Here is a 61127-nt window from a genome sequence, read left to right on the forward strand (position 1 = left end):
GAGTGGTAATGCAGCGCGCTGCGGCAAACAGTGGGTGTGGCCAAACTGCTCTTGCTGACATCATGGCTCCCCCTCAGTGATGCCAAACCAGCCCCCAGACAGCGGCCCGCATCTCCCAAATGGCAACAGATTTTTGTGTGACTACCTCAGTTACTTGGGGAGCCACAGCCCAGTCTAAATAATGTGTCTGGGTTTCAGGCAGACTGAAACCCGGACACAAGATCCCAAACCCGAACTGTCCGGGTGATTCCTGGACAGGTGGCAACCCTAGTAAGGGGCCCCAAAATTCCTGATGGCGGCCCTGCGCATACCTCCCAACACACACGGATTCTGCGGGACTTTCCAGCACAGACAGCTTCTTCCCGCAGTCCCGCAAAAGGGTTAATTTTCCCACACTGCAAGAGGAGGCAGCACGGAAGCAGGAGGAACCGGAGCGGTGTGTGGAGGACTGTGGCTGCTGAAGGGAAGAAAGCCGACAGCCGGGCTAATGACAGTCTGTGCCCCCGGCTGTCGACACAGGTGAGAGGCACTCCCCCCTGCTCAACAACTGCAGAACCCCCCCAGGAGGAACGGAGAGGTGTGTGGATGTCTGCTTAAGGAAAGAGAGCCGACACATTCCGTGCACAGGTGAGAGGCACCCCCCACTCAACAAATTTAATGCGCCCCCCCCGCTCAACAACTTCAATTCGCCCCCCCACTCAACAACTTTAATGCTTTAATGTGCCCCCCCCCGCTCAACAACTATGATCCCCCCTCGCTCAACATCTTCGACCCCCCCCCCCAATTCTCGGCTCCAGGGGGCCCCTTCAACACTCAAGCCCAGGGGCCCCCACCACCCTAAGTCCTGCCCTGCCCCTGTGCCATGCAGATTTAGACAATTTTCTGCTCTAGGGAGGTCTGCATGTGACTGCTCCAGTGATTGCCCTGCCCCACAAAGTCTATGGGGCACACAGTCAGTCACTTTGTCAGGGTGGCTAATATAAGGGGGGGCACCGCTGTAAGGGCAAGTGAGTATCCTGATGTAAAGGGGAAGGCTGTGGACTCTAGTATAAAGGGGAACTCTGATGTAAGAAGGTCTCTGATCAACAGAGCCCCCCTTCCACTTTCCCTTAAATCAGTGCTCCCAGAGTTCCCCCTTACATCAGAGTCCGCAGAGTTACCCCTTACAGTGCTAGGGGGAATGCTGTGATGAGGGGGGTGGTTTCCGTCATACATTTTTTCATGTTTTGTCAGTGAAAAACCATGCCCTAGTCTCAAAACACCAACCTAATCATCCTCTTCATTCCTCCCAAGACCTCATGCTCTCTAGCTTCCTCATCACCTCCTCCCATATATGCCTACAGGACTTCTCCCAAGCCTCTCTCATCCTCTGAAATACCCTACCCCTATCTGTCAGACTATCTCCAAATCCATTTATTTTTAGGCAATCTCTGAAAATTTTCTCTTCAGAGAAGCCTACCCTGCCTCCACCTAACTGTTCTTATTTTCTTCATCAGCTCATCCCCCACAGTTATTACCCTTTTGTATAACTTGACCCTCCCTCCTAGATTGTAAGTTCTAATGAGCAGGGCCCTCTGATTCTTCCTGTACTGAATTGTATTTGTAATTGTACTGTCTGCCCTACTGTTGTAAAGTACTGCACAAACTGTCAGCGCTATACAAATCCTGTATAAGAATAAATAATAATATTGGAAAAAATGGAAAGAAACTGCGCTACAATAACAAAAAAGGATAGAAGAGAGAAAAAGACTTGCAACGTAGTCGCAGTCTATTCACTTCCGAGAGCTGCGATTACCATGTAAACAATAAGTACACGAAAAAAATGTGAGAAAAATATAAATCACGCTACCACTAAACACCATACTTGACAAACACAAAATTAAACCATTGGCAAGTGAGTGATATATGGTGATATATATGAAGCCCACTGCTATATCAGAACCTTGGAGTATGATAGCCACTAGGGGGCACTATGCAGCCATCTCAACACCCCTCAGTAATAATGAAAAAATGATATAATAGTGATAAATACAAAAAGAAAGAAAAAAAACCAAATTACATTTCGGTCAAGAAACATAAAAAAATAACTTATTGGTTTTAAATGGATGTACATAAAATAAAATTAGAAATAGTGACAATAAAAGTCCATAAGTGTATAGCAGATGAGATGTCAGACACCCGTGTATTTGTGCCACATTTCAAATCAGTTGAAAAAACGTGTCCAAAGAAATGTGATGAATCCTCCACCAGACTATGGATTGGCTCCTTACCAGATTTCCACGATCCCTTATGACAGGGGATCATAAACAGCATGTAGCAGGTAGTCACTCCCAATCTTGCAGTTCAGACATAGCAGTGGGCTTCATATACAGTGAGGAAAATAAGTATTTGAACACCCTGCTATTTTGCAAGTTCTCCTACTTGGAAATCATGGAGGGGTCTGAAATTGTTATCGTAGGTGCATGTCCACTGTGAGAGACATAATCAAAAAAAAAAAAATCCAGAAATCACAATGTATGATTTTTTTAACTATTTATTTGTATGATACAGCTGCAAATAAGTATTTGAACACCTGAGAAAATCAATGTTAATATTTGGTACAGTAGCCTTTGTTTGCAATTACAGAGGTCAAACGTTTCTTGTAGTTTTTCACCAGGTTTGCACACACTGGAGGAGGGATTTTGGCCCACTCCTCCACACAGATCTTCTCTAGATCAGTCAGGTTTCTGGGCTGTCGCTGAGAAACACGGAGTTTGAGCTCCCTCCAAAGATTTTCTATTGGGTTTAGGTCTGGAAACTGGCTAGGCCACGCCAGAACCTTGATATGCTTCTTACAGAGCCACTTCTTGGTTATCCTGGCTGTGTGCTTCGGGTCATTGTCATGTTGGAAGACCCAGCCTCGACCCATCTTCAAAGCTCTAACTGAGGGAAGGAGGTTGTTGCCCAAAATCTCGCAATACATGGCCCCGGTCATCCTCTCCTTAATACAGTGCAGTCGCCCTGTCCCATGTGCAGAAAAACACCCCCAAAGCAGGATGCTACCAGCCCCATGCTTCACAGTAGGGATGGTGTTCTTGGGATGGTACTCATCATTCTTCTTCCTCCAAACACGGTTAGTGGAATTATGACCAAAAAGTTCTATTTTGGTCTCATCTGACCACATGACTTTCTCCCATGACTCCTCTGGATCATCCAAATGGTCATTGGCAAACTTAAGACGGGCCTTGACATGTGCTGGTTTAAGCAGGGGAACCTTCCGTGCCATGCATGATTTCAAACCATGACGTCTTAGTGTATTACCAACAGTAACCTTGGAAACGGTGGTCCCAGCTCTTTTCAGGTCATTGACCAGCTCCTCCCGTGTAGTCCTGGGCTGATTTCTCACCTTTCTTAGGATCATTGAGACCCCACGAGGTGAGATTTTGCATGGAGCCCCAGTCCGAGGGAGATTGACAGTCATGTTTAGCTTCTTCCATTTTCTAATGATTGCTCCAACAGTGGACCTTTTTTCACCAAGCTGCTTGGCAATTTCCCCGTAGCCCTTTCCAGCCTTGTGGAGGTGTACAATTTTGTCTCTAGTGTCTTTGGACAGCTCTTTGGTCTTGGCCATGTTAGTAGTTGGATTCTTACTGATTGTATGGGGTGGACAGGTGTCTTTATGCAGCTAATGACCTCAAACAGGTGCATCTAATTTAGGATAATAAATGGAGTGGAGGTGGACATTTTAAAGGCAGAATAACAGGTCTTTGAGGGTCAGAATTCTAGCTGATAGACAGGTGTTCAAATACTTATTTGCAGCTGTATCATACAAATAAATAGTTAAAAAATCATAAATTGTGATTTCTGGAATTTTTTTTTTGATTATGTCTCTCACAGTGGACATGCACCTACGATGACAATTGCAGACCCCTCCATGATTTCCAAGTGGGAGAACCTGCAAAATAGCAGGGTGTTCAAATACTTATTTTCCTCACTGTATATCACCATATATCACTCACTTGCCAATGGTTTCATTTTGTGTTTGTCAAGTATGGTGTTTAGAGGTAGCGTGATTTATATTTTTCTCAAATAATAATATTGCCCTGCCTTCAGCTAGTCTCCAGCATTTCCTGTAGCATCACTGTGGTCTCCATATCTTGAAAGCATGTCTGCAAACTCTCAATACTTCCTATAGCATGTCTCACTCTTTTTGAGCATCTCCTGTATCATGGTTGCAGTCTCTGACCATCTCCTGTGGCATATCTGCAGTCTCTGACCATTTTTAGTATTATTTTTGCAGTCTATGACCACTTCCCATGGCAAGTCTGGAGTCTCTAACAATCTCCTGTGGTGTGTCTGCAGACTCTGACCTTCTCTAGTGGTGTGACTGTAGTATCTGACAATCTCTTGTAGTAAGTTTCAATATTACAGCGCTTACAGTACCACCAATTCATAACATCCAATATACAGTGATTTATATATACATAATAGATAATTTATAGTGACAAAAACATGATTTGAAAATAATAAAAAGTGCAGATATTGTGAAAATATATATAGCTTAGTCCCAGTATTATTGTGATCCAAATATGTACAGTATTTGCTGTAAAGTGCTCGGTGCTCCAAATAGACATGCTGTGCAACGTGTCACACTCCCACTTTACCAATCTATTAACCTTCTATGAGGAGGTAAGCTGCCATCTAGATAAAGAAAGGCCCGTAGACATGATATATCCTGATTTTGCAAAAGCATTTGATACAGTTGTCCATAAATGTTTACTTTACAAAATAAGGTCCATTGGCATGACCCATAGGGTGAGTACATGGATTAAAAACTGGCTACAAGGGCTAGTTCAGAGGGTAGTGATAAATGGGGAGTACTCGGAATAGTCAGGGGTGGACAGTGGGGTCCCAAGGTTCTGTCCTGGGACCAATCCTATTTCCTTTAGACTAGGGTTGTCCCGATACCGATACTAGTATCGGTATCGGGACCGATTCCGAGTATTTGCGGGAGTACTCGTACTCCCGCAAATACCCCCGATACCCCCCCCCCCCGCCAACGCATCCCGCCTCATCCCCGCTGCCGCCGGCACTTGGTTAATACGGGCGGGGAACATTACGGCATTCATTTGAATAGCTGTAATGATTCGCGCCACGTATAGACACTCCCCCTTGCTCGGGTGAACTGTCCAATGCCGGACAAGGGGGAGTGTCTATACGCAGCGCGGCGCGAATCATTACAGCTATTCAAATGAAAGCTGTGATGTTTCCCGCGCGTATTAAGCAGTCGGCGGCAGCGGGGATGACATGGCTGGATATGGGGGGGGGGAGACATGGCTGCAAATGGGGGACATGGCTGGATATGGGGGGGGGGAGACATGGCTGCATATTGGGGGACATGGCTGCATATGAGGGGGGACACGGCTGGATATGGGGGTAAACATGGCTGGATATGGGGGTAAACATGGTTGGATATGGGGGGGGACATGGTTGGATATGGGGGGGGGACATGGCTGGATATGGGGGGGGGGACATGGCTGGATATGGGGGAGGGGACATGGCTGGATATGGGGGGGGGACATGGCTGGATATGGGGGGGGGGGAACATGGCTGGATATGGGGGGGACATGGCTGGATATGGGGGGGACATGGCTGCATTTGTGGGGGGACATGGCTGCATTTGGGGACACATTTAATAAAAAGTATCGGTATTCGGTATCGGCGAGTACTTGAAAAAAAGTATCGGTACTCGTACTCGGTCCTAAAAAAGTGGTATCGGGACAACCCTAATTTAGACAATACTAAGCTAAGCTGGGCAATAACTTCTCTGCAGTATGTGGAAACCTTGCAAGAAGATCTGAACAAATTAATGGGGTGGGCAACTTCATGGCAAATTAGGTTTAATGTAGAAAAATGTAAAATAATGCATTTGGGTGGCAAAAATATGAATGCAATCAACTCACAAGGGGGAGACCCTCTGGTGGAATCTAGGATAGAAAAGTTCCTGGGGGTCCTAGTAGATCAGGGTTCCCCAACCCCTGGTCCGCGGCTCACTGCCGGGCCGTGGCCTATTTGCAGCCGGGCCACGAAGGCTGCACTGTGTGAGGTGCGGCAGCGGGCAAGCAGAGAGATGACATCTCTCACCGCCCGCTGGATCACGACACTTCCGCCCAAACAGCGGAGCTGTTACACTGCTGCGAGGCATGGGAGCAGAGAGATGAGATCATCTCTCGCCTCACGCCCAGAACACGGCACTTCCGCCCACACAGCGGGGCTGCTATACTCATCTCTCACCGCCCGCCCCGCATTAATGCTGTTCTCCCTCACTGGCCTGTGCTGCCACCATGGCAAAAAAAATCCAATGGCAGGTGGCAAACCACATCAGGTGTTGTGGCAATCCACATCTGGTGGCAGGTGACATGGCAAGTAGCAATCCATACCTGGTGGCACGTGACATGGCAAGTAGCAATCCGCACCTGGTGGCAGGTGACATGGCAAGTAGCAATCCGCACCTGGTGGAAGGTGACATGGCATCCCGCACCTGGTGGCAGGCGACGTGGGATCCCGCACCTGGTGGCAGGTGACGTGGCAATCCCCACCTGGTGGCAGATGATGTGGCAAGTGGCAATCCACATTTGGTGGCAGGCAAGGTGGCAAGCGACGTAGCAATCCACACCTGATGGCAGGTGTTGTGGCAATCCACATCTGGTGGCAGGTGACATGGCAATCCACACCTGGTGGCAGGTGACGTGGCAAGCGACAATCCACACCTGGTGGAAGGCGACGTGGTAAGTGACAAACCGCATCTGGTGGCAGATTCTGCATTATGGTGAGTTTGAACCATTTCATTTCATATTACAATGCAATGACAGAAACAATGCACTTCAATCATCCCAACACCATATCAGCCAATGTTCTGTGAAAATGTTCAATGTACAAATACCGTACCGGTGACCCCACAATAGGGATAAAACGTTTCCGTGAAAGGGAATTTAATAAGACTAAAAAGCATTTTAACCTTAAACTGCGTAGAGGGTTCTTTACTGTAAGAGCGGATAGGATGTTGAATTCTCTTCCACAGGCGGTGGTCTCAGCAGGGGGCATAGAAAGTTTCAAAAAAACTATTAGATAAGCACCTAAATGACCACAACATACAGGGATATACAATGTAATACTGACACATAATCACACACATAGGTTGGACTTGATGGACTTGTGTCTTTTTTCAAACTCACCTATTATGCAATGCCTGTTTGTTCCTGGCATTTTGTAAGTGAATTTTTATTTGCATTAATAAACCCTTTAAATGATACTTCACTATGTACACCCTCTCTTTTTTTGAACCTGGTGGAGATAAGCAGCAACCTGGAGACCTATATTAAGAATACCTAAAGTTCTGTGGTACCCCCACCACCAAATACAACAAGGCTGTCTGACCCCCAGTCTGAAAAGCTTTCATTAAGGGGGCAAATCCTTCTGGAGCTGAATTGGTAAAATGGCCTGCCGGGCCGGATTCGGGCCGTTGTCCTTGTGTTTGGCACATGTGGTCTCCAGTATCTGAAAGTCTCCACTAATATGTTTGCAGTCTCTGTCTTTCTCCTGTAGCATTGCTGCAGTTACTAATAGGTAGATTCAGAAAGAGTTAGGCCTCGTACACACGACAGAGATTCTCGGCAGAATTCGCCGAGAAACTCGGTCAAAACCCGGATTCTGCCGAGAATCTCTGTCGTCTGTACAGTTTTGGCTCGATGGAGCCGCCGAGGAGCTCGACGAGAAAATAGAGAACATGTTCTCTATTTTCTCGTTGGCCGCGTTGTTCTATAGGAGAAGGCGGCCCGCCGAGCTCTTCGGCGGCTTCATCCCAAAACGAGACGAGGAACTCGACGTGCCAAGCACGTCGAGTTTCTCTGTCGTGTGTACGAGGCCTTAGAAAGAGTTAGGCCGGCTTATCAGTAGATAAGTCGACCTAACTCAGAATCTACGCCGACTTATGTTTAAGCGTATGCTCAAACAGAGATACGCTTAAACATATCTAAGATACGACAGCTTGCGCCGTCCTATCTTAGATTGCAATATTTTGGATGGCCGCTAGGTGGCGCTTCCATTGCGGTCGGCGTAGAATATGTAAATGAGGAGATACGCCGATTCACGAACGTACGCCCGGCCGCAGCAGTACTTTTACGCCGTTTACGTAAGAGATAGGCCGCGTAAAGTTAGAGCTAGGCTCTAGTTGGAATAGTAATGCCAAGTATGGCCGCCGTTCCCGCATCGAAATTCGAAATTTTTACGTCGTTTGCGTAAGTCGTCCTTGAATCGGGATTTACGTTGTTTACGTCCACGTCAAAATCAATAGGCCCGTGCGGCGTACTAAGCCGCAATGCACACTGGGAAATGTAGGCGCCCGGCGCATGCGCAGTAAAAAAAGTCAAAAACGTAAGGTCAAGCCTTATTAACATAAAACACGCCCCCCTACACACATTTGAATTTGGCGCCCACTTTAGGCTACGCCGCCGTAACATAGCAGGCAAGTACATTGTAAATCATGTACTTGCCTAGCTAACTTACGGCGGCGTAGCCTAAACACGCTAAGCTACGCCGCCGCAAGTTTAGGGCAATCTATGTGAATCTACCTATAAATGTCTTTGGTAGTATTGTTTATTGTTTATTGCTTATTGCTTGTATAGCGTAGAATCACCCGAAGGTATCGAAACGCTTCCAGACCTTATCAATTCACAACAGGACCGAGTGTTGCAGGCATTAATTAACATAGTAACAATATAAAATATGTACCACAATTAAAATCAAATAATAAAACAACAATATAACACCATAAAACCAATACAGTACAAAACCATAGAAATCACATAAGACCAAAGGAGAGACAACACACAATTCCCAACAGATCTAGCAGTGCTTCCCGCCAGAATGACCCTAACCTCACTCTTCCTATCAATCTGCCTCTGCCCACAGATAGGTTTTTAGATCCCTCCTGAATGTGGGTAGGTCAGGACTCTGTCTAAGACTTAGGGGAAGTAGATTCCACTCTCTCGGGCCAAGGACAGAAAAAGCCCTGCCCCCCCATTTTTTCAGCCGACTCTTTGGCTGTTCCAAACAGAATTGGCAGCTCCATCTAAGGGAGCGGCCAGTAACATGTCTATTCAATTTCTCACAAAGATATGCGGGTCCTAGCCCGTGAAATGCTTTAAAAACAAGCGTTATAATTTTAAAACGCACCCTCTGACCAACTGGCAGCCAATGCAGGGCAGCCTGATGTCTCGCGGTGGGGCAGGTAGTATGCCTGCAGTCTCCCTTGTATCAGGTATGTTGACCACCATTGCTAAAGCATACCTCCCAACTTTTTGAGATGGGAACAAGGGACACCTATTAGCAAAAGTTTGTAGGAATAGGACACACCCCCTGGCACGCCCCTTAAAGGAGAATTATTAAAAAAAAAAAAAATGAATTAAACCCACAGATGCTTTTTTTTTTTACCACTACTATTCCTTTATATTGTCTTTTGAATATTACAAATGCAACAATTTAGAAATCAGATGAGAGGTTTAGCTCTGGGAAACACTACTTGAAAGATAAAAAGTGCATTTTATATATTGTGTTTCCCCGAAAATAAGACCTACCCCGATAATAAGACCTAGCAGGATTTTCAGGGAGGGCTGCAATATAAGCCCTACCCCGAAAATAAGACCTAGTTTGACGTGGTTGTCTCCTCCTCTTCTCCTGCTTGTCAGCGGGAGATCTCGACCCCCCCTCCCTCTGCAATGCTCGACTTGCGGAAGATTGTACAGGCGGGCTATGGAAGCCCAGAACGGCACTCTCTCCTTCTCCTGCCTGTCAGTGGGGGATGTCCACCCCCCTCCCCCTGCAATGCTCGGCGGAGAGCTCAAACTGGCTATAGAAAGCCCAGAGCGGCACTCAGATCTCCTTCTCCTGTCAGTGGGGGATGTCGGCCCCCCTCCCTCTGCAAAGTTTGGCTCGTGGAAGAGAGCTCAGGCAGGCTATGGAAGCCAGGAGCAGCGCTATAATAAGGTACCTGACACAATACATTTTACTTTACTTCCCACGGGATTCTGGTCAGGCAGAGAAGTCCACACAATAGTAAGCCCTACCCCGAAAATAAGCCCTACCATGTTTTTGGCTGCCAAAATTAATATATAAGACCCGGGCTTATTTTCGGGGAAACGCGGTACAACTATATAGATCAGACCAAAATAAGGAGAAAAAAGGGACATTGCTCCAAATCAGGGACAGTTGGGAGCTATGGCTAAAGACATAAAAAGGCCATTATAGCTGCCTCCACATTGTAACCATTTTTTTTTTTTTGGAAAGAGGGGGGGGGGGGGGCAGGCTAGACAAAAAAAAAACAGACACCTTAAACTCTGTGAACCCTAAAGTGCAAAAATCAGGAAGTGCGACCTCTGCCTACATTTATACCATTCCTGCTTTTGTTTCCGTGGAATTTTTTCAATAAATAAAACCTATAGTTGTATATTTAGAAATCACAGATACTTCCTTTTTAATGAGCCACCGTCAGCATGAATACGAGGGAGATATATTTCCAAACATCTATGTTTACTTCTAACACATAATCTGCGGAAAGGCAGGGTGACCCGCGGGGTGAGTCTGGGTGATTTCCTTGTTAGAATTAATAAGATAGCACAAGGTCAGGTGATGAAGGCCAAGTACAGTAACCTATAGAACAAACTCCAGCCGAGACACATTCAAATGAAGTACGGCATGAGATGTGAACTTTAGTACAGCACTGTCAGTCCAGCAAATATTATTGTTTGAGAAATGCCATTGCTGGCATTCTTCAGATAGTGCCAATGGTCTTTCTGTGTCCCAGACACGGAACAAGCATGCAGCAAATGAAAATGGCTTTGCACTTGTTCCAAGTCATTGATGCAAAAAGTATTAAAACCAAAGCATCAGTATGACAGCCAGGCAATCAACATTCCCTTTATCGTCTTCCCTCTGTAACTGCCACTGACTTCATTACTTCTTAACCACTTAAGACCCGGACCAAAATGCAGCTAAAGGACCTTGCCCCTTTTTGCGATTCGGCACTGCGTCGCTTTAACTGACAATTGCGCGGTTGTGCGATGTGGCTCCCAAACAAAATTGGCGTCTTTTGGTGGTATTTGATCACCTCTGCGGTTTTTATTTTTTGCACTATAAACAAAAATAGAGCGTCAATTTTGAAAAAAAATCTATATTTTTTACTTTTTGCTATAATAAATATCCCCCAAAAACATATATAAAAAAAATGTTTTCCTCAGTTTAGGCAGATACGTATTCTTCTACATATATTTGGTAAAAAAAAAAAAAAAAAAACGCAATAAGCGTTTATCGGTTGGTTTGCGCAAAATGTATAGCGTTTACAAAATAGGGGATAGTTTTATTGCATTTTTATTAATTTTTTTTTTTTTTACTAATGGCGGCGATCAGCGATTTTTTTCGTGACTGCGACATTATGGCGGACACTTCGGACAATTTTGACACATTTTTGGGACCATTGGGGTAGATTCAGGTAGGGCTGCGCACTCTTACGGAGGCGAAGCGTTCCGTTTTTACGCTACGCCTCCGTAAATTACTTGCGCTGCGCTTCATTCACGAAGCAGTAGCTCCGTAATTTGCGGGGGCGTTCCGTAAAAGTGGCCGGCGTAAGCGCACATAATTTAAATGATCCCGTAGGGGGCGTGGATCATTTAAATTAGGCGCGTTCCCGCGCCGAACGTACTGCGCATGCTCCGTCGGGAAACTTTCCCGACGTGCATTGCGGTAAATAACGTCGCAAGGACGTCATTTGCTTCAACGTGAACGTAAATGGCGTCCATCGCCATTCACTTACGCAAACAATGTAATTTTCAAAAATCGCGACGCGGGAACGACGGGTATACTTCGCATTGGCTGCGCCTGCTAATAGCATGAGCAGCCTTATGCAGAAACCGACAAACGCAAACAACGTAAAATTCGAACGCTGGGCGCGCGTACGGTTGTGAATCGGCGTGAGTATGCAATTTGCATACTCTACGCTGACCACTACGGGAACGCCACCTAGCGGCCAGCGTAAGAATGCAGCCTACGATACGACGGCATAAGAGCCTTATGCCAGTCATATCTTAGGCTGCAGTCGGCGTATACAGAATACAGAAAGTCGATACGCCGGCGCTACTTAGCAATGACGCTGCGTATCTATGGATACGCAGGCGTAATTGCTACCTGAATCTACCCCATTGTCATTTTCACAGCAAAAAATGCATTTAAAATGCATTGTTTATTGTGAAAATGACAGTTGCAGTTTGGGAGTTAACCACAGGGGGCGCTGTTGGGGTTATGTGTTCCCTAAAGTGTGTTTACAACTGTAGGGGGGTGTGGCTGTAGGTGTGACGTCATCGATTGTGTCCCCCTATAAAAGGGATGACACGATCGATGACGGAGCCACAGTGAAGAACGGGGAAGCCGTGTTTACACACGGCTCTCCCCGTTCTTCAGCTCCGGGGACCGATCGCAGGACTCCAGCGGTGATCGGGTCCGCAAGTCCCGCGGTCACGGCTGGGCTTAAAGGACAACGTACCTATACGTGCCATTCTGCTGACGTATATCAGCGTGATGGGGTCCTTAAGTGGTTAAAGTAGTTGTAAACCGCAGACATGAAATATGAACAAAGCATATCCCTCTAAAACAGTTGTCAGCCCTGTCCTCAAAGCCCACCAAAAGGCCAGGTTTTATGTATTACCTTGGGGAGATGCAGACTAGAATACTGCAATCACTGAGCAGCAAATGATATCACATGTGATGTATTTCAGTTATCTTGCAAACCTGGCCTGTTAGTGGGCCCTGAGGACAGGGTTGATGACCACTGCTCTATAAGTGTCAGTTCTGTCTGCTGTTTCGTTCCTCTGCCATCAGCATGAATCACTTCTGACAAGTTTTCTCGACACCAAGAGAAAAAAGGTGACAGGGGAGGGACCTCCAGCAGATTGAAAGCCTTGGCTCTTTTCCTGTGTGAAAGGGGTGTCCCTTCCTTCCAATCAGCTCTCCCACTCGCTGAGCTCTGTAGAGTGTAACTTTAGCTCTCAACCCCCTTTTTCTGAATGGCAAGCCTCTGCTGGCTGTCGTGGAAAAGGATGTTACTGGCGCTTTTTTGTTAATGCAGTCCACTCCAGGCCATGGTGGTTCATTACTGCAATGCATATATTTGAAACCGACCTTAAAGCGGGGGTTCACCCTATTTACATTTTTTATCCCCGTACTCACTGTGCTATTGTACATTGAAGATTCCGGGGAATGGGCGTTCCTATGGTGAGAGAAGGTGATTGACGGCCGGCCCTGGCACGTCACGCTTCTCCGGAAATAGCCGAAATAGGCTTGGCTCTTCACGGCGCCTGCGCATAGCCTGTGCGCAGGCGCCGTGAAGAGCCGAGACCTACTCCGGCTGTCTTCGGGGAGCGTGACGTGCCAGAGCCGGCCGTCAATCATCCTCCCTCTCCATAGGCACGCCCATTCCCCGCGGGAGTCGGAATCTTCAATGTACAATAGCACTGTGAGTACGGGGATAAAAAATGTAAGACCGGCATACCGTAGCTCGCGCTACGATGCCGAATGTAATGCTGCACTGTTGTTAAGGAGGGTGAACCACCGCTTTAAGCCCAGGTGCACACTGGGCTGCGGGAGTGAAGCCGTGCGAGTTCAGCTGAACACGCACAAGATATCACTCCCGCTGGTCAGTCGCGATTATTTTGGTCGCGATTACAGAGACATCTGTGCAGTTTCTGCACAGATGTCCATGTAAATTGCGGGTCAAAATTGCAAAAAGTAGTACAGAAACTACTTTTTGAAATCGGTACAGCACCGCAGATGCGACGTCGCACCGATTAGGACGGTGCTATTGCCGGCAAATGCTGCCGATTTGACATGTCAAATCGCACCAGTGTGAACCAGGGATAAAAGTTACGGTTAGGAGTCAGGTTGAAATTGAAGTGAACTTCTGCTTTACTCATGCATGGAAAAGCAACAGATTGATTTTAAATTCACACTACGGTTTATCTTCAATTTTTTCACATTAGGTTTTATTTATATATTATTATTTTTTATTTTATACAGTATTTTATTAATCATTTTTCTAATTTTATAGAAATAGCAAAAAAAAAAGTTTAAAGGCCCATTCACACAAGCAACTGCATGTGAATCACACAGGAACACTGCGATTCACTTGAAGTTATGTGCAGTACGATTTTAGCCCTATTCATTTTAAATAGGCTGAAATCTCACCGCACCAAAAGAAGTGCAGGCATTACTTCTTGAAACGTTCGGCAACCGCATTGCATGGTACTTTTGTACTGTGGGGTCCGGTGCAAGCAAACGCACTGTGTTTGCGACCTTGAGGGTGTCGTTGACCATGCACTGCGCAAATCGCAATGGCAGCTTGATTGGAATCTGGTGCACTAAGTTGCACAGGACTGCAGCTTTCCCACACTGCATTCTAGTGTGAATGAGTCCTTAAAGCGGAGTTCCACCTTAAAAAAACGTCCTTTTAATTTAACCACTTAACCCCCGGACCATATTGCTGTTCAAAGACCAGAGCACTTTTTGCGATTCGGCACTGCGTCGCTTTAACTGACAATTGCGCAGTCGTGCGCTGTGGCTCCCAAACAAAATTGGTGTCCTTTTTTCCCCACAAATAGAGCTTTCTTATGGTGGCATTTGATCACCTCTGCAATTTTTAGTTTTTGCGCTATAAACAAAAATAGAGCGACAATTTTGAAAACAAAAATGAATATTTTTTACTTTTTGCTGCAATAAATATCCCCCAAAAATATATATAAAAAAAAAAAACTTTTTTTTCCCTCAGTTTAGGCCGATACGTATTCTTCTACATATTTTTCGTAAAAAAAAAAAAAAATTTGCAATAAGCGTTTATTGATTGGTTTGTGCAAAAGTTATAGCGTTTACAAAATAGGGGGTATTATGGCATTTTTATTAATATTTTTTTTTTACTAGTAATGGCAGCGATCCGCAATTTTTTTTTCAGTACTGCGACATTATGGCGGACACTTCAGACACATTTTTGGGACCATTGGCATTTTTATAGCGATCAGTGCTATAAAAATGCATTGGATTACTATAAAAATGCCACTGGCAGTGAAGGGGTTAACACTAGGGGGTGGGGAAGGGGTTAAGTATGTTCCCTGGGTGTGTTCTAACTGTAGGGGGGTGGCCTCACTAGGGGAAATCACTGATCTTCTGTTCATACATTGTATGAACAGAGGATCAGCATTTCCCCCCGACAGGACCGGGACCCTAGTGGCCTGCGAGAGAGCTGACGTAGAGATACGGGCTCTCGCGCATGGGACCCGACCTGCCGCCGTAAACCGACGGTGGCAGGTCTGCAAGTAGTTAAAGAAAAACATTAAAAAAAAAATTCTTGCCTGCAAATGGCTGTTACTTGGCAGATTTCCTAATCTGCCTAGTTCCTCGTCCACGGTGGATCTACTTCCTCTCCTAAGTGTCATAATTTCCCAGGAGTCTGGGCATTACAGTGCCGAAATATTGCGTTTGTACCGTTTCCGTGACAATGGGCGGAACTAACAGCGTTACGAGCGCCCTTCGACTGCGCGAAATCGAGAGGCGCGTGTTGGTTACCCAGCATGCACCCCTCTCATAACAACCAGGAAGAAAAATCAACTGGGCTTCACATGCCCTTAGCTTTAATGGAAACGTGCACAAGAACGCTGAGCAGATATCTGGTAAGTTTTTGGACTGATTTACAAAATCGGGAAATATTGATATGTTTTAGAGGTTGTTTAACCACTTCCCGACGGCCGTACGACTATATACGGCCGCAGGGTGGTTCTACTTCTCTGGGGCGCCGTGTTTTCACGTCCGCCCCTTTCCGCGCTCCCCGCGCGTAGCGGGAACTTCTGTGCTGCCCGTGTCCCTTGGACACAGCCAATCACAGATCGCCGTGAACGGCCAATCGGAGTGGCAGTTTGCTAGGCGATCTGTGCGGCCAATGAGAGATGATCTCATATGTAAACATATGAGATCATTTCTCATTGCCGGCTCTCACAGACAGCGTGCTGTCAGGGAGAGAGGAGATCGATCTGTGTCTCTTGTACATAGAGACACAGATCGGTCACCCCCCTTCCCCCCACAGTTAGAACACTATATAGGGTACACATTTAACCTCTTCCTCACCCCCTAGTGTTAACCCCTTCCCTGCCAGTCACATTTAGGCTCCATTCACATCTATGCGACAAAACGCCCGACGCCGGACGCTTCTGCCAATAGAGGGGAGAATTCCCATTGCTGTCTATGGAGATGGTTCACATCTAATAGACGCCAAACGCCTGTCGCCTGAAAAAAAGTCCCGGACCCTTTTTTTCAGGCGACATTGGCGTTCGCCCATTGACAGCAATGGGAATGCTTTGTCAAAAAAAAAAAAGTTTCACACTCGCGGCAAAATACGCTGCGTACGCCGTTGTCGCATAGATGTGAATGGAGCCTAATACAGTAATTAGTGCATATTTATAGCACTGATCGCAGTATAAATGTGAATGGTGCCAAAAATGTGTCAAAAGTGTCCGATGTGTCCGCCCTAATGTCGCAGTCGCAATAAAAATCGCAGATCGACGCCATTACTAGTAAAAAAAAAAAAAAAAAAATTCTGTCCCTTATTTTGTAGGCGCTATAACTTTTGCGCAAACCAGTCGCTTATTGCGATTTTTTTTTTTTTTACTAAAAATATGTAGAAGAATACGTATCGGCCTAGACTGAGGATAAAATTGTCGCTCTATTTTTGTTTGTAGCGCAAAAAATAAAAACCGCAGAGGTAATCAAATACCACCAAAATAAATCTCTATTTGTAGGAAAAAAAGGACGTCAATTTTGTTTGGGAGCCACGTCGCACGACCGCGCAATTGTCAGTTAAAGCGACGCAGTGCCGAATCGCAAAAGGTCCTCTGGGCAGGAAGGGGGTTTAAGTGCCCAGTAAGGAAGTGGTTAAAGTAATTAATTTTGGATTGCAAAAAAATAAATAAATATTATGCCCGGAACCCCACTTTAACTATGATTTGGCAGTGCCCTGTAGGCAGAGCAGTAAATGAGAGAAATCCCCCTTACGTCAGAAATACACCGATAAATCTTAGGCCTCGTACACACGATAGGTTAACCAGAGGACAACGGTCTGATGGGGCATAGGTTATTTAACCTTCGGTTAAAAAAAAAAAAACAACTTGCTTTAAAATTAACCTATGGATTCCTAACTGATGGGAAAAAAACAATCGTTAGTAGGCACAATCATCGGTTAAAAATCCACACATGCTCAGAATCAAGTTGACGCATTGCTTGGAAGCATTGAACTTCGTTTTTTTCAGCACGTCGTGTTTTACGTCACCGCGTTCTGACACAATTTTTTTTTTAACTGATGGTGTGTAGGCACGACGGACCATCAGTTAGCTTCATAGGTTAACCTATGACAACGGTCCTTCAGATCGTTGTCCTCTGGTTAACCTATCGTGTGTACAAGGCCTAACAGATTCCTCACTAAACAATGTGGATGGATGAATTTCCTGCAGCAGCTATAGTATTCCGACAGCCACCCTCTGATTGGAGGCAAGCAATATGCAGCCAAAAATTTCCCACCTGGCTCCTTTGATTTTTGAATTGAAGGATGTTGGGCGGAGTGGTGCGGACACGACCACCCACTCGTCAAATTTCAGCTCGTGCTTCAGAAACGATAAATTCGCTCAGTATATGGCCAGCTTTAAATCAGAACAAGCGTCCTGATTGGAAGGTTGCAAATAATTGGTCCTACCCTCACCTTCCTAAAGCTGACCATAGATGGATCGAACCTCGGCTGGTTCAGCAGGGATCGGCCGAGATTCAGTCCATCAAATGGACAGGCTGATTGTACTTGTATTTACATGTGATTACTGCCAGCAGTCAACGCCACTAGCAGTAATTATTGTGTTCTGCTGGCCAGGAAAACTCCCTGCCAGCAGAAAACAAGAGCGCTGCGGGAGGAATTACCCCATCAACATGGACTGGAAGCCTGCAGTGCCTACAAGGTCCCACTCCCCAAGAAGGCACGTGTACAGGTCAGTCTGATGTTTGCCAATGAACATCTAAATGATTCAGAGAATGATTGGAAGAAAGTGCTGTGGTCAGACGAGACCAAAATTTAGCTCTTTGGCATTAACTCAACTCGCCATGTTTGGAGGAAGAAAAATGCTGACTATGACCCTAAGAAGACCATCCTTACAGTAAAGCATGGAGGTGGAAACATGATTTGGGGCCGTTTCGCTGCTAAAAAGGTACAGGCCGACTTTGCCAATGGACGGGGCCATGTATCATCTTGGATGAGAGACTCAGCCAGTACACTGAAGATGGGTCATGGATGGGTCTTCCAGCATGATAATGAACCAAAACATACTGCCAAGGCAACAAGTAGTAGGAGTAGCTCTAGAAGAAGCACATTAAGGGCATGGAGGGGCCTAGCCAGTGTCCAGACCTTAATCCTATAAAGATTTATGGGAGGAGCTGAAACTTAGAGTTGCCAAGCGTCAGCCAAGAAACCTTAAAGCGGAGTTCCACCCAAAATTAGAACTCCTCGCCCCCTTACATGCCACATTTGGCATGTAATTTTTTTTTGATGGGGGGGGGGGGGTAGTGGGGGGGTTCAGGAGGAGTGGGACTTCCTATCCCACTTCCTCCTTCCGCCGAGGGGCTGCTAAGGCGAATAGTCTAATCGCCTTTCTGCAGCCCCTCCCTGTAGGCGATCGCCTGGGACACGTGACAGGTCCCAGACATTCGCATATCCAATTGGATGGTGCATGCGCAGTGAGTGCCCGGCCGTGAAGCTGAAAGCTGTCGCGGCCGGGTACCCACACTTGGAATGAAGACGCCGGCCGGAGAGGAGGGGTAAGCGGCGCCCCGGCCGGCACGTCGCTGGAACGTGGAGCCGGTGAGTGTATGTTTATTAAAAGCCAGCAGCTACACTTTTTGTAACTGCTGACTTTTAATAAACATAAAAAATGCCTGGAACACCCCTTTAAGGACTTGGAGAAGATCTATAAAGAAGAGGGGACCAAAACCCCTCCTGAGAAGTGTGTAAACCTGGTCACCAACTACAAGAAACGTCTGACCTCTGTGCTTGCCAACAAGAGTTTCTCCACCAAGTACGAAGTCGTGTTTTTCTTGGGGATCAAATAATTTTATTTACTGAACTGCAACTCAATTTATAACGTTTGTATCATGTGCGTTTTTTCTGGATTTTTGGTTAATAAAAATGTTCTCACTATATAGACCAGTGATGGTGAACCTTGGCACCCCAGATGTTTTGGAACTACATTTTCCATGATGCTCAACTGCACTGCAGAGTGCATGAACACCATGGGAAATGTAGTTACAAAACATCTGGGGTGCCAAGGTTCGCCTTCACTAGTATAGACTGCCTAAGTGACAATGATCACAAAGGACCAATGGAGAGGGTGGATCTCTCTAGTTGGAACGGCAAATAAACTACACTAACCCTCTATCAAAAATAGAAAAAAAAAAATTTTGCTTTAGGTACATTTTAATTATCCTGTGATCTGTATTACAATGGTACCTTGGATTACGAGCATAATTTGTTCCAGAAGAATGCTTGTAATCCAAAGCACTCGTATGTCAGAGCGAGTTTCCCCATAGGAATCAATAGAAGCTCAGATAATTTATTCCACAGCCACTGCTTGTCTATGCAGTACTGCATGTGGCCAGAGGTTGGGGGGGGGGGCACTGGACACTCAGAGACGCTGTGTTTCCGAGTGTCTCTTAGCGGCTACTAGACATGTGCATTCGTTTTCGTCCGAATTTCAGGTGTGAAAGCACAGAAAACGAAAACCGAAAGATCCGACATAAACAAATGCTTTATTTTCGTTTTCGTTGCGGTCGAATGTGCCTAACCTTAACTCTATTAGTCCAATATTATTCTACATAAAGATAAAAGATTCGACATTAGAGAGACATGAAGAAGATTCGACATAGAGAGACATGAAGAAGATTCGACAGAGAGAGACATGAAGAAGATTCGACAGAGAGAGACATGAAGAAGATTCGACAGAGAGAGACATGAAGAAGATTCGACAGAGAGAGACATGAAGAAGATTCGACAGAGAGAGACATGAAGAAGATTCGACAGAGAGAGACATGAAGAAGATTCGACAGAGAGAGACATGAAGAAGATTCGACAGAGAGAGACATGAAGAAGATTCGACAGAGAGAGACATGAAGAAGATTCGACAGAGAGAGACATGAAGAAGATTCGACAGAGAGAGACATGAAGAAGATTCGACAGAGTGAGACATGAAGAAGATTCGACATAGAGAGACATGAAGAAGATTCGACATAGAGAGACATGAAGAAGATTCGACATAGAGAGACATGAAGATTCGACATAGAGAGACATGAAGATTCGACATAGAGAGACATGAAGATTCGACATAGAGAGACATGAAGATTCGACATAGAGAGACATGAAGATTCGACATAGAGAGACATGAAGATTCGACATAGAGAGACATGAAGATTCGACATAGAGAGACATGAAGATTCGACATAGAGAGAGTTTCGTTGCTTCGTCAAATCTTTTTTTTTTCTTAGAACATTCGACAGACACCATAAGCCTTTAATGACAGATTCGATCTTAATTAATTTGGATTTTCGGACGAATGCATTTTTTTTTTTTACGAAAAACAAAATAAAAACGAATTTCGGGAGCAACTAAATACATTTATTTTTCGGACGAAAACGAAATTACGAAACAAAATATTTCAGTCTGCACATGTCTAGCGGCTCCAGGTGTCACCGGTGCCCCCCCTTTTGGCCAAATGCGGTACTGTACACCCCAGAGGCTGGAATCCTGCTCATCTTGTGAAACAACTCACAGAGTCAGATAAAAAAAAAAAAAAAAAAACAGCTCCTACTGCGAAACGCTCGTAATCCGAGGTTTTACTGTACAACATTTGGCACATCATCGTGAAAGCCACCTGCATTGCTGAGAACCAGTATAAATAGATACAGAAGCATTTCAAGGATCTCTGGCACAGGAAGGAAACATCATACAGAACAGCCTAAAACCACCATGTATATATAAAAAGGAAACATTTGCTTTATTTTCCTTTGTGCCCGAGAGTCTTGTGAGGACGTGACACTCAGAAATGATGATGTGTCGTAGAAAGGTCACACATCGCTGAGCACAATCTGCAAACTCGGCACAAACGACATCCATAAGAAAATACGGCAATGATTGGAAATGGCCTACACATGCTATCTTATAATGAATGGCTGGCTTCTCACTGTGCAGCCATGGATTGGTGGCTTTCTAGGGAGGATTCCAAGGTCTTCTAGGCCAAGCGGAAGTTTTTCCTGCAATGTATTCTGGGAGACTGTCCAAAAATGCCACACTGCCTCAGCAGGGTCCACGTCAAGTGCTGCAAAAGCATACACTTTCCCGGCCACATTCCAGGTGCCTTATTCTGCATGGTTTCAATAAGTAGAGGCAGCAATCTTGGTGAAGGCAGGGCTTTTCTTCCTCACATCAGAGCCTCCAGCAAAGAGAACAGAGATCAGCACAGTAGTGACATCACCAAATCTCCTGAGACTAGCAATCAGAGCCAGCAGTGCCTTAGATCTCACACTGCTGATATACAGCTATGAGATTGAAGGTACAGGGAGTGCCTAGGCAGGAAGGCGCGGACTCCGCCATTTTCCCAGGAATTCCAGACAAAAAAAGTTAATTTTCATATTACTACATAAAGGTACAAATGACCATTTATAGATGTTCCCTATAAGATAGCAAATCAGTCTTATATTGATTTTATTATCAGAGCCCGGTACAGCAGTCCAGCCAGTCCCACATATGTAAAGAGCCATCATTTGCGGCTGATATGAGAGTCCTTTCTTTCCATGGGTGCCAAGTGTGACAGGTGGCCCGGGGGACGCGGCCGTCCTCGCACACCCCCATGACAGAGTGACCTCTGTGAGTGAACAGAGCATCTCTCTCTTTGACATCATTATCCCAGGATTGTGTGTCATAGATCTGTACGGTTCCATCAAACCCTGCAGCAGGAGGAAGAGAGACAGATGTACACAGGATGAAAGATGTTCAATAATGCATCAGAAATTGCATGAAGATAAATAAAACTGAAAAAAACTGCTCATTACAGTGCATCCAGAAAATATTCACAGCGCTTCACTTTTTCCACATTTTGTTACGTTCCAGCCTTATTCCAAAATGGATTAAATTAATTTCCCTCAAAATTCTATACACCAGAATGACAACATGAAAGAAATTTGTTTGAAATGTTTGCAAAATTTATAAATAACAAAAAATCACATAAATACATGTAACGGTCAGGGGTTAACACCGTTCAAGATATTCCATTCCACCAACCCAAGATAGCTTATCCGACACTCCACAATCCAGCAGACACGATCCATATGGATTTTCCCAGAATAACGAGACACAAGCTCTCTGTTCTCTGGTTCCAAACAAATGAATACTGAATGGTAAACTCAGCTCTTCTTATACAGTTAGCAACCAAATATGGACAATGACTCAACTCCACCCACAACATGACACAAGAAACTTCAATACACATTCCTTTAGATGCAAGTCAGACTTTCTGGCACCGAATCTACATGAGTCAGATACTATAGCTGACATGGCAGACATCATGACTTTTAGAGTGTGTTAACTCACAACACATATTAGCATCAATAGAACTTCACACAATACAGGGTTAGTTAGCATAGCACCATGAAATATCTTAGGAGCCAGGCTTAATTAACACAATAGACAATAGAATGCAATCACAGCAAGCTTTCCTCACTACAGCTGGAGGCGATTAACATCAATTAACATCTTAACAGTAGCAGACTTAATTAGCACCTCAACAGTCTATGTTGCACATTGAAGGAGACACTCTCCTATTGACCTGTTATGGTCAGAATTAATAACTTGTAATATTTCAAGATATCCTGCAATACATGAATTATCATTACTGTCCCATCTCATGTAATTCATGATATCATTTCTCAGTCATCCTATGCCCCTATTGGACATAGGATGACCCAAGGGTCATTAGTGAAGGGGGCACAGGAGTACCCCGCATCCTTCAAAAGTCTCTGGGTATCACGGGCCATTCCGTTACAAAAACATAAGTATTCACAGCCTTTGCCATGACACTCAAAATTGAGCTCAGGTGCATCCCGTTTCCACAACTTGATTGGAGTCCACCTGTGGTAATTTCTGTTGATTGGACGTGATTTGAAAATGCAGACACCTGTCTATATAAGGTCCCACAGGTAACAGTGAAAGTCAGAGCACAAACCTAGCCATGAGGTCCAAGGAATTATCTGCAGACCTCCGAGACAGGATTGTATTGAGACACAGATCTAGGGAAGGGAACAGAAACATTTCTGCAGCATTGAAGGTCCCAATGAGTACAGTGACCGCCATCATCTGTAAATGGAGGAAGTTTGGAACCACCAGGACTCTTCCTACAGTGGGCCGCCTGGCCAAACTGAGTGATTGGGGGAGAAGAGTCTTAGTGCCGGTTGACACAGGGGCGACTCGTCAGGCGACTTAGCTGCCTGACAAGTCGCGCTCCGTTCTGTACTATGGAACCGTTCTAATAGGAATGACTCAAGTCGCTCAGACTTAGAAAAGGGTTCCTGTACTACTTTGGGACGACTTGCATGGACTTCTATACAGAAGTCATTTTGCAAGTCGCCACAGAAGTCGTGTGCAGAACGCCTTACAGAGTCGCACTGCAAGTCGTGCTGCCCGTGTGTGAACCGGCACTTAGTCAAGGAGGTGACCAAGAACCTGATTGGTCACTACAACATAACTCCAACATTTCTCTGTGGAGAGAGGAGAACCTTCCAGAAGAACCATCTCTGCAGTACTCCACCAATCAGGCCTGTATGGTAGAGAGGCAAACGGAAGACACTCCTCAATTAAAAAAAAAAAAGACACGATAGCCCACCTGGAGTTTTCAAAAGGGCACCTGAAGGACCCTCAGACCATGAGAAACAAAATTCTCTGGTCTGATGAAACACAGGTTGAACTCTTTGGCCTGAATAGCAAGCATCATGTCTGGAGGAAACCAGGCACCGCTCATCACCTGGCTAATACCATCCCTACAGTGAAGCATGGTGGTGGCAGCATCATGCTGTGGGGATGTTTTTCAGCGGCAGGAACTGGGAGACTAGTCAGGAATGAGGGAAAGATGAATGCAGCAAAGTACAGAGACATCCTTGATGAAAACCTGTTTCAGAGCATGCTGGACCTCAGACTCTGGGGCAAAGGTTCATTTTCCAACAGGACAACGACCCTAAGCACACAGCCAAGATAACAAAGTTGTGGCTACGGGACAACTCTATGAATGTCCTTGAGTGGCCCAGACTTGAACCCGATTTCAGATCTCTCCAGAGATGTTCAAACGGCTGTGTAATAACGCTCCCTATTCAACTTGATGGAGCTCGAGAGGTCCTGCGAACAAGAATGGGAGAAACTGCACGAAAATAGGCGTGTCAAGTTTGTAGCATCATACTCAAAAAGACTTGAATCTGTAATTGGTGACAAAAGAGCTTCACCAAAGTATTGAGCAAAGGCTGTGATTAAAGGAGTTGTAAAGGCAGAAGGTTTTTCATCTTAATGCATTAAGATAAAAAAAAATAGGGCTGTGGAAATCAACTATTAATTCATCGATTAATGTTACATTTTTTTGATCGATCAACATTTTTTGATTGGTACTCACCTCTCAGCCGGCTTCCGGGCCTTCAGGGAGTTCCGTCGGAGATCCAGTGACGTCACGGACACCGGCAGGGCTTGCCGTGTCCATCTGAAGGGCTCCTTTGCTGTGCCTTCATATCTGCATGCCGGCGGGACCTCACTATCTGCCACACGCAAGGGCTGTTACACTTCCCTCTATCACTTCCCTCTATCAACCTGGGATTCTACAACAATCCACTGGGAGTTGTGATAGTTCCCTTCATGGGACATCTACATGCCGACGGACTGATGTTAACCCCTCCTCATCTGGATTCAGCAGTGGTATCGTTGTACACATTTTTATACCAGTATCATACTTAGCTACATGTTTTTATGACTGCTTTTGCTACCGTTTGGTATTACTCGCACCATTTTTACAGTTTCTCCAGTGCAATATTTATTTGGTTACCAACTTGAAGACTATAAAAGTTTTAATGCTATTCCCATTGAGCGCTGCCTTTGTGTGTTTTTGGTATCCTGCTATCCATTTTTCCAGTGGTTGGTAGCTGCACTGGGAATCAGCCTGCAAGGAGATCAGTTAAAAGTAGTTGGATCTGTATGTGCGTTATAATTAATCGAAATTAGTCGATTAATCGATAAATAAAAAAAATAATCGATTAATCGAACACAAAAATTTTGATCAGTAACAGCCCTAAAAATAAAAATAAAAAAAACAAACACACACACACGTGTGTGTGTGTGTGTAGCAGCCTCACCAGCACCCCCCCCAATTACTTACCTGAGCCCCTTCTCTCTCCAGCGATGTCCACAAATGTCTAAGCCATCCGGGACACTCCTCCTGATTGGCTGAGACACAGCAGGGGAGAAAGGGGGTGGGGCCAGGACGGGGCCCAGTGTCTGACTGGATACATGGAGCTCTGACTCTTCTCGGGTGCCCCCATAGAAAGCTGCTGGCTGTGGGGGCACTTGAGAGATGGGAGGGGCCAGGAAGAGGAAAGAGGGACCCGAGAAGAGGAGGATCTGGGCTGCTCTGTGCAAAACCAACTGCACAGAGGAGGGAAGTATAAAATGTTTGCTGTTAAAAAACACACACACACACACACGACTTTACAATCACTTTAATTATGTACATGTTTTTTTTTTCCCTTTTTATTTTTAATACATTTGCAAAAATTTCAAAGAAACGTCTTTTACGCTGTCATTTTGAGGTATTGTTTGTAAAATATTGGAGGAAAATAATGAATTTAATGCATTTTGGAATAAGGCTGTAACATAACAAAACGTGGAAAAAGTGAAGCGCTGCGAACACTTTCCGGATGCACTGTATCGGCTGCACTATCAAGTAGTATTAAACCCTCTTCGTTTTCAATGCAACACATTGAGCACAATAAAGTGCAGGAAGGGGTGGTCAAGCTTTGGCACTATGGCAAACCCATGGTAGCTTTTTTAACCACCTGAATCAATATGGCCCACAATAAAGTGGACAAAAATAAAGACAGACAGACACATGCCCAGTTCACACACCAAGCTCTCTCATACCTGATATGGAGACGCAGTTATCCAGCCTAGGTGCCCAGTTGATGCACATAAAGGTCCCCGGCATAGACGGCTCAGAAATTCTTCCTCTTGCACATTTAAGAGGCACCCCGAGGTCCCGGGAGTCCGTGATGGTGATGTGGCCCTCGGAGGAAAGGCTGGCAATATCCCGATGTCCTGGTTTTACTGTTGCAATCCAATGGCTGTTACAGGAGGCAGAGAGGGCCAAACTTCCCTCGCTGGCAATCCCGATTTGTCGGACATCAACAAGTATCAGTCTCCCACTCAGACCGCACAGCAAGAAAGTGTTCTGATCCAGAAAGGAGAGCGAGCCAAGCGCCTCACTGCCTGATGTAGCTGAAGGACAACAGAAACAAACATCTTTATTACCAACATTGGCCCGCGACCTCCTGCTCTGGGATGGAATAGAATAGAATACTGTTATTAACTGCTTGCCGACCAGCCGCCGTATATTGCGGCAGGTCGGCTCCCCTGCGCGAGAGCCTGTAGCTATACGCGCAGGCCACTAGGGCTCTCGGTCCTGTCAGGGAGAGAAATGCTGATCTTCTGTTCATACAATGTTTGAACAGAAGATCAGTCATTTCCCCTAGTGAGTCCACCCCCCCCCCCCGCCCAAAAGTTAGAACACACCCAGGGAACATACTTAACCCCTTCCCCGCCCCCTAGTGTTAACCCCTTCACTGCCAGTGGCATTTTTATAGTAATCCAATGCATTGATCGCTATAAAAATGCCAATGGTCCCAAAAATGTGTCAAAAGTGTCCACCATAAGGTCGCAGTACCGAAAAAAAAAAAAAAACACTCGCTGATCGCCACCATTACTAGTAAAAAAAAAAAAATATTAATAAAAATGCCATAAAAATACCCCCTATTTTGTAAACGCTATAACTTTTGCGCAAACCAATCAATAAACGCTTATTGCGATTTTTTTAACGAAAAATATGTAGAAGAATACGTATCGGCCTAAACTGAGGAAAAAAAATGTTTTTTTTTTATATATTTTTGGGGGATATTTATTATAGCAAAAAGTAAAAAATTTTTTTTCAAAATTGTCGCTCTATTTTTGTTTATATCGCAAAAACTAAAACCCGCAGAGGTGATCAAATACCACCAAAAGAAAGCTCTATTTGTGGGGAAAAAAGGACGCCAATTTTGTTTGGGAGCCACGTCGCACGACCGCGCAATTGTCAGTTAAAGCGACGCAGTGCCGAATCAGAAAAAAGTGCTCTGGTCTTTGACCAGCAATATGGTCCGGGGGTTAAGTGGTTAAATGTCAGTTTATTACTAAAATCAGAGTGTATATCTGGGCAAATCTGTTCTGCAGTGCTTACTGGGCTGCTTTCAAACTGATCCACAGGTGCAGAGCAGGTTACCTGCACTGAGCCATAGACTTCTGTTATTACCTGCAAGTTTGGTGACCTTTCTGAAAGTGCGCCACACCTGCAGAATATAATAGAAGTCTATTGCAAATTTCAGGAAAGCCAAAAGGTACACTGTGTTGCACCAGCAGTGCGGGTAAACTGCAGCGCATCAGTGTGAAAGCAGCCTTGGGCCCCTTTCACACGGTCAGTCCGACCCAATTGGACCCTCCATTCACCTCTTAGTGGCAGACATTAACCGACTTGTGTTCTACCTCCAATACAATCCGCTAAAAAGTATTGTGGGCTGCATCCATGTCTGCTCTGCATATACAGAGCGGACACGGACATTCCATCCACCCGCTCCGCTCATTGTGGCCCCTGACCGGTTACCAAGTCGCTTAAGTGGCCCTCACTCTTCAAAAGGTTGGGCACCCCTGCTATAAAGTGTCACTTAAGCTACAGCTCCGAGTCTGCTGGGGCTGCTGACATCACATCCAATATGGCGGCACCTAGTGGTAGTCACAGGGCTTTTGGATGTCTACACAAGAGAGGCTTTTACAGGTTAACAACATGTGTTAAATGCCCTTATCTGCCATCTGGTGCCGCAGGGTAAAGGGAAGGGAGAAGTCCCCTATGTGATGATTTTTTTGGTGACAGGTTCTCTTCAAAAGGAGACATGCAGAGTCTAAAAGACCTTGCCTGTTTCCCCCCGTGCTCCACTCAATGTAATGCAGTGCAGATTGCATTGGATTCTTTCCTGGTCATGCTGGCTGGGTAAACGGTCAACGGATACCCGGAAGTGATGTCATATTTCGCTTCCGGGTCAGGAACAAGATAGGGGAGGAGAGCAGATGGGTGTCCACTCTCCTCCCTCCACTCAACCCTGAGGCGCCCGCTATGCCAGCCCCAGGCCTGCAGATGGGCAAGCGGAATGCATAGCAGGGGGCACATGTTTGGGGGGGCATTTTACCGGTCTGTGTGAAAGCAATTGGGTGGCAGCAGAGATCCCTAAATACTTCCACCTGACATGTGAGCCGGGCCACCTGCCCGGCGTCTGTTACTGCATGTCCCAGGCATCAGGTAATAAAAATTGTGCATCCCTACAACACTGAATGGGCTGACAAAAGCTCAGGCGCCAGGACGCTATTTCTAGTCACCATGGCGACCTGGCGCCTGGTATTTGTCGAGCACTGAAGGCGTAGTAAGTTTTTTCTCTGCATTAAAAGTTCCTTACGTGCCTGTATGCATGCATGCACAGTTCAGTGTACAATGTTGGCAGTGCCAAAAATTAATGAACTCCCACATATGTGCAGGAGTAACGTCATCTCAAGCCAGCCAATGAAAATGGCCAATGATCAGCACCCGGAAGCTGACTGGTAGGGAGCTCCGAGACACCACCGTGCTGCAGAGAAGAGGATTACAGTTTTGCTTAAAAAAAAAAAATATTGCAGTCAGAAAGCCCACCAACACCATTTACAAAACCACCTAACCTATTTTCGGTGCCCAATAGAACTATAAACTCAATAAGGAAGCAGTAAGCAAGGATCCTGTGCACAGCAACCGGACTTTACTACAGTCAAAAAGATGAAAGCTGGCTGCCGATTGGTCACCATGGTCAATAGACTTAACCCTTCTGAATAATCCTGAACCCGGGATGGTACCTACCATGTGTATAGATTTGCTTATTGGATTCAATCTCTGTGATCTGGACGTTGTTGATATGAGATCCATGAAGAACTTGAGGAGATGCTGCGGCTGTTGTGGCTATTTTTGTCCAAGTGTCCTTGCCGACATCCGACTGAATGGTACTTGTGGGTTTAATGACATCTACAATAACACAAATATAAAAGGTTTAAACCACTTAAGGACCAGGCCTATTTTTCAAAGTTGTTGTTTTTGCTAGAAATAGAACTCTCAAAACACATATATTATATATAAACACACACACACACACACACACACACACATATATATACATACATACATACATATTTCCTTTTTCAGACACCCTAGCGAATAAAATGGTGGTTGTTGCAATACTTTATGTCACACCGTATTTGCGCAGCGGTCTTACAAGCACAATTTTTTGGGGAAACAAAACACACTTTTTTTAATTGAAAAAAAAATAAGACAGTAAAGTTAGCCCAATTTTTTTTATATTGTGAAAGATAATTTTACGCCGAGTAAATTGATACCCAAATGGGATTGAGGCCCACACCGACTTGTGCGAGATGTAAAAGGGACCACGGGGACTTAATACATATGCTCTGGCGCTGCTCCAAGTTGCATGCCTATAGGAAGGGGGTGACAGACACACTAAACGCAGTATTCCAGGTTTCGATCCCATTAGATCCTAAACAATGTCTCCTGAATCTTCTAGATGAGCTGGAATGGGAACCCCTTATTAGGGAGGCAGCATTGGAAATCTGAGGCGCCCCCCACAGTCAGGGAATGGACCACTGCACTTGGTAATGCACAGAGAATGGAGAAGGTTATATACCAACATAGGGGATGCTCTGGAAAATTTGAAAAGCTATGGGACCTGTGGTTGGGAACACCGGGGCTAGCCCCGGATGACCTAATCATGGACAGACTTGTGAGCTAGATGTGGGTTGAATATGCTGCTTAAGATCTGCGCACGGGTTGACCTGGCGCAGATAGGGGCCAGGGGGTGGTGTGGTGGTTGGCTGCGGCTGTATGACCTCTCAGAATGTTGACCCCTGTTAAATTACAGTGCTATATTGTTTATGGCCTTGAATGCGTTTTCTATATTTGATAAGATTGACGTATTTTGGACTGTATGTGTCAAATTTTGATTAATAAACTTGCTTTTTTGGACAAAAAAATAAATAAAAATTGATACCCAATATGCCACACCTCGAAATTGCGCCCGCTCGTGGAATGTGGATAAACTTTGACCTTTAAAAACCTCCATAAGCAACATTCAAAAATTTCTATAGGTTACCAGTTTTGAGTTACAGAGGAGGTCTAGTGCTAGAATTATTGCTCTCGCTCCAACGATCACGGCGATACCTCATGAGTGGTTTGAACACCATAATTTCATATGCGGGGCACGACTTGCGAATCCGTTCGCTTCCGCGCGAGAGTTCAGCAGGATGGGGTGCTTTCAATTATTTTATTTTTTTTACTTTCACCTTTTTTATTTTTACACTGTCCTTAAAGGGGTTGTAAAGACAAAAATATTTTCCTCTTAAATTAAAGTCTGGCAGTAGCTGATGAAGTAAAAAGTAATGTTTTGCATTATAACTAGTTTGATACCTGTTGAAATCGAGCTGTTTTATTCACCTCCAGCACTCATTATCATTATTCTCACTGACTTCCTGGGTTGCGGTGCCCATTCATTCTTGCTACATCACGGCCTAATGGGAACTACAGTTCCCATTAGGCTTAGCCTCCATGCCTGTGAGGGATAAGAGAGCATCTTCACACAGGGCTGTAGTCATAGGGAGGGGGTGAGCACATTCTGCTTTCCACCATGCAAAACGGCTCAGATGCTGGTGGAAAGCAAGAAGAGGAGTGACAGAAAATGGCATTTTCAAACCTGGATTACTGTATTTTGGAGGTCAAAAGGAAAAACGAGGTAAGTGATATTTAAATGCTCTAGCTTACAGCAATCAATTGATCTAATAAAAAATGAACCTTTAGTGTTCCTTTAAGAGATATATATATATATATTTATATATATATATATATATATATATATATATATATATTTATATATATATATTTATATATATATATATATATATATATATATATATATATATATATATATATATATATATATATATTATTACAAGGAATTTAAACATCCATTCTAATAAAAAAAAAAAAAACGCATGACAGGACCTCTTAGGCCTCTTCCACGCGAGGCGGATTTGTTTCAGCAGAGTCTGTCAGCTCAGTGGGAGATCTCTCTGTTGATCTCCACTGAGCCGGCGGATGACAGGTCCGTCTCTGCTTACTGAGCAGGGAGGGGCCTGTCGAGCGCTGCTGATCCCTATGGAGAAATCACACGAAAACGTATAGCATGTCATACGTCCGATAAAAATCAGATGTCAGCGGACGTGTCACCGATGACATCCGTCGCTCCATAGACCTGTATGGAGCGTCCGTTCAGGTTCGCCTAAAAAAAAAAAAACTATACGGTCCGCCCGTGTGAAAGGGGCCTTAAATGTAAGATCTGAGGTAAAAAAGACAGGTGCAGCTGTACTGAGTGGTACTCACATTTAGGACCCTATACTTTCTGGGACATACGCTCGGAGCAAAGAATGAGCACTCACAGAAAGCCGAGCAACGTCTAACTCGAAAGAAGTGTGGGACTGAATTCCAGAGCCGTTGGTTTGCTGGGGACAGCACCACATAGGAAGTGATAACTGCAGCTAAAGCTGAATTTTTTGGGGGATTTTTATACGGCCGGGCTACCTTATAAAAATGACTAAAATTTGGCACCCTAGGACAAGAAGTTTCATTTATCTACAGAACACCTACTCCTTATATTATGGAGAGGTGGAAGGATTGATTAGTTCTTTAGCGTGCAGCACAGAGAGCACAGGACATTATCAGCTCAAAAGATTTTCGGGCGGGATTACATTTCTTGCACGGTTTGAACAAATATAACAAAACCTTTTCAAAGTCATATTTAACAGACCAAAAAAATGGAGCAAACGTTAATTTTTAGGAGGTGCATACACTTTAAAACCAACACAGATTTTATTTTTGCCATGAGAGAAATATGGGATCTGACAGTGCTGACCATCTTCTGACAATACTACTGTACTTGCCCATTACAGTGACCTGACTTTTTGAATTATTGGCCAGAAGAAGCCTGTAGATTAGGAGAGTCATAGAAAGTCAAAAATCCTTATCCGCATGTTAAAGCGTCAAAAAATAAATAAATAAATCCTTGCAAAAAAAAAAATGAAGAAAAAAAAAAAATCACTATAATGTTTCTGTGCCTGAAAGGGAAAAATAGAATTTTTTCTTCTCCTTTGCTCACATCTTTTTTTTCTGAGGTAGGTACTTAGGGCCAGATTCACATAGAATTACGTTACTCCACGGTGGCCCAACGTATCCCATTTACGTTACACCGCCACAGGTTTACAGCGTTAAGTGCCTGATTCTCAAAACTCTTACCTGTAAACTTGCGGCGGTGTAACGTAAATCCGATCGGCGCAAGCCCGCTTAATTCAAATGGGGCGGGCACCATTTCAATTAGGCGCGTTCCCGCGCCGAACATACTGCGCATGCTCCGTTGGGAAAATTACCCGACGTGCATTGCGCTAAATGACGTTGCACGGACGTCATTTGTTTAGACGTTAACGTAAATGGCGTCCAGCGCCATTCACGGACGACTTACGCAAACAACGTGATTTTTTTAATTTCGACGCGGGAACGACGGCCATACTTAACATGGCTTAGAACACCTAGGGCTCAGCCCTAATTTTACGCGACGTAACTCCACGGAAACTACGTAAAGTTAGATCGACGGGGAGCGCGGACGTTCAGGAATCGCCGTAACTAGTCATTTGCATATTCTACGCCGACCGCAATGGCCTCGCCACCTAGCGGCCGGCCTAGAATTGCATCCTTAACCACTTACCCCCCGGACCATATTGCTGCCCAAAGTCCAGAGTACTTTTTGCGATTCGGGACTGCGTCGCTTTAACAGACAATTGCGCGGTCGTGCGACGTGGCTCCCAAACAAAATTGGCGTCCTTTTTTTCCCACAAATAGAGCTTTCTTTTGGTGGTATTTGATCACCTCTGCGTTTATTTTTTGCGCTATAAACAAAAATAGAACGACAATTTTGAAAAAAATGAATATTTTTTACTTTTTGCTGTAATAAATATCCCCCAAAAATATATAAAAAAACATTTTTTTTCCTCAGTTTAGGCCGATACGTATTCTTCTACATATTTTTCGTAAAAAAAAAAATCGCAATAAGCGTTTATTGATTGGTTTGCGCAAAAGTTATAGTGTTTACAAAATAGGGGGTATTTTTATGGCATTTTTATTAATATTTTTTTTTACTAGTAATGGCGGCGATCAGCGATTTTTTTTTCGGTATTGCGACATTATGGCGGACACTTCGGACACTTTTGACACATTTTTGGCACCATTGGCATTTTTATAGCGATCAGTGCTATAAAAATGCATTAGATTACTATAAAAATGCCACTGGCAGTGAAGGGGTTAACACTAGGGGGTGGGGAAGGGGTTAAGTATGCCTGGGTGTGTTCTTACTGTGGGGGGGGGGGGTGGCCTCACTAGGGGAAACACTGATCTTCTGTTCATACATTGTATGAACAGAAAATCAGCATTTCCCCCGCTGACAGGACCGAGAGCTGTGTGTTTACACACACAGCTCCCGTTCCCCGCTCTGTACTGAGCGATCGCGTGTGCCCGGCGGCGATCGCGCCCGCCGGGCACACGCACGGGAGTCGGGGGCGAGCCCCTAGTGGCGGCTAAAAGGCAGGACGTCCATTTACGTGGTCTCGCCTAGGAGAGCCACCTTGTGGACGTATAATGACGGTGCGGCGACGGCAAGTGGTTAAGATCCGACAGTGTAAGTCAATTAAACATGTCGGATCTTAGGGCTATCTATGCGTAACTGATTTTATGAATCAGCCGCATAGTTAGGACGGGCGGATCACAGAGATACGACGGCGTATCAGGAGATACGCCGTCGTATCTCTTTTGTGAATCTGGCCCTTAATTCTGCCAGGTACCTGCTCCCACTTGGATCTCCTAGGTGGTCAAAGGAGAAGTTCAGTCCCCCCTGCCTGCAACCTCCTGCGACACGTCACAGGCCCAGGCAGCTGTGGTTCCATTTACAAAGCAGAGCGCAACTCACATCTGCACTGTGGGGAACTGGCTATGAAGCCACATGTAGTCACAGCCGGCTTACCACATCCAAGATGGTGGCACCAGGGACCTGAAGACTGATGATGAACCAGCCTGAGTGAGGACAGCGCTGGATCCCAGGACTGATAAGTGTTTATTAAAAACCAGCAGCTACTATTTTTTTTTTTTATAAATAAGCTACTAGTGTAACCTGCCAGTCAGCAACAGTTTTATTGGTGGTGGCAAAATTCTGCGGGCTCCAAGAGCCTCTGCGCTGTTGCCACCACACTATGCATGCTCCCCTTCATCGACATAATAAGCCATGTCTATAAACAGTTCATTGTGGAGGATATCCCCTAACTGGCTACATCACTATGGCTCAGGATAGGTCACATGTACTGTGAAATCACCTCTGCTTTTTCAGGCCCTCCCACCAGGCCATGCAAAGTGCATTGGAGCCTTCAGTGAAGGATCTGATCCTCTCAAAAGGCACTGAAGGGTGGATCATATCCTTGACCGACAGCCTCATTCCACTGTGAACGGCCTGGGGCTGGGCCTGAAAAAGCTTAGGCCATGTCACAGGACATGTAATCTGCTCTGGCCTAGAACAGCCTCCAGGCCAGGAAGGGCGAGTTCAGGGGGTGGTGATAAACGGGAGTACTCTGAATGGTCAGGGGTGGGTAGTGGGGTCCCCCAGGGATCTGTGCTGGGACCAATTCTATTTATTTTGTTCATAAACAACCTGGAGGATGGAGTAAGCAGTGCAATCCATGTATTTGCGGAGATATGAATGTAATTTATACACTAGGATGGAAGAGGACCTGGGGGTCCTAGTAGATGATAGGCTCAGCAATGGCATGCAATACCAAGCTGCCGCTAACAAATGGCATGCAATACCAAGCTGCCGCTAACAAAGCAAACAGAAAATTGGCATGCATTAAAAAAGGGATCAACTCCAGAGATAAAACAATAATTCTTCCGCTCTACAAGACTCTGGTCCGGCCGCACCTGGAGTATGCTGTCCAGTTCTGGGCACCAGTCCTCAGGAAGGATGTACTGGAAATGGAGCGAGTACAAAGAAGGGCAACAAACCTAATAAAGGGTGTGGAGGATATTACCGTATTTATTGGGGTATTGCGCGCTCCGGCGTATAGCGCGTACCCCTAATGTGGACCCGCATTCCTGTAAAAAAAAACATTTTAGTACTTACAGTTTTGGTGACTTGCGCGGCAGCCTCGTCGGGTCCGGGGTCCGTCTGCGGCTTCGGTGGTGTCCTCCTCGTCGGGTCCGGCGCCCGTCTGCGGCTTCGGTGGTGTCCTCCCGGCTTCTCCTGCGCTGTCTCCCTGTCGAATCGCCGCTTCCCGCGCTCAGTTTGAACGCCTCTGCCGACGTATACTGAGTGCAGTACCCTCGGCTACATTTGGCCAAGCTCGGCTTTGCTCATGCTCACGCTCTGTGACGTTTATGCGTGAGCACAAGCGAAGCCGAGCCTGGCCGAATGTACTGCACTCGGTATACGTCGGCGCAGGCATTCAAACTGAGCGCGGGAAGCGGGTATCGGCGTATATCGCGCACCCACGATTTTCTCCTTATTTTAAGGGGGAAAAAGTGCGCGGTATACGCCGATAAATACGGTAGTTATGAGGAAAGGTTGAGAGCACTGAACTTATTCTCTCTGGGGAAGAGATGCTTGAGAGGGGATGAGATTTCAATTTACACATTCCGTACTGGAGACCCCACAATAGGGATAAAACTTTTTTGCGGAAGGGAGTTTAACAAGAAAGACACGTGGCCAATCATTAAAATTAGAAGAAAAGCGGTTTAACCTTAAACTACGTAGAGGGCTCTTTACTGTAACAGCGGCAAGGATGTGGAATTCCCTTCCACAGGCGGTGGTCTCACCGGGGGGGCATCTATAGTTTAGATAAGCACCTGAATGACCACAACATACAGGGATATACAATGTAATACTGACATAATCACACATATAGGTTGGACTTGTGTCTTTTTTCAACCTCACCTACTATGTAACTATGCGACATGCTGTAGTGAATTTATTTTAATTTTTTTATGTCACATGACCCCAATATGAGCAAGCTAAAAAAGTTATCTAGTTCTTATATTCCTCAAGCATTTCCTAAGTAAATGAATGGCTGGCGGAATGCCATATCATTTAGATGCAGGAGTACTCTCAGGGTTTAGAACAACTTTAACTCCAGGTCATTGATTCCAAACACCGAAACATGATGGTCAGAGTGGCAGCAAAGTAACTAGCAGTTATAGTAGAGGAGGACACTGGAAGAAGTCTTTTCTTTCACAACAGGTTCCTCTGAAGTAATATTTCTAAATATGACATTTTATGTCTTTGGTATATTTCCTGTAAAGGTTTCATTCAGTAATAGTTTAGAGCCGGTGATCTGCCGTGCTGGTTCCAGGTATCACGGAAGTTCCAGCGCATGCGCGAACTGATGCGCTGAGATGGTTCCAGCTATCGGGAAAGTTCCTTCAAGCACTGCGCAGGTGCAAACTTGCTGACAGAAATCCCCGAACGGCGGCCGGCATCCAGGGCGACGTGGACTTCGCTCGCTCGGCCTCCTGGCTCTTTTTTTAACATCCTCCAATCCACGGGGATGTTAAAGAATGAGCCTGGATGCCGGCCGAGGTTCAGAGATTTCCGTTGGGAAGTTTGCGCCTGCGCAGTCAGTGAAGGAACTTCCCCCATAGGGGAACATTGAGGACAAGTCACCGGTTCACACCGGGGCGGCACGACTTTGGGGGCGACTCGGCAAGGCGATCTCAAGACGAGAGGCGACTTGCAAAATCACTTATGTATAGAAGTCAATGCAAGTCGCCCCAAAAGTCGTACAAGAACCTTTTTTCTAAGTCGGAGCGACTTGCGACTATAAAAAGTCCAGAAGGTCAATAGGTTCTGAGACTATGCAACCCCCACACCTAGCACCAACAACAAAGCTGGCCATACACCGAGCGAATTTCGTCCGGTTCCGAATTAATACAAATTTTGTTATAGGTCCTTTTCAACAGAGAAAGTCACAAACCAGTGAAATGAATCCAACTTATGACAAGGGCTTTTTTTCCCCCTCAGAGAATAGGTGCAGGAACCCCCCTCTCATCTCCGCCACCTACCTACCTCCAAGCATCATTCCTTGTTTCCACTCCCTATCTACCTACCTCCCAGCACCACCACCTTTTTTTGAGAGAGAAAACAGAAGTATTGCTTTGTGGTGCTTAGTAATCTGTAGGGAATTTGGCAATTATAATAAAGAAAAGAAGTCAAATGGATCCCAGCCAGCAATAGCACCCCCCCCCCCCCAGCAACAGACTGCTTGCAACAAAATACCGCCTCACAACAGCAGACCCCCCCCCCCTCCCCCCGCACAAGGACAATAGACCTTCCAGCAGCCAGCAACAATAGACCATCCAGCAACAATAGACCCCTCCTCAACAGTAGATGACTTCCCAGCAACAATTGACCCCTCCCCTCAACAATAAGACCCCCCCCAGTAACAATAGACCCCTCCCTCAATAATAAATTCCCCAAGCAACAATAGATCCCCAGCAGTGAGCAACAATAGACCCTCCCCTCAACAGTAGATCCCCCTCAGCCACAAAACAAAAATCTAATAAAGAAAAAAAAAAAAAAAGAAAGAAGGATCCCCCTCAGCAACAATTGACCCCTCCCTCAACAATAAATTCCCCCAGCAATAAGTCCACCTCCCCAGTAACAATAGACCCCTCCCTCAATAATAAATTCCTCAAGCAACAATAGGTCCCCCAGCAGACAGCAACAATAGACCCCTCCCTCAATAATAAATTCCCCAAGAAACAATAGACACTCCAGCAGTCAGCAACAATAGACCCCTCCGTCAACAGTAGGATCCCTCTCAGCAACAATTGACCCCTCCCCTCAACAATAAGACCCCCCAGTAACAATAGACCCATCCCTCAATAATAAATTCCCCAAGCAACAATAGACCCTCCAGCCGTCAGCAACAATAGACCCCTCCCTCAACAGTAGCTCCCTCTCAGCAACAATTGACCCCTCCCCTCAACAATAAATTCCCCCAGCAATAAGACCCCCCAGTAACAATAGACCCCTCCCTCAATAATAAATTCCCCAATCAACAATAGACCCTCCAGCAGCCAGCAACATAGACCCCTCCCTCAACAGTAGATCCCTCTTAGCAACAATCAACAGGGAGGGTCTTATGTTGCTAGTGGGTCAATTGTTTCTAGGGGCCAGCAACAATGGATGCCCCAGCAGCTGGCATCATTGGATATGTCAGCACACCCCACTATCCCCTGCCACTGCATACATTCAGTGCTGGAACTGCGTCCCCCCCCCAAAAAAATAGTCCTGCTTTAAGCTCATTATTTACCTTTGTCCTCTGCTCCTATCTGCCAGACCTGCACTAGTCCTGAAGCTGGGCCGCTTGTAAGAAGCAGACTGGAAAAAAAGAAAAAAAAAAGTCAAGTCACTCAATGGGAATAGAAAAGATATGCACCCATCAGCATTCAACTGCACCGTTCATATTTTATCGTCCTAGACAAGATTGGCATTAGGGTGTGAAAAGTGTAAAATTTGTAAATTGAGGGCCAGATTCTCGTAGATTGGAGTAAAACTGTGCGGGCGTAACGTATCTCGCTTACGCTACGCGGCCGCAAGTTTTACGGGCAAGTGCTTGATTCACAAAGCACTTACCTGTAAAGTTGCGGCGGCGTATCGTAAATCCTCTGTCGCAAGCCCGCCTAATTCAAATGATCCAGGTAGGGGGCGTGGATCATTTAAATTAGGCGCGTTCCCGCGCCCATCGTACTGCGCATGCGCCGTCCCTAAAATTTCGACGTGCATTGCGCTAAATGACGTCGCAAGGACATTGGTTTTGACGTTAACGTAAATGGCGTCCAGCGCCATTCACTGACGACTTACGCAAACGACGTACATTTTTAAATTTCGACGCGGGAACGACGGCCATACTTAACCTCTTCCATACCGGGCAGTTATACACACTTCCATACCAGGCCTATTCTGGCACTTCTCTCCTACATGTACAAATCATAATTTTTTTGCTAGAAAATTACGCAGAACCCCCAAACATTATATATGTTTTTTTAGCAGACACCCTAGGGAATAAAACGACGGTCATTGAAACCTTTTATCTTGCACGGTATTTGCGCAATAATTTTTCAAACGCCTTTTTTTGGGAAAAAAATTGTTTCATGAATTAAAAAAATTTAAAAACAGTAAAGTTAGCCCAATTTTTTTGTAAAATATGAAATATGATGTTACACCGAGTAAATAGATACCTAACATGTCACGCTTTAAAATTGCGCACACTCATGGAATGGCGCCAAACTTCGGTACTTAAAAATCTCCATAGGCAACGATTTGAAATTTTTTACAGGTTACCAGTTTAGATTTACAGAGGAGATCTAGAATTGTTGCTGGCACTCTAACGCACGCGGCGATACCTCACATATGTGGTTTAAACGACGTTTACATATGTCGGCGGGACTTGCGTGTGCGTTCGCTTCTGCGCGCAAGCTACCGGGGACAGGGGCGTTAAAAAAATTAATTTTTATTTCTTTTTTTTTTTTTATATATTTATTTCTTTTTTTACACTTTTTTTTTTAATTTTTTATTTTTTTTTATCACTTTTATTCCTATTACAAGGAATGTAAACATCCCTTGTAATAGGAATGTGTGTGACAGGTACTCTTTATGGAGAGATGCGGGGTCAATAAGACCCCACATCTCTCCTCCAGGCTGGAAAGCATGAAATCGGTGAAAAAAAATTCACCGATCTCATGCTTGTGGTTGCTTAGCAGCCGCAATCGCGGCTTTGTTTACTTAGGGGACCCGGGCGTGACGTCATCACATCGCGCCCGGGTCCTCCGACGGTCATAGAGATGACTGGTGACCATCTGGTCACCAGTCATCTCTATGCTTCCTGCGAGCGCCGGACGATTCGTTCTCCGGGCCCCCGATGGCACGGGAGAGCCCGGAGAAGCACCGGATGGCGGCGGGAGGGGGGGGATGTCCCCTCCCGCCGCCTGTAAGAACCTCTAGCTGCAGGCATCATTCAGATAACCACCCGGAAAGCCCAGGACGTCACATGACGTCCACTCTGAACGGCAGAAGTTCTTTGTGGACGTCATTTTACTATGGGCCGGTAGGGAAGTGGTTAACATTGGTTGCCCCTCATATAGCAGGGGCAACTTTACGCGTCGCAAAAGCTATGGAAACGTTGTAAATTCACTGCTTCGACCGCGCGTACCTTCGGGAATTCGCGTAAATAGCTAATTTGCATAGACAACGGGGAAAACGGCATCGGCGACACCTAGCGGCGGGAAAAAAAATTGCATCTAAGATCTGACAGCGTAAAAGCCTTACGCCTGTCAGATCTAATGGATATCTATGCGTAACTGATTCTAAGAATCAGTCGCATAGATACGCCGGGCCAGATTAGGACTTACGACGGCGCAAATGGCGTTGCGCCGTCGTAAGCCCTTTGAGAATCTGGCCCTGAGTCTTTAGTATTTACATGTGGGAGACCCAGCAAGGGTTCCTGGTGATTTGCTGTGGGAGGCAGCCCCACAGAAAGCAATGGGAGGCTGACGGCCAATAGAAGACACACGCATATAATCACTCATGGAGCAATTACATGTGAACAGTCTGCACCCAGAGCCGATCATTCACAGGTAAATCGCTCCACGATCGATTACCTGCAAATGCCCTGATTAACTGTGGAAGATGTCAGCCTCCTATTGCTTTCAATGCAGCCCGATTTGACAGGTCATATTACATATCAAATCGCAGCCTATTGCCAGCAATGGCACCGTCCCAATCAGTGTATGAGGCCAACTTTGCAGTGCCGCACCAATTTCCAAAAGTAGTTTCTACTTTTTGCGACTTTGGCGGCGACTTCAATAGACATCTGTGCATGAATCCGCACAGATGTCTTCCAACTCGCCGCTGAAGTCGGACTGACATGCAGACTGAAATGCGGCTTTGAAATTGCGCAAATTCAGATGAAGTCGCACGATTTCAAAGCCGTGTTCAGTGTGAAGGAGGGCTAAATGCAAGAGTCCAATATAGGAAGCAGGGCTGAAATGGAGGGAAAGGAGGGGAGACAAATGCCTAGATTCAGGTAGGTTGCCACAACTTTGCGGCGGCGTAGCTTAAGGCATTTAAGCTACGCCGCCGTAAGTTAGCGAGGCAAGTACATGATTCACAATGTACTTGCCTGCTATGTTACGGCGGCGTAGCCTAAAGCGGGCGGGCGTAAGGGCGCCGAATTCAAATGTGTGTAAGTGGGGCGTGTTTTATGTTAATAAGGCTTGACCTTACGTTTTTGCCGGTTTTTTTTTACTGCTCATGCGCCGAGCGCCTACATTTCCCAGTGTGCATTGCGGCTAAGTACGACGCACGGGCCTATTGATTTTGACGTGGACGTAAATCCCGATTCACGGACGACTTACGCAAACGACGTAAAAATTTCGAATTTCGACGCGGGAACGGCGGCCATACTTAACATTACTATTCCATGTAGGGCTAAGCTCTAACTTTAGGCGGTCTCTCTCTAACGTAAACGGCGTAAAAGTACTGCGTCGGCCAGGCGTACGTTCGTGAATCGGCGTATCTACTCATTTACATATTCTACGCCGACCGCAATGTAAGCGCCACCTAGCGGCCATCCGAAATATTGCAATCTAAGATAGGACGGCGCAAGCCGTCGTATCTTAGATATGTTTAATCGTATCTCTGTTTGAGAATACACTTAAACATAAGTCGGTGCAGATTCTGAGTTAGGTCGGCTTATCTACTAATAAGCCGGCCTAACTCTTTGGGAATCTACCCAATAGTCAGAGCAGCAAGCATAAAGTACCGTACACACGGTCGGAATTTCCAACTGGAAAATGTCCGTCGGAAATTCCGACGGAAAAATTGAGAACCTGCTCTCAATCTATTTATGTCGGAATTCCCAACAGAAAAAGTCCGATGGAGCATACATACGGTCGGAATTTACGACCAAAATCTCCCATCTGACATTTTCGGTCGGGAATTTCGACTGTGTGTACGGGGCTTATTCTTACCAGCAGCTTTTGGCTGCATTGCCTTATGTCCTATTGGTTCAGTTCACACAAATGCACTACATTGGTGTGTGTTTACAGAAAAAAAAAATATATATATATGATACGACATCTTCCCATAATGCATTCCACCTCTCATCAGTGCAGCCTCATCAGCGCACATCAGTGAAGGAGAATTACCTGTTTGCAATATTTTATAACAAAAACTGTGAAACTTTATATATTAAAAAAAAAAAAAAAAAAAAAAAAAAATGTATTTCGGCCTTTCATTTTTTTTAGCAAAAAATTTAAAATCCAGCATTAATTAAATACCACCAAAAGAAAGCTTGATTTGTGTGAAAAAAAATTATAAAAATGTAATTTGGGTACAGCGTTGCATAACCATGTAATTGTCATTCAAAAGCCTCATACACACGATCGGATTATCCAACGGGAATTGTGTGATGACAGGCTGTTGTCGGAAAATCCGACCATTTGTATGCTCCATCGGACAATTGTCGGATTTTCCAACAACAAATGTTGGATAGCATGCTTTCAAATTTTCCGACAACAAATGTGTATTGTTGGATTATCCGATCGCGTGTACGGAAGTCCTTCGGAAAAAAATACAAAAGTACAAACACGCATGCTCCAAAGCAATGCTCACCATAACACAACATTAGCAGAAGTTGCCAAAAGGGTGGCGCTAAAGAGCTGAAAAAACATGTAGTTTTGGGTTTGTTGGCCGACAATTCTTTGCAAGACAAGTTCATGGCCTACACCCTTCGGACAAAAGTCCTACGCTTTGTCCGCGGAAAATCCAATTGTGTGTACCAGGCTTTAGAGTGACAGCGCTGAAAGCTGGAAATTGGCCTGGGAGGGGGTTTAAGCGCCCAGTAAGCAATTGGTTCATATCGTTTGAATTTAGTCGCATTGACGTATCATATGAGATCAAAAGTAAAATTTCTGTCTTTGCAGATGACACCAAGCTATGCAGTGGAATAACGTCCTTGCAGGATGTCTCCAATTTACAAGCCGACCTCAATGCTCTGTCTGATTGGGCGACTGAGTGGCAGATGAGGTTTAATGTTGATAAATGTAAAGTTATGCACTTGGGGGCTAAGAATATGCATGCATCATACATACTAGGGGGAGTACAACTGGGGGGATCTGTAGTGGAGAAGGATCTGGGGGTTTTGGTAGATCATAAGCTCAATAATAACATGCAATGCCAAGCTGCGGTTTCCAAAGCGAGCAAAGTCCTTTCTTGTATTGAGAGGTATGGACTCCAGAGAGAGAGATATAATTTTGCCCATGTACAAATCATTAGTAAGACCTCATCTGGAATATGCAGTTCAGTTTTGGGCACCAGTTCTCAAAAAGGATATAGGAGAACTGGAGAAAGTGCAGAGAAGAGCAACCAAACTGATAAGAGGCATGGAGGAGCTCAGCTATGAGGAAAGATTAGAGGAACTGAATTTATTCACTCTTGAGAAGAGGAGAATTAGGGGGGATATGATCACCATGTACAAATATATAAGAGGTCCATACAGTGAACTTGGTGTTGAGTTATTCACTTTACGGTCAACACTGAGGACAAGGGGGCACTCTTTACATCTAGAGGAAAAGAGATTTCATCTCCAAATACGGAAAGGTTTCTTCACAGTAAGAGCTGTGAAAATGTGGAACAGACTCCCTCCAGAGGTGGTTCTGGCCAGCTCAGTAGATTGCTTTAAGAAAGGCCTGGATTCTTTCCTAAATGTACAGAATATAACTGAGTACTAAGATTTGTAGGTAAAGTTGATCCAGGGAAAATCCGATTGCCTCTCGGGGGATCAGGAAGGAATTTTTTTCCTCTGCTGTAGCAAATTGGATCATGCTCCGCTGGGATTTTTTGCCTTCCTCTGGATCAACTGTGGGTATGGAGTTGGGTGTATGGGATCGTACTGTGTTTTTTTTTTTTTTGTTTTGTTTTTTGTGGTTGAACTGGATGGACTTGTGTCTTTTTTCAACCTGACTAACTATGTAACTATGCTGCATATTTGAGGTCTTTATTCACCATTGTATTTTTTTTTCACTGGTTATGAATACGATTCACATTATATAATAAGGATTTATTATTTATCAGTAGCCATGATAGCTAGTGAAAACCCAAGATTCAGTATCTCCGAAAATTTAAATATTACATAAGACCAATAAAAAAAAGAAAAAAAAGGGATTTTCAATACAGAAATGTTGGCTTACTGAAATGTCCAAGTACAGTATTATATTAATGCACTCAATACTTGGTCGGGGCGCCTTTTGCATGAATTACTGCATCAATGCGGAGTGGCATGGAGGAGATCAGCCTGTGGCACTGCTGAGGTGTTATGGAAGCGCAGGTTGCCTTCAGCTCAACTGTATTGTTGGGTCTGGTGTCTCATCTTCCTCTTGACAATTCCCCGCAGATTCTCTTTGGGGTTTAGGTCAGGCAAGGTGGCTGGCCAATCAAGCACAGCGATACCATGATCATTAAACCAGGATTTGGTACTTTTGGCAGTGTGGGCAGGTGCCAATTCCTGCTGGAAAATGAAATCGGCATTTCCAAAAAAGCAGGTCAGCAGAGGGGGAAGCATGAAGTGCTCTAGAATTAAACGTAGAACTAAACTTTCCATCAAAGTGGTTGTAAACCCGTTACAACCAATTTTACCTAAAGTAAGCCTAGATTAAGGCTTACCTGTAGGTGCAATAAATATCTCCAAACCTCTACGGTTTAGAAAATATTTAAAAATGAGAAGGGCGCCGATGTCTACGGCGCATGATGCGATTGGCGGCTTCCGTGTGCATGCACGGGAGTGGTCATAGCAGCTCCGGCCAATCACAGCGCCAGAGCCGCAACACCCAGAAGGAAGATGGACGCTTCGTGGAAGAGGGGACAGCGGTGACATCGCAGGCTTCGGTTTCAGGTAAGTTACACATAATGGTATACTATGGGATGCATAGTAGCCCATTATGCTTTACCTTTGCAGGGAAACAAAGAGGAAGTAAAACCCATCATGGTTTACTTCCTCTTTAATATGCTTGGATACACCACTCTGAACAGCCATCTTCTTTAGCAATGACGTTTTGCGACTTACCCTCCTTGTGGAGGGTGTCAATGACGGTGTTCTGGACAACTGTCGTCAGTAGCCTCGCCCATGATTATGTAACCTATAGAACCAGACAGACTGATTTAATTTTATACTTACCTCTTTGTGCAGTTGGTTTTGCACAGAGAAGCCCGGATCCTCCTCTTCTTGGGTCCCTCTTTGCTGTTCCTGGCCCCTCCCTCCTTTAAGTGCCCCTCAGCCAGCTACAGGGGTCACCCAAGCTGAGCCAGAGCGTGGAGCCCCAACCTGGCCCCACCCCTCTCTCCCCTGATTGGCTGACTTTGATTGACAACCACGTGAGCCAATAGTGCCGATGCTCTGTCTCAGCCAATCAGGAGGAATGTACTGGATGGCTGAGGGGATCGTGGACAATCGCTGGAGAGAGAAGGAGCTCAGGTAGGTATTTGGGGGGTGCTGAGGGAGGATGCTGCACACAGAAGGTTTTTTATCTTAATGCATGAAGATAAAAAACCTTCTGCCTTTACAACTCCTTTAAAATGTCCCGCAAGTTCCCATTAGGGAGATTTACACTCAATTGCTGTTCTGCTTACAACCTTAAGACACAAACAGCAGTAAAAGTCCAATAGAAGTTTTGAATCTTCCATTCTTGATCCAAAATAAAGAAAAAAAAAAATGATATATATATATTGGCTGGTGTTACCCTTTAACATGTTATTTATATCAAATTCTGAGTATGTGGAATGGCCCCACGAAAGGCTAAAATGTCTGCTTGGGCTGACCATTCCCTCCAATGCACATGCAGTAATAGAACACCGGGTCTGTGACCGACTACCCCTGAATGTGAAAATATAAAGAGAAGGGAAATGGAGCTTAATAACAGGAAGGGCTGAGATCAGGAACCAGTCCAGATTCCTGAGCAAACAATCCTGTACAGCCATCAAGATAAAATGTTTTATGTTTATTTGATTTTATAAAGACAGGAGCCATATTTCATTTTATGGATATACAGTAAAACCTTGGTTTGAGAGTAACTTGGTTTGAGAGCGTTTTGCAAGACAAGCAGAATTTTGCCTGCGCAATGAAGACGACATTGTGCCACACGCTCCCGATGCTCGTGCAACTCTGCAAGGGACTGGGGTATTATTCATTGAACTCTGCAAGGGACTGGGGTATTATTCATTGAACTCTGCAAGGGACTGGGGTATTATTCATTGAACTCTGCAAGGGGCAGATGCATACAGAAGAGGCTGTATTGTATGATGGGCAGAGCTCATACGATGGGGGTGGATTTCTCAAAGGGGCGGATGTATTATTGAGAAGCCTGTGTAGTTTATTGAGAAATCCATCCCCCAATTTATCAGCTCAGCCCATCATTATTAAATACGGCCTCTTCTGTAGGCATCTGCCCCGCACACGCTTTAATCAACATTATTAGCTAGATTCAGGTAGGGAGCCACATCTTTAAGGCGGCGTAGCGTATCGTATTTACGCTACGCCGCCTTAAGTCAGAGAGGCAAGTACTGTATTCACAAAGCACTTGCCTCCTAACTTATGGCGGCGTAGCTTAAATGGGGCTGGCGTAAGCACGCCTAATTCAAATGAGGATGGGGGGGTGTGTTTTATGTTAATGTTTGGTGACCCGACGTGATTGACGTTTTTTTACGAACGGCGCATGCGCCGTCTGTGTACATATCCCAGTGTGCATTGCTCCAAAGTACGCCGCATGGACGTATTGGTTTCGACGTGAACGTAAATTACGTCCAGCCCCATTCACGAACGACTTACGCAAACGACGTAAAATTTTCAAATTTCGGCGCGGGAACGACGGCCATACTTAACATGGACTAGGCCAGCTATTTGTTCGACTAACTTTACACCGGGAATCGTCTTACGTAAACGGCGTATCTTTACTGCGACGGGTCGCACGTACGTGCGTATCTAGGCATTTACATATTCTACGCCGAACTCAACGGAAGCGCCACCTAGCGGCCAGCTGAAAAATCGCACCCTAAGATACGACGGCGCATCTTAGCTAGGTTTAAGTGTATTTCAGTTTGTATCTTAGCTAGGTTTAAGTGTATCTCAGTTTGAGAATACACTTAAACTTACGACGGCGCGGATTCTGATTCTACTGATACGCCGGCGTAACTCTCTCTGAATCTGGCTATATATCCGCCCCTTGCAGAGTTGCACGAGCATCAGAAGCGAGTGGCACAAAGTCGTCTGCTGTGCACAGGCGCCTTTCGACGGCTCGGTAGTGCTTCGTACTGTGCAAGCGCTGCGGCTGCGCAGTGCAGGGCGGGGCGGGCATTATTTGACGGGGGACCTTTCTCTTCACAACACCGGTTCAGCAAGAATTTGAACTGTCTATGACCTGCTTTAGATAGGCAGATTAGATGGTCAGTGTTCTTATAAAGTTAATAGATGCCACTAAATTTGTTTTGAACATCTAGGTGTCAACGACCTCTGGTCATGAAGGGGTTAAGCAATAATACCTGTGCTTGGGGACATGTTTCAAGCTGTACACAGGATACTGTGAGAATCCGCCATGTTCCACCTTCAGATCTCTCTCGGGACACAAACCCTGGAAAGCAAAAGAGTGAAAGGGAATTTCTGGAAATTAACAGGCTGGAAAATAGCCAGCGAGCAGGAGAGAACAATAGCAGACAGGAAGGTCACATGGTGAGCAGGACAGACCTGAAATGACAGCAATATAAACAAACTAAGATGGTCTGTGGCCTATGTACTAAGTGCTTCCCCATCATTCACACAAAGATGACCAAGTGGGTTCAAGTGTACTCTAGAATGAACAGGAAATTATAGCCGGAGTAATTAAAAAAAAAATAGTTTAAGTATGGCTATTTTTTTGTTTTTACACATTTACATTGATACAGCTTGGACCAATATAAATATGTATGTGCCATACATGTGGGATCCCCCTGGATCAATCTCTGCAACAATCTCCTTTAGCTTCAGGGTCTCGCGCTGAGCGGCTGCGCCGCTGCTTCAGTAAACACAGGTGGTCACCATTCAGACAACATTTCGCACTCTCAGGCCTTGTACACACAACCGAACATGTCTGCTGAAACTGGTCCGTCGGACCAGTTTCAGCAGACATGTTCGGTGGTGTGTACGGCCGACCGGACAATTTTCTGGCGGATCGGACAGGTTTCCAGCGGACAAATGTTTCTTAGCATGCTAAGAAACATGTCCGCTGGAAGCCTGTCCGTCGGACATGTTCGGTCGTCTGTACGACTCATCGGACATGTCCGCTCGGCCGAAAGCCCTCGCATGCGTCAAAGTGATTTGACGCATGCGTGGAAGCATTGACCTTCCAGGGTCGCGCACATCGCCGCGGCGCGGCCACGTCACCGCGTTCGCTGTCCGCGGGAAATTTGGTCTGATGGTGTGTACAGCCTTCAGACCAAAATCCGGCATCGGACATGTCCCGTCGTGTGTACGAGGCCTCAGTTATTACAAAGTTCTCCGATTGGACAAGGTGCCTCTCCACCTGCCTTTCCACCTCGTCCAATCAGAGAAAGCTTTGCATTCATTGACCAAACACAAAATATTTCCTGAATGGCACCTGTGCTGAGTAAGTGACCTCCTGTTTTTACTATGCAGCTGCTCAGGACGGTAGGCAGAAGCTAGTGGAGATCACTGGCGTAGCAATAGATAGATAGGAGTGAGGGGCCCCTTGAATGTATTTATGTGTGTGAGGGGCCCGACTCTGGTCCAGCATGTTACTTCCATCATATACATTGTCCACAACTTCCACCATCACCTATAATAGACAACAGAACGCAGAGATTTTAGTCATATAGGTAGATTCAGTAAGAGTTAGGCCGACTTATCTGTAGATAAGCCGACCTAACTCAGAATCTACGCCGACCTATGTTTAAACGTATGCTCAGAGATACGCTTAAACATATCTAAGATACGACGGCTTGCGCCGTCCTATCTTAGATTGCAATTTTTCGGATGGCCGCTAGGTGGCGCTTCCATTGCGGTCGGCGTAGATTATGTAAATGAGGGGATACGCCGATTCACGAACGTACGCCCGGCCGATGCAGTACTTTTACGCCGTTTGCTTAAGAGATAGGCCGCGAAAAGTTAGAGCTAGGCCCTAGTGGAATGTTAAGTATGGCCGCCGTTCCCGTCGCGAAATTCGAAATTTTTACGTCGTTTGCGTAAGTCGTCCGCGAATCGGGATTTACGCCGTTTACGTCCCCATCGAAATCAATAGGCCCATACGGCGTACTTAGCCGCAATGCGCACTGGGAAATGTAGGCGCCCGGCGCATGCGCAGTAGCCAGAAAACGTCAAAAACGTGAGGTCAAGCCTCATTGCCATTAAACACGCCCCCCTCAGACACATTTGAATTAGGCGCCCTTACGCCCGCCGCGTTTACACTACGCCGCCCTAAGTAAGGAGGCAAGCGCTTTGAGAATCATGTACTTGCCTCTCTTACTTAAGGCGGCGTAGTGTAAACACGCTAGGCTATGCCGCCGCAAATTAGCGCGCCCCTACTTGAATCTACCCATTAGTGTGTACCCAATGTGGAGATTTCTCCTCACTTCCTGTCCTGTGAAGGGAGGGATTTCCTGCAGCACCAGGTTTCTGGGCTTTGAGTGGAGTCAAGTGACAACACTGGAAAAGGGGAGGTGACCTCTGAGGAGGGAGAACATGAATGGTTGGTTCTCGGTCTGCCCCGCTTCCCCTCCCTTCCCCACTGCAGGACAAGTCCAGCTCGCTCCCCTTCCTGGACAAAGTGACGTCATCACACGGCGTGCTCTCCCCGATTGGCCTGGTAACAGGCGATAGTTTGCTGGACGGAGTGATGGTCGCCAGGGGAGAGGCGAGAGACCCTCCTTGGGGGAGGGGAGATGCAGAGGAATTGTAAATTGCAATGTGAGATTGTGGGGGTGCAGGGAAGGGAAATTATAATGGGGGGGGGGGGGGGGAATCAATGTCCAATGTAACCATGTAAAAATATAACTAAAAGCCTTCAGCCTGTGTCCTTATTATCTTCGTCTGTGTCTCAAAGGGGAGATGTCAGGGGTCTGATTCACCGACTTCTCACCAAAGCCCCCCCAAATAACAAATAAAAGAACTGTAATAAATATTTAAAAGGTGAAAAAACACACAAGAATAAAAAATTGTCAAAAAGTAAATTGTAAAAAAGATTAAAAAAAAAAAAATACCGACACAGTCCACGCCTCTTTAGTGCTGCATATTAGTGCCACTGTCACAAAACATTAAAAAAGTATCGGCGACTACTTAAAAAAAAGCATCGGTACTAAAAAACGGTATCGGTGCAACCCTAATCAAAACCAAGTAAAGTTAAATAAGGAGGGTGACCATAACATGTTTAAAGGGGTTGTAAAGGTAAAAAAAAAAAAAAAATCCCTTAATAGCTTCCTTTACCTTAGTGCAGTCCTCCTTCACTTACCTCATCCTTCGTTTTTGCTTTTAAATGTCCTTATTTCTTCTGAGAAATACTCACTTCCTGTTCTTCTGTCTGTAACTCAACGCCATAATGCAAGGCTTTCTCCCTGGTGTGGAGAAAGTCTCTTGAGGGGGGAGGGGGTGAGCAGGAGGGTCAGGACACTCTCTACTTTGCAGATAGAGAAAGGAGCTGTGTGTTAGTGGGCGTCTTGACACTCCTGCTCGCCCCCTCAAGAAGCTTTCTCCACACCAGGGAAAAAGCCTTGCATTACTGTGTGGAGTTACAGACAGAAGAACAGGAAGTGAGGATTTCTCAGAAGAAATGAGGACATTTAAAAGCAAAATGGAAGGATGAGGTAAGTGAAGGAGGACTACACTAAGGTAAAGGAAGCTATTTAGGGAAACATTTTTTACCTTTACAACCCATTTAATGCAGAATTAGAATTTTGGACTAAATGCTTAGACTTCAGAAGCCGCAACATGACTGGTTCATAGCTCCCAACTGTCCCCGATTTGGTCCCTCTGTCTCACCTTCCTCATCATTTGTCCCTCATTTTGGTCTGATCTATAGGGATGTATCTAAAATGCACTTTTTATCTTTCAAAAAGTGTTTCCCAGCGCTAAACCCTTCATTCATATTCTAAATTGCTGCATTTGTAAAATTTCAAAAGCCAATATAAAGGAATGGTAGAGGTAGGAAAAAAAAAAAAGCACTTGTGGGTTTATTTTTTGTATAATGCTCCTTAACCACTTAACGACCGCCGCATGTACATATACGTCCACAGAATGGCACATACAGGCAGATGGGCGTACCCGTACGTCCCTGCCTAGACGTGGGTCGGGGGTCCGATCGGACACCCCCCCCCCCGGTACATACGGCGGTCAGAAATCGTCTGGGAGCGATCCGGGATGAGGGGGCGGCTATTCGTTTCTAGCCACCCCCCCCGCGATCGCTCCCCGGAGCTGAAGAACGAGGAGAGCCGTATGTAAACACCGCTTCCCCGTTCTTCACTGTGGCGGCTGCATCGATCATGTCATCCCTTTTATAGGGAGACACAATCGATGACATCGGACCTACAGCCACACCCCCCTACAGTTGTAAACACACACTAGGTGAAACATAACTCCTTCAGTGCCCCCTTGTGGTTAACTCCCAAACTGCAACTGTCATTTTCACAACAAACAATGCAATTTAAATGCATTTTTTGCTGTGAAAATGACAATGGTCCCAAAAATGTGTCAAAATTGTCCGAAGTGTCCGCCATAATGTCGGTCACGAAAAAGTAAATAAATAAATAATAATAAAAAAAAAAAAAAAAAAGGCTGATCGCCGCCATTAGTAGTAAAAAAAAAAAAAAAAAAATGTAATAAAAATGCAATAAAACTATCCCCTATTTTGTAAACGCTATAAATTTTGCGCAAACCAACCGATAAACGCTTATTGCGATTTTTTTTACCAAAAATATGTAGAAGAATACGTATCGGCCTAAACTGAGGAAAAAAATAAAGTTTTTTTATATATTTTTGGGGGATATTTATTATAGCAAAAAGTAAAAAATATTGCATTTTTTTTCAAAACTGTCGCTTTATTTTTGTTTATAGCGCAAAAAATAAAAACCGCAGAGGTGATCAAATACCACCAAAAGAAAGCTCCATTTGTGGGAAAAAAGGGATGTCAATTTTTTTTGGGAGCCACGTCGCACGACCACGCAATTGTCTGTTAAAGCGACGCAGTGCCGAATCGCAAAACCTGGCCTGGGCCTTTAGCTGCATTTTGGTCCGGGGCTTAAGTGGTTAAGGCCCCTTTCACACTGGGGCATTTTTCGAGCGAAGCCTCATCTGCAATCCCAATGTGCTGGTAAAGCACCGCTAAGACCCTAACGTTTTAGGGTGTTTTTGCAGTGCCTCAGTGTGAAAGGGTGAGGCGTTTTTACAGCGCTTTCAATTAATTTCAATGGAGAGGGGCGTTTTTGGAGCGATTATTTCAGCGCCCAAAAGCTGCTCCAAAGATGCCGCTTGCAGGACTCAGTGTGAAAGGGTCTATTGAGATGCATGGAGAGCGTTTTATGAGCGGTTTAATATCGCTATTTTTAACGCTAAAACGCTGTAAAACGCTTCAGTGTGAAAGGGGTCTTAAGGAGGCGTGGCAGGGGGTGTGTCCTATGCCTGCATAATCCTACTAATAGGTGTCCCTTGTTCCCATCTCAAAATGTTGGGAGGTATGCTGGTTCTCATGGTGTAGGTCTGTAGGAGGAGGCAGCAAACACAGCGAGAATGGACAAATGTCTCTGCTGGGAACTGAAGAGGGGACCCCACAAGGCCATGGCGATGCCAATAATGAAAATGTGCAACTTACCTGGTTTTCTTTTACTTGCAATTTTTGTGGAACAAGCAGCTGTAGGATTTCATTTGTTTTAGTGCCATCATAGCCGGCTACACAAATACCTGCAAATGTGCAAGAGAACATAATAAACGTTTAGCTATAATAGAAAGATGCTAGGATGTACTAATTGTTGTTAGAGACATGTGGTACAGCATGAGAAAAATGGCCAGAAAGACAAGAGGAAGTTAAAGGGTATGTACAGTGTAACCCAGAGCCGGCGCCATCTGGTGGTGAGCCGTTGGTATTACAAGTTATTACCACCAGATGTGTAAGCTGGCGCCATCTGGTGGTGGCCGTTGGTATTACAAGTTAAGCATTACAAGTTAAACAGCAATTCTAATGTAATTTTTTACTATTTTCACTGCCATCTTCTTCTCTCTAATTAGAACCCCCAAACATTATATATATTTTTTATTCTAACACCTTAGAGAATAAAATGGCGATCGTTGCAATACTTTCTCTCACGCCGTATTTGCGCAGCGGTCTTACAAGCGCACTTTTTTTGGGAAAAAAAATACACTTTTTTCAATTAAAAAATAAGACAACAGTAAAAGTTATCCCCATTTTGTTTTAATACTATGAAAGATAATATCACGCCGAGTAAATTCATACCCAACATGTCACGCTTCAAAATTGCGTCCGCTCGTGGAATGCCGACAAACTTTTACCCTTTAAAATCTTCATAGGCGACGTTTAAAAAAATCTACAGGTTGCATGTTTTGAGTTACAGAGGAGGCCTAGGGCTAGAATTATTGCTCTCGCTCTACCAATCGCGGCGATACCTCACATGTGTGGTTTGAACACCGTTTACATATGCGGTAGCTGCTCACGTATGTGTTCGCTTCTGCGCGCAAGCTCGTCGGGACGGGGCGCGTTTTCTGGCTCCTAACTTTTTTAGCTGGCTCCTAGATTCCAAGCAAATTTGTCAACCCATTTTCTCCGCTTTGGACAGAGTATTAAGGATATAAAACTACGGTCCTGCAGGGAAGATTTTCCTGCGCATCCAGCCCTGCAGGAACAACAAAAAGAACAGGGAAATCCCCAACAAGCGAGGAGTTTCCATCTTTGATAGTTGTCACCAGAACATCTGCTGTCGGATCCCCATGGCCTGTAGCCAAGTAGAAAAGCAGATCTGGGACTATTTATCCTCGATCTGTTTCAGCACAATGCAGGGGAAACACATCAGGGGTCCAACGCTGGCCATACACCTATAGATTATCTGCAGATTTTCTATGGTCAGATGGAAAAAGTGGAACAGATTCCTCCATCTACGCTGAACTGTGTGGACGGAAGAATCTCCCACTGGGCCAAGCTTCCATATCTTGCTAGTCAGCCCCGCTGGCTCTCAACAATAAACAATGCCTGCACCCAATCAGAATGTTCAGGTATTGTGAGAGCCAACGGGGCCAACTAGCAATATATGGAAGCTTGGCCCAGTGGGAGATTTTTCTATCCACACAGTTCAGCGTAGATGGAGGAATCTGTTCCACTTTTTCATCTAACCATAGAAAATCTGCAGGTAATCTATAGGTGTATGGCCAGCATAAGACTGCAGATGTCTCCTTAAAGAGAACCTGTCACTGCTTAATTCTATCACATAAGAGGCACAGATAGCAATAAAAAAATAAATAAATAAATAAAAAAAACCTGACAGGGTTCTAGCTCTAACTTTAAACTGGAATGAAAAAAGATAGGTCCGATGTAAGGCTCGATTCACACTAAGGCCCCTTTCAGACTGGCGGGAGCTGCGGTGGCGGTATAACGCCGCAAAAAATAGCGGCGCTATACCGCCGGGATTGCCGCGGGAATCAGCCGCTAGCGGTGCAGTATTAACCCCGCTAGCGGCCGATAAAGGGTTAATACCGCAATGCGCCTCTATAGAGGCGCATTGCGGGCGGTATTGCCGCGGTTTCCCTATGTTTTCAATGGGAAGGAGCGGTGAAGGAGCGGTATACATGCCGCTCCTCTCACCGCTCCAAAGATGCTGCTGACAAGAGATTTTTTTGTCTCCCGCCAGCGCATCGCCTCAGTGTGAAAGCCCTCGGGCTTTCACATTGAGTCTGCAGTGAAGGAGTTTTTCAGGCAGGATAGCAGTGCTATTTTTAGCGCTGTACTGCCTGAAAAACTCCTCAATGTGAAAGGGGCCTAATGCGTTTTTTGGTGCATTTTGCAGAAAAGCAGGGAAATTTTTTAACATGGGTTCCTATGGAACATGTTCACATCAATGCTTTTTTGTGCCTCTGCGTTTTTGGAAAGGGTCGGGGACTTTTTTTCCCCGCAAAAAGCAGCATTTTGCATGTAATAGAATTCAATGGACTCGCATCCAAAAACGCAAGTACCGCGTTTTTGCTTTTTTTTTTTACACCTGTTTATAGCTGGTTGTTAAAGAAAATGTAAAAAAAAATTAATTGATGTAAAAAAAATAAAAAAATAAAAATTTAAAAACGCAACATGCAAATCGCTGTAAAAAGCATTTAAGAAAACGCAGCAAGCACCGCAAAAAGCACTGCAAAAAATGCTAAAAAGCTACATGCATAGGTGTGAATCGAGCCTAATACTCAAAGGTTAGGTCTGCATTAACCACTTCCCGCCCGGGCTATAGCAGAATGACGGCCGGACGGTGGTTCAGTTATCCTGATTGGACGGGTCTTATGACGTCCGCAGCGATCGGAGGTGCTTTGTGCCAGTCTGACACACTGCATCTTCGATCGTAGTATGGAGCCTCTGATGGAGGCTCCTCAACACGTAATCAGCTGTGACCAATCACAGCTGATCAACGCGTGAACCAGGAAGTGCCGATAAACGTCATTCCTCGGTTTGCGCTGACAGGGAGAGCTGATCAGAGGGGGGGGGGGGGGGGGGGGGGGAGGAGTCTGTGCTGATAATCAGCACAGCCCCATCAGATGTGCCACCACAGCTGCCAAAAAGGTGCCACTCAGAAACGGCTGTAGGTACCCATAGTGCCCATATCAGTGCCCTACAGTTACACCTGTCAGTACAAATTAGTACTGCCTGTCAGTGCCCATCACAGCCGCTTGTCAGTGCCGCATATCAGTAACGCCTATTGGTGCCCATTAATTCTACACATCAGTGGCCATCAGTGAAGGAGAAAACTAAACTTCATAAACGAAACAAATAAAAAAAATATATATATTTTTTTTTAAATGTGGTCTTTACTTTGCTTAGCAAAAAATAAAAACCGCAGAGGTGATCAAATGCCACCAAAAGAAAGCTCCATTTGTGGGAAGAAAATAACATTTATGCCCTGTACACAGCGCTTTTCCCCGTCTGAATAAATTTGGATAGTTTTTCTGACGGAATTCTGCTCAAGCTGTCTTGCATACACACGATCACACCAAATTCCGACCGTCAAGAACGCGGTGACGTACAACACTGCGACGAGCTGAGAAAAATGAAGTTCAATTCTTCCGAGCATGTGTTTTTTTTTTCCCGTCAGAATTCCATACAGACAAACTGATTTTCCGATCGGAAACTTTTCATGTTCTCCAAGTCCGTCGGAAATTACATTTCTGACGGAAAAAGTCAGATGGGGCATACAAACGGTCGGAATATCCAATGAAGAGCTCCCATCGGAAATTCCGACCGTGTGTACGCGGCATTAGTTTGGGTACAGTGTAGCATGACCGAGAAATTGTCAAAGTGCAGCAGCGCTGAAAGCTGAAAATTGTCCTGGGCAGAAGGGGGGGGGGGGGGGGAGTCCGGCATTGAAGTGGTTAAGTAACACAACAGTCACCTACTTTTCTCACCAATCCATTCAATGACTCTAGTCGGATCTTGAAGTTCAAAATCGTGTAAATCCTTGTACCTGAAAGAAAGCAGCAAAGACAGAAAGTGGATGACAGGGAAGTCATTTTATTTTCTAGGTATTACTCATAGCTATGACTAAGCACCAGTTTCAGTGCGAAACGCGTCAGTCAGGTTTTATTTTGCTGTGACTTGTAGTGCTGTCCTTCTTTCAATAAAAGGCTACAATTTGTTCAGAGTGCGGCTGTCCAGAGACAATCTTCCTGTTCCTGCTTTGCCGAGTGCATTGCCTGTACCTGAGTTGTCTGCAACGGAGGATATTCATCTGGGTTCCCACCTGGAGCAGCTATTCCCTTTCCCCTTGATCACCAAATCAGTTGGAGTGGCCTTCCGTTCCGCGCATGCGCGGGCACTTTTTGACGAAGGGCACAAATCGATAGAACACCGACACCTGCACTCGAAGTCAATTGACGAACAGGTAAGTGTGGACAGGTAAGTGTCGTTATATTAAGTCAGCGGCTACAGTATTTGTAGCTGCTGATTTTTTTATTTTCCCAGACTGCAGTCCCACATAGGTTTACACCTTTTTTTTTATGCTTTTTGCAGAAAAGCACTACAGTCCATTTAAAATGGTTTTCGATAAGACACGTTCACATCTATGTTTTTTCAGCCGCTGCATTTTTGGAAAGGGTCAGGGACCTTTTGCTTTAAAAAAAAAAAAGAAAGTGCATTTTTGGTTCAATAGACCTCAATGAAGAAGCTGCAGAAAAGCATATAGTGCCAGATTCATAAAGATCCGCGGCGGCGTAACGTATCGTCTTTAAGTTACACCGCCGCAAGTTTTCCTCGTAAGTGCTTGATTCACAAAGCACTTGAGTGTAAACTTGCGTCGGAGTAACGTAAAGACGTCCGGCGCAAGCCCGCCTAATTCAAATGGGGCGGGGACCATTTAAATTAGGCGCGTTTCCGAGGGACAGTGTCGCAGCGCAGTCTCCCAGAAGTGGGTACGGTTGAGCCAAGGTTTTATAGCCCCCTGACTGCCTGCCAGAACACTGAAATGCAGCTGCTCAGGGCTGTACACATGTTGTGGCTGTGATCCTGTGGCAAAAATTCAACTGCATGTTGCACTTGAATTCCTGCCACCAAACATGACCCATGCAAGCCTATGGGGCAGTGTTTCTCAACTCCAGTCCTCAAGGTGCCCCAGCAGGTCAGGTTTTCAGGCTTTCCATTATTTTGCACAGGTGACTTGATCAGTTTCAGTGCCTAAAGCCGGCCATTAAGGATGAGCTCCGGCGTGTTCGCATAGAACACGTGCGGAGCCCGCCAGGAAGTCGGCACCCGCGCTGCGCTAATCACAGCCAGGAAGACATTTCCCAATGCTCGGCTGCAGAGATCGGGAAATGTCTGCCTGGCTGTGATTAGCGCAAAGCGGGTGCCGACTTCCTGGCGAACACGCTGGAGCTCATCCTTACCGGCCATACACGATACGAATTTCGAAAGAATTTTCTTTCGAAAATCGTATCAAGGAATTTTCGTACAAATTTCGCACCGTTAGTGGGCTGCAGCAACAGCCGATTTTCGTGCGGCAAACAAATTTGAGAAATCCGACTTGTTGGAAATTTTCAGAAAAACGACCGATTTTCTGATCAATGATGGGAGACTCGTCCAAGAAATGTAATAGAAAAAAAAAAAATGTGCAAGAAAAGAAAATCCCCGGAGAGAAACGAATATTCCCGGCAACATGAAAGTTTTGGTCGGCCGAATTTCGAAAATCAATGGTGGCATCATGGGATCAAAAAAGAAAAAAAAAAAACACACAAACTTTGATTTTGAAAATAAAATTTGTTCGAAATTCGACTGTGTATGGCCTGCTTTAGAAATTACCACAGCTGTTTCATCTGAGGGAAATCCTGAAAACATGACATGTTGGGGCACCTTGAGGACTGGAGTTGAGAAACACTGCTATGGGGTATGCAATGCAGGCAACTGTAGCATGGTGGTGCAGCATTTACAGGATTAGATCAGACAGCGAGGAGGGAGCATAACATTGTCTCAATGCCTATCAAATACCCTCTGAAGAGCTATCTGAATGTGAATCACTCTTCAGAGGATTCAGGCGGCTGACTCTGCAGATTTGTCAAACTCACCACCAGCTGCCTTCCTATGGAATCGCTTCCTCCGTACCCGAGACAGCATGAAGTCGCTCCTAACGCTAGCGATCAATGTTCAGGACAGCGACATCTCGCTGCATTTGGCTACACAGGGAGATTCTATAGGGACAGACAGACTCTTTAGCAATTCTGCCGCTGGTGACTTGTCTCTATCGCCAGAATTGTCACCTGACATCATCCTTAGATCAGGTTCTCCAAAATCTGAACAAGATTACCAGACCTGAACCCAGGCAGACTTGTCCATCACTAGAATTCTATACTGAGATACAGTATGAGCTGCTGGGACCATTATCTGATTCAGTCTTTATCTGTGACCCTCTGCCTGGCAAGGCATGCTGGGATCTGTAGTCCCTGGGCTTCTCCCACCTGATCAGTAAGTATGCATGCAGTGGAATCTGGTAATGGTATATTATTGTTCACTCACAGCCTGAGAGACTCCACTATCCACTCTTCACACTCCTCGTCCTCCATGCTTGCAGCCTGAACAAGTTTAAACCGTTCACTTCCTGGTTCACTTTTCCATGTCGGCCATTTTGCTTCAGGGCAGCTGATGAGAGTAACGAACAAAACTAAAGTATCTCAGGTCACTGCACACACACGGGTCAAAGAGGCATTTCTTTGAAACTGGAGAACTGATATGTTTGCTTTTAAAAATAAATATGCAAAACATGGACTTCCTGTTCTCCTTTGTGCCTTGGCGGCCATTTTACTTTTGGGCGAAGTAACAAGCATACAGCTATATTGGCCTCCTGGTGTCCACACTGGCCCTCACCACTCTGTAAATAAGTTACACGCTGAAATCAATAAATACAGTAAAGCGGCAAAACATGAGAAACCTAAACTTTTTCCCTATACCTGAAAAAATGCTTTAAAGCGGGGGTTCACCCAAAAATAAATTTTTAACATTACATTCAGCCGAGTTGTCCTAATGATAATCGGCTGTTTTTTTTTTCTTTTTCCCGTACATACCTTATTTCACCGCCGCTTCCGGTTATGTCTTCTCCGGGACTGGGCGTTCCTATCTGATTGACAGGCTTCCGACCGGCGCATACTACGCGTCACGAGTTGCCGAAAGAAGCCGAACGTCGGTGCGGCTCTATACGGCGCCTGCGCACCGACGTTCGGCTTCTTTCGGCAACTCGTGACGCGTAGTATGCGACGGTTGGAAGCCTGTCAATCGGATAGGAACGCCCAGTCCCGCAGAAGACATACCCGGAAGCGGCGGTGAAAATAAGGTATGTACGGAAAAAAAAAAACTGACGATTGTCATTAGGACAACTCGGCTGAATGTAATGTTAAAAATTTATTTTTTGGGTGAACCTCAACTTATTGCAGACATTCACAAAGCACTTGCCTCCTAAGTTACGGCGGCGTAGCGTAAATGGGCCAGCCTAAGCGCGCCTAATTCAAATGAGGAACAGGGGGGCGTGTTTTATGTAAATAATTAGTGACCTGACGTGATTGACGTTTTTACGAACGGCGCATGCGCCGTCCTTGGACATATCCCAGTGTGCATTGCTCCAAAGTACGCCGCTTCGACGTGAACGTAAATTACGTCCAGCCCTATTCGCGTACGACTTACGCAAATGACGTAAAAAGATAGGCCTGTTCCGACGTC

The 61127-nt window shown here is 45.3% G+C and overlaps 1 protein-coding gene across 1 annotated transcript; it reads right to left on the reverse strand.

Moving 5' to 3' along the window:
* Positions 1 to 21495: 21495 nt before the first annotated feature.
* Positions 21496 to 60147, reverse strand: WDR73 (WD repeat domain 73). Its single transcript, XM_040340058.1, has 8 exons — positions 59934 to 60147; positions 57329 to 57396; positions 53544 to 53632; positions 48235 to 48323; positions 38957 to 39024; positions 29358 to 29519; positions 26315 to 26668; positions 21496 to 22095 (listed from the first exon to the last, which is right to left on the reverse strand). The coding sequence occupies exons 1-8, from the start codon at positions 59978 to 59980 to the stop codon at positions 21860 to 21862; spliced, it is 1113 nt and encodes a 370-aa protein (XP_040195992.1). The 5' UTR covers positions 59981 to 60147; the 3' UTR covers positions 21496 to 21859.
* Positions 60148 to 61127: the final 980 nt, after the last annotated feature.

This window comes from Rana temporaria, chromosome 2 (genome assembly GCF_905171775.1).
Source record: "Rana temporaria chromosome 2, aRanTem1.1, whole genome shotgun sequence".
Taxonomy (NCBI): Eukaryota; Metazoa; Chordata; class Amphibia; order Anura; family Ranidae; genus Rana; species Rana temporaria.

What these genes read in the sequence shown, in the direction of transcription:
- WDR73 (XM_040340058.1), bottom strand. Translation starts at nt 59,980, where the DNA reads ATGGAGGACGAGGAGTGTGAAGAGTGGATAGTGGAGTCTCTCAGGCT. An exon ending in TGAATGGATTGGTGAGAAAA is followed by an intron (nt 53,633 to 57,328) that starts GTAGGTGACTGT and finishes GCACATTTGCAG; the next exon opens with GTATTTGTGTAGCCGGCTAT. An exon ending in AAACATGTCCCCAAGCACAG is followed by an intron (nt 39,025 to 48,234) that starts GTATTATTGCTT and finishes CTTTTTTTCCAG; the next exon opens with TCTGCTTCTTACAAGCGGCC.